The sequence below is a fragment of the Musca vetustissima genome, unplaced genomic scaffold, assembly GCF_032173495.1.
Source record: "Musca vetustissima isolate MV318-11 ecotype Yass unplaced genomic scaffold, APGP_CSIRO_Mvet_v1 utg1801, whole genome shotgun sequence".
NCBI lineage: Eukaryota > Metazoa > Arthropoda > Insecta > Diptera > Muscidae > Musca > Musca vetustissima.
In genome coordinates, this window is record NW_026889554.1 from 1 (window position 1) to 72,089 (window position 72,089).

Below are 72,089 nucleotides of genomic sequence, written 5' to 3' on the forward strand. Positions count from 1 at the left end.
TCCCACATCAGAGCACATACAACAATATAATTGTTCTTAATTTAAAGGTCAACCACTCCTCTTGGATATAATATCAACTTTTCGGGTCTATGTCCTTCAGGGGTAAATATATACGCTGTAGAATACAAATTTTGTCATTTTTCACACAAAAGTCAGGGTCCATTTGACCCGCTAAATATTGACCGATCTTTATCAAAACAGGCATGCTTATTCTTTGGCCCGACCCCCTTCTCCATGCAAAATTTCACGATGTTCGGGCCATTATTGCGGCCTGTGGAGCGACCAGAAAAACCGACAAAAATTTAGTATTTGGTCCATTTCATCCCCTAAATATTAACCGATCTTTCCCAAAAACAATAGGGGTCTTCATTGGCCAGAACCCATCCTACATGCAAAATTTCGTGAAGATTGGTCCATAACTGTGGCCTGTATCGTGTTTACAAATTATAATGGACAGACGGACGGACGGACACACATGTCTAGATCGACTCAGCTAGTCGAGATATGACGATACTTAAAGGTGGGTCTAGGACCAATATTTCGCGGCGTTACAAACTTTTGGGGCTGCACAAAGCTATAATACCTGACAACATAGTTGTGTAGGGTATAAAAAACATTAATGAAAATGTATCAAATTTATATTTCTATCGCTTCCACATCTTTCCTATAATTGAGCCATTGCCATATATATGTGTAACACATATGAATAGCGAGTTATTCCTTGAAGAAAGATTTGCTTCCTCAAACTTTCCCAGCAGGCAGATTGAGTAAATTGAAAACAGGAGCACATTTAATACAGAACAATTTCAAATTGTATGCGTTCCCAATTTTCCTGTTGGGTGATTTTTAAAAACATAATTTGTCAAATTCATATTGACACTAGTATTACGTTGGAATCAAATCAGCTGGGATTTGCTGTTACCTTTTATAATTGTACCATGGTTAATATTTAAAAATTTCACCCATACAAATGTCAAATTTATTTTTTGGTATCATGAAGTTTGTAATCCCAGTTTTTCAACCTGAGAGTCTGTAATTTGGAACATTATTTTTTTCAGAAAGTATGAACAATCAATTACTACATAATGCAATAATAAAGGCTATCCCGATCGATTTAATGGTGCAGGGTATGGTATCGACTAGCTGAGACGATCTAGACATGTGTGTCCGTCCGTCCGTCTGCCCATTATAATTTGTAAACACGATACAGGCCACAGTTATGGACCAATCGTCACGAAATTTTGCATGTAGGTGGGTTCTGGCCAATGAAGATCCCTATTGCTTTTGGTAAAGATCGGTTAATATTTAGGGGATGAAATACTAAAATACAAATACTAAATTTTTGTCGTTTTTTCTGGTCGCTCCAGAGGCCGCAATTATTGCCTGAACATCGTGAAATTTTACATGGAGAAGAGATTTGGGCTAGAGAATATGCATGCCTGCTTTGATAAAGATTGTTCAGCGGGTCAAATGGACCCTGACTTTTGTGTGAAAAATTACAAAGTTTGCATTCTATGACTTATATATTAACTCGTGAAGCATATAGACCCGCGAAGTTGATAGTGTATCCAAGAGGAATGGTTGACCTTCAAAATTACTTCAATTACATTGTCGTATGTACTCGGATGTGGGAGTTACACTTACGTATTCATATATTATTTAGTAACCCATTACCACACTAGAAGGCGAAAATATAGCGCTGATCGCATTGAAATTTTCCATGAGGATCCAGGTATGGTCGAGGACAACGCCTATAATTTTAGATGATCAGATAATAATATTGGGATGAAGTGGACCGAAAACTTATTTTTTTGTGCTTTTTGGAGTCGATCTTAATTTCACAATTGAATGCCAAACATCACAACACAACCAACGGTGAAGGGAATCTGGACAAGTAATTAGATCGATTGTACAGAATATTAGTAATATTTGTTGACCTCTACAACCACACAAAGTTAGAATTTCGTGGAGGTTATGTAGGGTATCGTACGGTCGGCCCCGTCCGACTACTGTTTTTTATTTATTTTCAATTCAGATTTCAGTTAATTAACTTCTTGGATTACTCATCGAAAGGTCCAGTGTTTAAAAAAAATTTAAACTTTCTATGATCACGATTCACTTTGTTATCTTTTATATTTTGAAGACGTTTTCACTAAAATCTATTTTTTTAATTATTGATAAATATAATTTTTCTTAAAGAAAAATGTCTTTATATTTTTTTTATTAAAAACATCAAATTTTATCTTTATGTTTGTCACGAGCCAACCGCACACGAACTTCCCAACACGCATGCACACAATGGGTTAAATACACAAAACCCTTACCGCACATAAAAAACAAAACCAAACCGAACCGGTTTATTAACAAAACACAATTTGTCTCGTTGCTGTTGTTGGATTTTTGATGAATGCATTTTTGTTATTGTTTCGGAAAATATTAAAAGGGACTTTTTTTCTTTGGTTTTTATTTTTTTGTCGCCCTCGCCCTGAGGGCTCTCCTGCACTCCTCAACAACTAATTAAGGTAATTTGTATGCCTAATGTGTCACCATCATTGGGTTGGAGTAATATATTCCAGAATGCCATCAGGCTAACAAATAGGCCCGTATGTTCACTTCACCTCTCTCTTTGGGTAGGGAACCTGATTCAAAAGACTTCAAAATAAATTTGAAGCTAAGCTAAAATAAAGGCTTTCAAACCAAACATCAATGCGACATTATTTTACTGGAGTTAGAACATACCTACATACATATGGATGTATCGTATGTATGTCCATGCCATACAAGCCAATGTCCGTAAACAAGTAAAGTCAACTGTGTTATTGATAAAACATCCGGTAGATTTGGTGGCTTCATTTCGGACGCACATAGCTCGAAACTGCTACACGCCTCCACCCACGCCAACATCCATCAATGTTCGTAAAAAGCTAGTTTTATTTTTTGTTTTATTTTACATTTGTGTTTTTGTTTTTATTTTAAATGTGGTTTGTTGTTGTTGTTATTATTGTTGCCTCTGTTGTTATTTTCATTCTAGATAAAAAAAGAACTTAATTAGAATTAAATTTGCTGTCTATTTTGTTTCTATCTAGAATCTGAATTTACTTAATTGTAGTATTTAATTTTGTTATTGTTTCTGATTTCTGCTCCACTTCGTATAAAAAAGGCACTGCAAAAACAAACGACGACAAAAAATCCGAAACAGGTTCTAATATCAATAATGCGAAAAAGTGGAATTTGTGTGGAACATCATGAAATCAAATACAGGTGATTTTGGTTTTGTATCGGGTAATTTATTTACGAGAGTCATAGTTTGAATATCGAGAAAAATTCCGAAGGGAAAAACATTTATCGCACGTAAATCTACTTTTTGGTACAGCCTTCATGTAGATTTATCGACTTATTTAGAGTGTATAGAACCTTCAGGCCACTATACAGGGTGAGATAAAAACTGCAACAAATTCAGACGCCATAATTTTTATTATTATTATTTATTTTTTTTTTTTTTTTTTGAATGAAAGCAAAAAATGTCGGAAATATCATAAAATTTTAGAATACGTTTAGATTTGTTCGAATTGGCCACCTTTGGCACAAATTATGGCCTTCAAACGTCGCACGCTGCCCGAATGTTGCTCTGAGGTATTTTGGTCCATTCCTGGCAAAGCGCTTGCTTGAGGTGATCAACACTTTGGTACACTTAGTGCCAATCTTGCTTTCCAAAATACTCCAGACACAATAGCCCGACGGATTGGTATCCAGAGATTTTGGTGGCCATTGTGCGCTGGAAATGAAGCGAAGAACCTCATTTTTTAGACCTTCTTGGGTGGCGCGTGCTGAGTGCGATGGTGCCGGAATCCTGTTGGAATGTCCAAGGTCTGCGGTCAAAATATTTGCGTACCCAAGGCTTTAATACACCCATCAGAAGATTTTCGCTATAACATTCGTCATTTATTCTGATGCCACGGTCGATTAATACGAGCGGAGAGCGACCATCGGCTGTTATGGCGGCCCACACCATCACCATGGCCGGCGCTTGAGTTCTGGTGGTCAACCGAAGGTGCACATTTTCAGCAATGTAATGTAGCAGCTGTCGGACGAGTGGCTTAGAAATGACAGCAGTCTGAAGTTGATTGCAGTTTTTTTATCTCACCTGTGCAGGAACACTTCTGGATCAAAGCCCGAACAATTTTCTGTATTTAAACAAGGCAGCATGGTCTGGCGTTGTGTACCATTTAATACTCTACAGAACTACCTCCGGACCTGCATTGGTAAATCCAATTTTTGGTCAAGTTTTTCAATCAAATTTGATATTTTGGTTTTTCATTCGGTAGCAAATCACTCTGCGCCTGATCCTGTAAAAGACCCACGAAAAACACATCGACACATTCCACCTATTCATCGACTATAAAGTCGCATTCGACAGCCCTATCCGTTCAGAGGTGTTTAAAGCCATGTCTGCGTTCGGCATTCCTGCAAAATTAATACGGCTATGAAGGATAACTTTAAGTGGCACAAGGTCAGTTTGTCGTGTGATCTTTTTAACATCCTGCTGGAAAAAGTCATACGAGATGAAAATGTGAACATCGCATACGCCGATGATATCGACATAATGGGTCGAACATTGAGAGCGTTAACAGGCACCTTTGATGAAATCGAGAAGGAGTCTGCCAAAATGGGTTTGGTAGTAAAGGGCAAGAAGACCAAGCTGATGGTATCAACGCCCAACTATAGAACTTGAGAACTATTGCTTCGAAGTAGTCAAAGATTTTATATACCTTGGTGCCGCCAAATTCGGAGGAGAATCGTGTTGGCCAAAAGATGTTACTTGTTACTTCAGAAACAAGGTCACCTCTCGCCAGACCCAAATCACACTTTACAAGACGCTGATACTACCCGTGCTGTTGTATGGATCTCAGGCATGGGCGCAATCAGATTAGGCAGCTCATGGAGTGTTTGAGAGAAAAAATTATACGAAAGATCTATGGGCCTATCTGCGTTGACGGTGTATATCGCCGTCGAAAGAACCCAGTTCTCGGACATCGACATAGTCAGACGTATTGAGCGGTAGCGACTACGTTGCCCCCGCTCAAAAGGCATATAAAAGCGAGCCAACTGACGGATAACGTAGAAGTGGAAGACCACGAATTCGATGGAAAGATCAAGTGGAAGACAACATCTCAAAGCATGGTCTTTTAAATTGGAAGAGCTGCGCACAAGACCGACGCCTCTGGAAATCTTTTTTAAGATGTTTGGTTACAAAATATTTCTACCAAAAATGATCAATATTGTTCCACTTTTTAGATTAGAACTATATAACGACACCTTCCAAATTTCGTCATGGTGGGAAGGATTATAATATTGCTCTATCTTCCAATTTTCGGTACTTTGTGATGGAGTTTTTCAACCTAAATGGCTGTAATTTGATATTTAGGGTTTTCATTCGGTAGAAAATCTTACTACTAAAAATAATAGAAATTGGTCCACTTTTTAGTGTGACCCCCCACTAGGGCTACATTTAAAATTTCGGAATTTTGGGTCACGTTTTTAACCAAATTTGCTGTATATTTATATTTTGGGCTCTCTTTGGGTATAACATATTCTTATAAAAAGTTATCAATATTAGTCCACTCTTTGGTATTCCAAATATCGGTATTATCTGGAAGAGTTTGGTCGTGTTTTCCAATCAAATTGGCTACAATTTCATATTTTCTCATTTGATAGCTAATCGTCTTTCCAACAATTTTCAATATTGCCCCCATATAATGATAACCCTTTTATCCGGTATTTTGGGCACGTTTTCCAAACAAATTGGCTGTAATTAAATTTTTCGAGATCTTATTGGGTGTTAAATTTTCCTACCAAAAATCATCAATATCGGTTTTATATTTTGGTATAGCCCCAATATAGTGGTAGCGCCTCATTTCCAGTATTTTGATGGCCTCATTTTCCCACAGAAGTGCCAAACATATATACAGAAAATAATCAATATAAGCCCATGTTTTGAAGGATTCAACATGTCGAAGGTTTTATTTGACCTATTTTACCATTGTAGTGGTAGTAATTGGGCATTCCGGGATATTGGACGGTAAACACCAAATTTTTTCGGAAGATTATGTATAATATATATTTCCATGCTTTGTCGACCCTCATTTTTCGATATTATTATGTTTTTAAACGAATTTTCTCATCAAATTGGCTTTAATTTGGAATATCGGATTCTGGATGAATAAAAAAATCTTTCCAGAAATTATTCAATATGGGTTAATGTTTTGGTATAGCTCCCACACAAATACCCGATTTAATTTTCGATATATTAAGGTTCCTACCTCAGTTTTCAAATCTGAGTGCCGGTAATTTGGAACAAGACCCAAAAACACATGCAATAACGTTGTTCCTATATAAAAGTCCCAACCGATTAACGGAATTTTGAATGCAGTGGTGGCTATACAAAATATGACCCGGCCGAAATTATATAAAACATTTTGCACTACAAATGGAAATATAAAAAATACGAATTTAAAAAAAACATTTTAAATTTAATTTTTGAATGTTTCAAATATATTTACAGTTTTTCTCTGCTCTCTTTTAAAAACTATTTTTTAATAAATGGACCACTATGGCAAATTTTTAATATTTTGTGTATTAATAATTTTTTTTTCAAAATTCAAGTTATTTATTTTTATTCAAAAAATTGATAAGTAACGGCGAAGCTAAACAAATTTTATTGATATTAATAAAAATTAACACCATTGTAATAAACTTTAATTTTTTTTTAAAAATATTACGCTAATATTTATTTAATATGTTTGCATTGACAATTTTTCAACCTTTAAATACCAGCTTCGTTAAAATAAGTGAATTATTTACTTATTTGATTTGCTTCATAACATTTACAAACAATATAACAACAATGTGTTGTTGTTTTTATTTTGCAGCTGTTGATTTAACATGTGATTGTTGTTTTTGTTGTTGTTATAATTATAATAAAAAACTTTGGTTGGTAGTTAAAGGTCGTTGAAATATTAAAATTCATAACAAATTGCAGTTGAAATAAAAAAATACACACACGTACTTATTGACAGGCAGACAGGTAGTTAGGTTGGTGAGTATGTTGATGGAATAAATTACACAATTAAAAAAAAAACAAAAAAATAACCAAAGAACAACTTCAAGACCGGAAAACAAAAAAAAATCAAAAATTTTCACGAACTTATCATTTAGAATAGTAATAATCTTATATTAAGATCTCTTAGCACTTTAGTATATATTATAAAAAATAATATCTTTGCTTTGTTTTTTTTTTATTTTATCATTCACTTGTGTAATTTTTTTGTTATAATATTGCATCAAATTCTTACATTTATTTTTTCCCGCAATTTCGTTATTTTTCTCTCTTTGTGCAAATCTTCATCGTTTGTTTTTGTTTGTGATTATTATTGTTTCATTTGTATATTTCTTTGTCAAACACACACAAAAAATCTCAATGAATTTTATTTGTTTTTTCGTTCGTTTGTTACGCGTTGCTTTATGACATTTGACAAAGTACCCGTTTAGTAAGTTTCCCGCTCCTTTTGCGACTTTACGGTTTCAAGTTTTATTCACAACTGTTTGAAGTAAATACAAGTGGAGCTACTTTTAAGCAAGCCAACTGATGAGTCTCACTATTCTACTGTTGTTTTTGTTATTGGGGCAAATAAACACTCTCACTCTCTAATGGCATTATTCTCTGATATTCTCCATTGTGTGCTCTGTTCGTTGTGCTGGCTTCCATTGATCATCATCAACGTATGTTGAAATAACCGTTAACAAGTTACTTGTATTCTTACGCTCTTTATACAGGACACTGTTCACACTCTCAATGCTCTTTATCTCTCTCAGTGTACTCACCTTAACTCACCTGTTGCTGTTCGAATGGCCTTAGTATTGCTGTGTTGACACTTTGTTAACTGTCTATTGGGGGAATGTGGATGGAGATAACAGTGTGAGTCAAAATTATTGTTACGAGAGACAACATATAATATAAAATATTAAAACATAAATTTTAATATTTTTTGAATTTTAATTTTTAAGTAATATTACAGAAGTACGAAAATTCTACCAACGGGTAAAACACCAAACCGAAGGGTTTGGTGCAGGCACGTCCTCCTGCAGAGATGAAGAAAGAAACCTGGTGACAGATACAGGCTGCAAAGTATCTGGAAGGAGCATTTTGAAAAACTTTTGGTATCAAATAGTAGCGGTGAAGAGGATACCCCAGAACCAATAATAGATTGTATACCACCAAGCCAAGATGAGGTCAGAATAGCAATCAATCGGCTTGCTTAAAAGTAGAATATTTAAGCAGCAGGTGCTGATGGGTTACCAGTCGAACTATTGAAGACTAGTGGTCAGATGCTGGTAAGGAGCATGCACCAGCTGATTAGTACAATTTAACTTGAAGAATGCATGCCCAATGATTGGAACCTCAGCATCCTGTGACCCGTGCACAAAAAAGGAGACAAGACGATATGTGCCAACTATAGATATCGCATATAAAGTGCTGTCCAGCGTACTGTGTGAACGACTGAAGCCAATGGTCAATGACATTATTGGACCATACCAATGCGGCTTCAGACCTGGCAAATCCACCATTGAGCAGATTTTCACTCTGCGCCGATGACATCGACATCATGGGAAGGAGTCTGCCAAAGTGGATCTGGCAGTAAACGGCGAGAAGACCAAGCTGATGGTGTCAACGCGCAAGACGTCCAGTAGACTCGAACCAACCGACGCGCCTCGAAATCTTTTTTAAGCTCGGCTTATGGAACGAAAGTTCTGTCACATGCCAGCTAAGTAAGTAATATTACAACCACAAACGTGGATTTTTTAAATAGATTTTTATGAGCAATATTAATTAAAATAAAATAAATTTAAAAAATGCATAAATTTGTTCAGAATCGCATAAACTTGTTGCCTCTATTGTTGATTTTTTTCTATTTTATTTAGAACAATATTCGGAAAAAAATTTGTATTGCTCCATTTGGGTAGCGCCGCTCAGTTTTCACATCATGATGTTAATAGGTTTTTGTGTATGCGATGCGAACACAACCTACCTCACATATTGTCTGTGTGTGGTCCTTCGATGTACATTTGATTGAAATCTTGTTGATTTAAAGTGATTGCTGCTTTCGTGTGTTTATTTGTAGAACTCAAATATTTATATTAAAAATATGAAAGAAATGCAGTTGAAAAATAATCTTTTTAAAAACCAAGCCTAAGATGATAAAATTTTGTTAAAAAGTTGATAAAATTGGTTAAAATATTCTTAAAAAATTTAAACATAAGGCTTTAAAATTTTGTTTAAAAAATATTCTTAAAAAATTTTAAGATTTTGTTTATGGCTGTTAAATTTTGTTAAAAATATTCTTATAAAATTCATACCAAAGATTGTTAAATTTTGTTGAAAAATCCACGCACAATAATGTTTAATTTTGTTCAAAAATATTCTTAAAACAATCCAATGATAAAACTGTTAAATTTAAAAATATTTTTTAGAGATTCCCGGCCTATAGCAATATTTTTTTATATTATTTAAAAATTCCACGCATATTAATTTTTAAAAAATAATAATATAATAATATATTTAATATATATTTAGATATTAATATTCATTATAAGAATAAAGCTAAAAAATCCTCTTAAGCCAGTAATATTTCCTAAAAAATATTTTTTTATTTTATTTCAATTATAACATGTATATCGAAGCCTTTAGGCCAATATATTAAAAAATCTCGCCTAAGGTATTGATTTTATTATTAAAACATATTACAAATTCTTCATTACCTATAATTAAATTCGGTTTGTGTATCCCTTCTAGACCTAATTTGATCAGCTAATTGTTTACATTTGCTATGTCTTTTTCTAAACACATATAGTTTATCATAAAATATTTATCAACCTCATGCATATCGAAGCCCTTAGGTCAATAAATGCGAACAAAATCACGCCTTGCATATAAAAATTCATTATTAAAATATATTAAAAATCCCCTATAACCTATAATCAAATTCGATCTCTGTAACCCTTCTAGCCCCAAATTTGATCAGCTGATTGTTTACATTTGCCATGTCTTTTTCTAAACAAATATAGTCTATCATAAAGTATTTATCAATCCCATTCGTAAACATATAAGTAAATCAGCCATTTTGTCTTATGTGCCTGCTTTATCCTCTATTCTCTGCTGTCTCCCATAATCTCTCGCATGAAACTGGTTCCTTGCATTCATTTCACTGAACACGTTCATTTGAACTTGTTCGTTCCGAAACGACACAACTCTAGGCGAAGAAGAACAGGAAAAAAGAAAAAAAACAATTATTTAGGGGAATTCTCCAAATAAATTGTTGTTTTTGCCATTGCATTTGGCATCAGCTTTAACTAATTTAATTAAATTGTTATTAATAATTAAACTACAAAGCAATAAACCCAACTGTGTGAGTGAGTGCGTTTGTGCGTCCGTGCAAAATCAAACAAGCAAGCAGGGCAGCCGTAATGTTCTGAAAGTGTCTCGAAGTGCAGTGCATGAAGAAGAACGAATTAAATAGAATAGAAATAGAAAGTGAATACAGTAAAGAAAAGAAAATATAGTAGATTAAAACAATTGTAAATTGTTGTTAAATATTGTTTTGTAAAATAATAAGATAAACAAGTGCAAACTGGTCATGGGCGAACACACGAAAAGTGCCTCTACAGCAGCTCAAAATGCAGCGGCCCTAGCGGCAGAGGCAGAATTGCAACAGCAGCATCATCATCAGGCCACCACAAGTGGGAGTGCTGGCTTAACTCCCTCTGCAGCAGCAGCATCATCGGATGCACCCAGAATTAATGCATTAACGACCAAGGATGCGCGAGAATTACAAGAAATACGCAATTTATTATGGGGACCAAATATACGGCTGGATGTATTTCGTCGTTGGTCTCAAGGTGGGTGTGGGTATTCAAAAAAAAAAAAAAAGCAAATGAAAAACGACGAGCATCATCCTCCACCGTATCTGGTGGGTGGATGGCATATTTTGCTGATGAGTTGTGTGTTCCCTATATTACATTCCATTTGGTTGTGATTTTGCCCCTACCAATCCCCTGCCCTTTAAGGTGCTGTCAAAAATTATCATTGACACCTGCTGTTACTTTGTATTTATTGTATTTATTAATTTTCCTCCCGCCTGCCATTGCACCCCACTCCCTGTTGTGTTTATCATCATCATAAAACGTGTATGCTTTTCGTTTTTTATGGTCAAGGAGTAGAGGGGTTTAGGAGATGGATATTTTTTTAATTTTTGTTTTTCTTTTTGATTTAAAAATAATTGAAATTCCATGAAGGATGAGTCACGAGCCATAACGATGCCAATGCAATTTTTTCTTGGCCGTGTTCTAGCCCCCCCGTATTCAATCATGTATATTGCTGTGTTGTTTATGTGTTTGGGCGATATTGTGTGTGCGGATTAGAAATTGACCATATTGCCGCTTTTTTATGTGCATTCTACAATTGTTTGTTGTTTTATTTTTTTACCGGCACAACTTGTTTTTAATTTATTGTTATTGTAAAAATACCTTATTTTTTGTGTTATTAATATTGATATTTGCCTTGTTGTTGGTAATGTTTTTATCTTTACAATGCATGTTAAATTTGGCCCCACTTTGTCTCACTATTTTTAGTTCATCGTAAAATTGAATTATTTTTTAACCAATGGTTTGAAATTATCATCGATATCGGCATATCCCAATAAGATTTTGAAAAGTCTACCACAATTATTCCTTTGGTCCCTCGGAGGCATCTTCGACTGATAGTCTTTCAAAAAAAATTATTTTTTTTTAATCTACAACTAAAAATCCTTAAATATATTTATTTGTAAATATTTACGATTGATAGTCTTTGAAAAAAGGTTTGTTTTAAATCTACAACTAAAATTCCTAGAAAAAATATTTTTTTAAAAATCTATACCAGAAAGACTTTTAAAAACGCTTCAAAAAATATTTTTTAAAAATCTATGCTCGACATTTTTTTTAATCCAAGCCTGAAAAAATATTTTTTAAAAATCTACTGTGAAAAAAATATTTTTTAAAAATCTACGTCTGATTTTTTTTTAATCTACGCCTGAAAAAAATATTTTTTAAAAATCTAAGCCGATATTTTATTAATCTACGCCTTAATAACTTACTTACTTAGCTGGCTTGTGACAGCACTTTCGTTCCATAAGCCGAGCTTAGAAAAGATTTCCAGGTGCGTCGGTCTTTTGCGCAGTTTTTCCAATTAGAAAGATAATTTTCGGCAATGTTGTCTTCGACTTGATCTTTCCATCGTATTCGTGGCCTTTCCTTCTGCGTGAACCATCACCTGCTTCGCTTTTATATGCCTTCTGGACTGGGGCATCTCCATCCATTCTCACAACATGACATAGCCAACGTCTAACAATGTCGATGTCCGAGAATAGCTGGTACAACTCATGGTTCATTCGACGGCGATATTCACCGTCAAGGCAGATCGGCCCATAGATCTTTCGGAGAAGTTTTTCTCTCAAACACTCCAAGAGCTGCCTCATCTGATTGTGTAAGTACCCATGCTTCAGATCCATATTACAGCACGGCGTCTTGTAGTGTATGAGCTTGGTCTGGCGGGAGGTGGCCTTGCTTTTGAGTTGTTTGCTCAGACCCTAGTAGCATCTGTCGGCCATCACTATCCTTCTCTAAATTTCAAAACTGATGTCATTCTTTTTGTTTATGGCGGTACCAAGGTATATGAAATCGTTGACTACCGCGAAGCTGTAGTTCTCAAGTTCCACAGTTGGTCCGAGTCTACTGGACATCTTGTGCGTTGATACCATCAGCTTGGTCTTCTCGCCGTTTACTGCCAGACCCACTTTGACAGACTCCTCAATTTGTTCAAAGGTGTCTCTTACCGCTCTCAATGTTGACCCATTATGTCGATGTTATTCGCGTAGGCGATGCCTCTCGTATGACCTTTTCCAGCAGGATGTTAAAAAGATCACACGACAAACTATCACCTTGTCTGAATCCTCGTTCGGCATTAAAGGGCTTCGAGAGGTCCTTTCTGATTCTAACTGCTGATCTTGTGCCTGTTAAAGTTATCCTGCATAGCCGAATTAATTTTTGCAGGAATGCCAAACGCAGACATGGCTTTATACAACTCTGAACGGATAGGGCTGTCAAATGCGGCTTTATAGTCGACGAATAGGTGGAATGTGTCGATGTAGTTTTCGTGGTTCTTTTCCAGGATTTGGCGCCTTACGCCTTAGCCTGATAGTCCTTGAAAAATATTTTTTAAAAATCTACACCTGAAAGTACTTCAAAAAATATATATTTTTTTAAATCTAAGTCTGATAGTCCTTGAAATTTTTAAAAAAAGCTACGCCTAGTCCTTGAAAATTTTGTTTAGCTTCGAAAATTTACTCCTCATAGTCCTTGAACATGTTTTAAAAATCTATGCCTTGAAAACATTTCTAAAGAAATACAAGTTGTTAGTCCTTGCAAAAATCCACGCTTGCAGCCTTTTAATAGTCCTTGAACTCCTTGAAAATATTGTTTAAAAATCCGCTGATAAACCTTCAAAAAAAAAAATGTTTAAAAATCAGATGATAGTCCTTCAAAAAATATTTAAAAAAATCCACGTTTATAGCTTTATTGGCCTTGGAAATTTTTTAAAATCCTCGCGGAAAAATATTTAAAAAAAACCGGGTCCACAATGGCATCTAAACCTGGGTATCCCCAATTTGTCAATTAAACTGCAAACCTAAAATTGTACTAAGTACCTGATAGATAATATGCTATTCGCATACTTTACAGATCTATGAGTTGTAGAAATTATGTGTTCAATATTTTAAAATTTATTTATGTATATAGTTCTATTGAATTTAATCTATTCTTTTTATTTAGGTTTTGAATTTAGTGATGTTGAGCCATCAGCTTTGGTACAAAAGCAAGGTGGTCCCTGTGCTGTGATTGCTCCCGTGCAAGCCTACATTCTAAAGATCCTTATTATGGATACACCTGGTCATTTTCTAAAAGATGTAAGTATTCGCATTTCATTTTCAATATTACAACAAAATATTTAAAAAAAAAATTCTTAATTTAGTTAACACCTGACAAGTGTAAAAGTCTACTAATACAAGCCCTATGTACCATATTGAGTAAATGTAAAGCACAACGCTTGCGTTTAGTAACCCTACCTGTTGATCAGTGTTCCGAAGCCAAAGAAACTACCACAACATCAGCAGCAGCGACAACAGATATAGAAAGTGATGATATATGTGGTGGTGGTGGCGGTGATGACGATGCGACTAATTTAAATACAATTGATACGGCGTCAGGTGATGGTGGTGGTCCTTCTGCTGATGTCCTTTCATCATCGTGTCTAACAACAGCTGCCGATGAAGAAGTCTCACCCGACGAATACCATAATCGCCTACAAGTGATACACTTTAATAGCATTGAAGAGCTAGAAAGATATTATACGCATAATTTTGATATATTATCGGCCAAATATGGTGTATTGCTGTTTATGTACACCGTGCTGTTGACAAAGGGCATTGAGAATGTCAATTCCGAGTTATTGGATACATCAGAGCCACTGATACACAATACATATGGTTATGGTTCGCAGGCATTGATAAATTTAATGTTAACCGGACGTGCTGTGGCCCATGTCTGGGATAATGATCAGGATGTTGGTGGTTTAAAATTGCGCGGTATCGATGAACAAAGTGATATTGGTTTCATTACACTAATGGAACAAATGCGATACTGTACTGTGGGCTCGTTTTATAAGAATCCACGTAATCCGGTGTGGGTTATGGGTTCAGAAACTCATTTAACTGGTGGGTATATAAGGAAAAAATTGTGTTATGATCGATTTTAATTTAATTCTCTTTATTTTTGCAGTGTTATTTAGCAATGAAAAACGTCTGGTTTCACCCGAAACACCATCGGAGATTGCCCGACGTGTCTTCAAATCATACGATCCGGATGGCAATAATTTTATACCAACACCAGTGTTACAAGATGTCTTGGCAGCTTTAGATTTAGTCAGCGAAGCTGAATAGTAAGTACAGCGATTTTTTATTTCTCCATATGTAATAAAAAGTCATAATGTTTTTTTCAGTGTGGAAATAATGCAAAGACGTTTGGATCCTGAAGGTTTGGGTATTATATTACTTAATGCATTTATGGATGAATTTTTCCCCCAAGAGAAACGTTCAACACCCGACACCTTTGATTTGATGCATTATAATGGTATACCAGGATCGAATGAGGGTAATAAGGTAAGTCTGACTGATAAAAATATAATTTTCAAGGACTATCAACATATTAAAAATTGTGATTTTTTAATATTAAAAATTTTTTTCTAGCACCATGCTAGGGCGTGCGTTTTTACAAAATTTACGTCTTCAATTTTTAAAATATATTTTTATGTACCATCCTAGGCGTGAAATTTTTGAAACAATTTTTTTAACATCATTCTGGGCGTGAATTTTTATACCCTCAGCCTTATGGCTAATGAGGGTATATACACTTTGATACGGAGAAAATGTGCCTCATCGAAATGTGCCTCAAAATCCGTTTCAGAAAATTTGGAGTCGATTTACGCATGTCCGTCCGTCTGTCTGGCTGGCTGATGCGCACGATAACTCTCGAAGGCAGCAACCCATTTCATTCAAACTTTACAAATATTAATATTTTTTTTTTTAACTTAGTTAAAGTTCGAAGATGTGGACTATCGGACCACTTATAATAACATGCAAACGGACTATCCGAATTTAATGAAACTTTGTACAACCTATTGCCTTTACCCAGTCTGGATCAAGTTTGAAGATAGGACCCATTGGTCCGCTCTTTCTGGTACCTCCCCCACAGAGGGCCAAATTTTCATTATTTATAATACCAATATCAAGCTAATGGAATGCCCGTTTTGAACCAAACTTTGCACAACCTATTACCTTTACCAATCCTAGATCAAGTTTGACGATGGGACCCATTGGTCCACAATTTCTGGTACCTCCCCCACAAAGTGGTCAAAATTGTGCGAAAAATCAATTTTATAATAACATGCAAACGGACTATCCTATTTTAATGAAACTTTGTACAATCTATTATCTTTACCAAGCCTAGATCAAGTAGGAAGATGGGATCCATTGGTCCACTCCTTTTAGTACCTCCCCCACAAATGGTCAAAATTTTCAATAATTGTTAATCCAATATCAAGCAATGGAATGTCCGATGTGAAGCAAACTTTGCACAACCCATTATATTTACGATGTCTAGATTAAGTCCGAAGATGGGACCCATTGGTTAACTGTTTCTGGTAAATCCCCCACAGAGGGTCAAAATTTTCAATATTTGTAAATCCAATATCAGTTATGGACCAATCTTCACGAAATTTTGCATGTAGGAAGGGTTTTGCCAGTGAAGACCCCTATTGTTTTTGGTAAAGATCGGTTAATATTTAGGGGATGATATGGACCAAATATTTAATTTTTGTCGGTTTTTCGGGTCGCTCTAGAGGACGCAAATAAGACCCGAACATCGTGAAAATTTACATGGAAGTGAAAAATGACAAACTTTGTATTCTCTGGAGTATGTATTTACTCGTGAAGCATATAGATCCTGGAAGTTGATAGTGTATCCAAGAGGAATAGTTGACCTTCAAAATGACTCCAATTGCATTGTCGTATGTACTCGGATGTGGAATTACACACAAATATTTACAGGTGCTTACGTATTCAGATATTATTTAGTAACCCATTACCTCATTAGAAGGCGGAAATATAGCGCTGATTCCTTTAAAATTTACAATGAAGTTCCAAATATGGTCAAAGACAACGCCTATAATTTTCGATGGTGATCTGATTAAAATTTTGGGATGACGTGGACCGAAAACTTAATTTTTTGTGTGTTTTCTAGTCGAATATATGCGAACATCACAACACAACCAACCGTGAAGGGAATCGGAATAAACATCCGAGTTCCATGGTAGTTGTGTAGGGTATCGTATGGTCGGCCCCGTCCGACTATACTGCTCCACTCACTGGTTTTAAAAGTACAGGTCGCATTTATAATCCGATTTGGATGAAATTTGGCACAAGTCACTTATTTGGCCCAAGGACGAACCCTTTTGAAATTGAAGAAAATCGGTTCAGATTTAGATACTGCTCCCATATATACAGTGGTGGTAACAGAATTAAAACATTTACTGTGGTATACATTTTTTGATCAGCCCTCGATTCGTTTGAAGTATTTTTGAAAATTTTTTAATTCAGAACACTTCGATATACTGCACTTAAGAGATTTAGTGTGAAAATAGAAACTTTTTGCATGCAATTTTTCCATAAATAACGGTTTTTATGAAAATACATTCACTTTGAAGTGGCCATATAATTAAAACATTGTGTGGGATTTTTTACTTTACTGCATTTTTTGAAAATCCCTTTAATTTAGTTAAATTATGTAAACTAAGCACTGATAAAATCATTTACAGATAAACATTTTTGAAAAAAATCTGTAAAATCTATCCAAATTGCCAACAATTTGCACAGTACACCTTACATTCAGAAAATCACCCTTATTATAGAAAATAAAGGTCCGAATGCACCAGAAATTGGTAAAATTAGCAGAAAACTATAAATAATTCTCAAAATAAATAAATATTTGAAATAAAAACTAAAAAATTGAAATTAACTAAAGGAACGATTCAACTTCGATAGCCTTTATTGAAGAAGGCCAGAATATTTTTGCAGTATGTGAGAAAATATCGATCGATATTGGCATTTATTATATCAAATCGATTGTTCGAGTAGTAGAGAATATATTTTATCAAAAAATATATCAGTCACAACAGAACGAACAGAGATCAACGCCTAGGTTGACGAGTAAAAGTTTCAGGCACACAGCAGTATGTTTGATGGTCAACTCTTGACCCTTAAAATCTATTGAACATGACAATATTTTTCCAAAATAATATTTTTTGAATCGAATAACTTCCACTTAATCTATTTTAGTATCATGGAAGTAAAAATTTTACAGTTTGACAAATATTTGAAGTCTTGTGTTGAACATCAAAAATGCCGCTGTGTGCCTGAAACTTTTACTCGTCAACCTAAGCGTTGATCTCTGTTCGTTCTGTTGTGACTGATATATTTTTTGATAAAATATATTCTCTTCTACTCGAACAATCGATTTGATATAATAAATGCCAATATCGATCGATATTTTCTCTCATACTGCAAAAATATTCTGGCCTTCTTCAACAAAGGCTATCGAAGTTGAATCGTTCCTTTAGGTTAATTTCAATTTTTTGAGTTTTTATTTCAAATATTTATTTATTTTGAGAATTATTTATAGTTTTCTGCTAATTCTACTAATTTTTGGTGCATTCGGACCTTTATTTTCTATAATAAGGGTGATTTTCTGAATGTAAGATTTTTTTCAAAAATTGTTATCAGTAAATGATTTTATCGATGCTTCGTTTACATAATTAAACTAAATTAAAGAGATTTTCTAAAAATATTTTTAAAAAAATGCAGTAAAGTAAAAAATCCCACACAATGTTTTAATTATATAGCCACGTCAAAGTGGATGTATTTTCATAAAAACCGTTATTTATGGAAAAATTGCCTGCAAAAAGTTTCTATTTTCACACTAAATCTTTTAAGTGCAGTATATCGAAGTGTTCTGAATTAAAAATATTTAAAAAATACTTCAAACGAATCGAGGGCTGATCAAAAAATGTTTACCACAGTAAATGTTTTAATTCTGTGACCACCACTGTATTTTCGTGTAAATGGACCACCAAAGTCCCTGAAAATCATTCGATGTGTACGAATTTTGTCATAGCGTACCGAGTTCTTTTTATAACGATTTTATGTAGATGGTGCACCAAAGTCTCCATATATCTTTCGATTTTGGTATAGCGCACTGAATTAAGTTTAGAATGGTGTGTGTAAAGTTTCGTGAAAATCGGTTCAGATTTACATACACCACCTATATATATATATATATTTGTGCAATTTTAAGTAAATAGCTAGCCCGATTGACACAACGTACTGAAGTTAATATAAATTAATCTCTGGCATGTTTCCTTGAAATCGGTTCACATATAGCTTCCATATATAATTTCGACCTATTCATGTTAACAAAATTTAGCATAGGCTGCAGAATGGCATGTGTAGGGATTGATTTTAGTCGCTTTACACATAGATAAAGATAACATATGTAAGTTCGTTCAGTTTCATGTCAATTGTACTTCGAAGAGGCGACGTCTGTTAGGATAAATCGTCGGCCCAGTCCGACTTTACTACTTTCCTTACTGTTTTTTTTAATAATTGTGTTAAGGCCTATGTGAGGCTTGGATTTGTCTTATATATATTTTTTTTATAGTACATTTATTTTCATTTCTCTTTCTTGCAGGTTCGCTATTGTAAAGGTTCTGCCATACTTTTGGAAACCGATTTGAAATCGGTATTTGTATCCAACCCTTTAATGACATGCCTACAAACAAAATGGCCAAATATTGAAATGAATTGGCATGATATGAGAATACCATCAATGAATTGACATCATTATTGAGAAAACCGAGGAAAATGCATGCATAGCCTATCAAAGATTCTAAAAAAAAGAAATGACAACAGAAGAGTAATAAAACAAAAAAGGTTTAAATAAGAAAAAAAAAAAAATAATACATTGATATACTACTACCACTACTCGAGGCCTATATATACACAAACACAGACGGAGATGGGGCTAACAACTTCAAAATGAAGTCATGTGGAACTCTGGAAACCAGAAAAAGAAGGGAAAAAAGGACCCCAAACAAATACCAATTAGCAATTACTACCATAAGAGAAAACATACAAAAAATGCAAAACTTCAAATTGTTTTTTGTAGAGTACTTTGTTTTATGTTTCAATAGCTTTACATAGATTTGTTTCCACCACCACACGGAACTCTTCCAAACATTGGCCAAAAACAACAATACAACAACAAAAATGTAAAATGTTCAAAAAATGGAAAACCTTTTGGATTTGTTTTCAGCAACTGTTCGTCACACAAAATTGTATTTTAAAAATAAGGATCAATAACTAATACCTTCACCTTCCCAAAAAAAGGAGCACAGCAGTATACGTGTAAATGATATAAGAATGCGAATTAGTTTTCAAGGTGTGTGATGGAAACCAATTAGGTTCGACAGTCCAAAACGCTTATTACGATTGTCAATACATCGATGCAAAGCAACATCAAATAAACGGCAGAACTTTTTCGCTTTTTTTGGATGCCAATCAATCTTATATCCTTTACACTCTCTGTCTTAGCAATAAGAAAAAAACCTGTAGTCGCATCCAAGCCGATAATATCCCATTTTTCCATCTCATACATTAAAACAAAGACATTTTTGAGAAAAAAAAAAACCAATACACACAAAAATTAAAGCCACAAAATAACAAAAAACAAACACTTCCAAATTTAATTATACGTTCTAAACAAAAAACTAAAGAGTATTGTAACTCGTAACAAAACAAAAGAAAAAAATGAATTTGAACACCCGCCATTATATATCATTAAACCATTTACATATATACTTTGATTGTATAGGAGGTATATATAAAAAAAATATAGATTTATAAATTAAACAAAACAAAATATGTATCTATTATTATTAATTATAATTTGTTGTTAATTAATTGACAAAAAAACTGAAAACTAAACAAACAAGAAAAAAGTAATAAAAAAAACATACCCTCAATTATATAATTGTAAGTTGTTTGCTAAAGTTTAATTTTGTTTTTGTATTATTTATTGATCAACTTTCAAATTAAAATCAGATAAGAAAAAAATAAAACATAGAGTCCTCACACCAAACTAGTAATAACAAAAAAACCTACAAAAATTGTATTGAAAATCATAATTAAAACAAAGTTCAGATTAACTTTTAGCACTTTAACAAAGCAAAAAGAGAAAAAAGAAAAACATTAAACTAATAAAAGTAAAAAAGGTAACATCTAAATATAAGGAAACTTAACAAAGAAACAAATTTTGATATTGGGTTTTTGTTTTATTACAAACTACAAATTGTTTACCAGAGTTGGAAGTTAGGTTAGGGATGTACGGTTGTTAGTAACAACCGTCCTCGGAGACTAAAGTCAATTGTGAACATTCTTTTTTGTCTGCAAAGATGAGAGAGACAGTGGAAGAGCACGGAAAAGATTGTGAGAGAAGCAGAGCAGAGAGATGGTTATTTTAGCCATGCCAGATTTTTGGAAAGCCTAGGATCTGGTTGGGGTATATCTAAGAGAAGAAGGTTAGATTATCAATTTCATATCTTCCAAACTTTTTATGTCTGGACATTTACAGAGGATATGTTCGATTGTTTCTAGCTCTTCTTCGTGCTCACATAGACGACAGTAATCCTCTCCGCCGGAGTTCCATTTCAAAGTGAGACATATAATCTTGCAGTGACCTGTTATGATCCCCACAATGATTTTGATCTCTCGTATTATGTGCTAGCAGCGAAGACGTTCTTTTGCGACAGAATTCAGGCCAGATAGATTTTGAGATACTGCAACCAGGTTCTCTTGACCATCTGTTACCGACTACCTCGCAGTAGAACAAGCGGATTTTGCCAATGAAATAGCCAATGGGTGGTTTCACAGATCTCTCAATCGGGAGATTGTGAGCACCCTCGAGCAAGCTCGTCGGCTATCTCAATCCCTTCGATGTCACTATGTCCTCGAACCCAACATAAGCTAACTCTTGGTCTGTTCCCGTACTGCAAGAATATACTAGATTTTACTATTTTCGTCGATATCATAAAGGAAAATTCGTTATCGTAGTAAAAAGTAGTAGATTCTTGAAGTACTGGAACAGACTATATCTGTCATATTTCATTCAGAGCGGACTTGCAATCATGAACTGCTTTTGACTTTATAGTACACGACTTCATCGTCTTAAGGGCCGCCTGACTATCGACGTATATAGCCTACGATCCCGTAATGTCGGCAGTAAGTGATTTTACTATTTCGGCCGCTTTCGTGATTGCAGGAATTTCTGCATGAAAAACGCTACAAACAATGTTAAGTTTATATGATTTGTATGTTTCCATCTGTAAAGAATGACAGAGCTGGTAGAGGTAAGGAGCCGTTAATCCAGGATTCCCTACTAGGAAACTCTACTTTGATGTAATTAAAGTCTCTGTGAGAGGGAGCATAGTCACTAATGTGACTATTTCCTCTCAAGAGGTCACAAACTGGCGTTATGTTTAGGATACTAGCGTGACCATAGTTCAGCGATTTCAAGGCATCCGTTTCCCGGAGCCTCAGAGCAGATCTGGCCGCCTGGAATTTAATCAGAATGTCCAGTGGTTGGAGATTCAAGATCGCATTCAAGGCTGCCGGTGGTATACTTCTTAGCGCTCCGGTGATCAGGATTCAAGGCGATCGCTGTACTAAACATTATTTTCTCAGGCAACCATATGTAAGAATAGGAAGGACGATCGTCTCATACATCCAGTGTATGATCTCCGGTCGTAGTCCCCAGCTCTTACCTATGCATGAGTAGAGTACTAACAGTCCTTTCTTAGAGCGTTCATCAACATTCCTATTCTACGTTAATTTGCGGTCAAGGATAGTACCAAGGTATTTTGTTTCTTCAGAAAGGGTTAGGGTCACTCCTCCCAGTGATGGCAGGCGGAAACTAGGAATCTTATGTTTCCTAGTGAAGACAGAGTTGAAAGGGCACCTTCCAAAATATCTGAAATTGTCATTAAAAATATATTATTATTTGTCATTAGAAATCAAGCAGGACTACATCATCGGCATAGACTGCAACCTTTATCCTTTGATAGTCGAACTTCAGCAGTATCTCATTTAACACCAGAAGCCACAGAAGGGGAGATAGTACTCCTCCCTGTGGTGTGCCTCTATGGACAGATTTCCTCACGGAACTCTCTCTTAAGGTTGAGTTGACAATTCTGCTTTCCAGCATTCTATCAATCCAATCCGTTAGAAGTGAGGGGATACCTGAGCTTACGAGAGCAGAATGGATGGCTTCTAGCTTCACATTGTTAAAAGCTCCCTCAATGTCGAGGAATACCTCATGTAAGGCTATATTCACTGATTTGCCTTCGATGTATGCATGCTGGGAGTTGCTAAGTTTGTTTTGGTTAATAGTATTTCTAATTTCTGAGTCTAGTAACCTTTCTAAAGTCTTAAGAGTTAGAAGTTACTAATGAATATATTAAATTCCTAACATCAGTATGGGGATCCATTATATATCCCATGTACACTGTCAGTGTATATCACTGGATTCCATGTCTCTATTCGGAAGGACTTAACGTGACGAAAAGAAAATCTTGCTGGCCTCTTATAGAGGAAAAAAGGTGAGGATGAGGCTTCAATTTGGTTCGAAAACAGAAGTATGAAGAAGGGGTTCAAAGAAACCGAATGAAATACCCAGATCAACAGCAAGGTAAGACGAATATCTTACTTTCAATCAACATAAATTATCCACTAACTCTGTTTAAAGTTTATCGTATCGACAAACCAATACTTGGTCTTAGCCAAATAAATATTGAGTATTTTAGTCGGCATTCTGTCAAAACCTCCGATAAACACTCCAAGAGCTATCCCATCTGTTTGCGCAAGTACCCATGCTTCAGATCCATACAGCAGTACGGGTAATATGTGCGTCTTGTATAGTGTGAGTTTGTTCTGGCGAGAGTTGGCCTTGCATTTGAGTTACTTACTTAGACCATACGAGCATCTGTTGGCCAACACTATTCTCCTTTATGGCAGTACCGAGGTATGTAAAATCGTGTATTACCTCGAAGCTGTAGTCTTCAAGTTCGACAGTTGGTCCGAGTCTACTGGATGTCTTGCGCATTGATAACATCAGCTTCATATTTTCATCATTTACTGCCAGTCTCAATTTGGCAGAATCCTTCTCAAATCCTTCAAATGTGGGTTTTACCGCTCGCAATGTTCGGCCCGTAGGCATATAGTACAACATATAGTGCTTGGTCTACAAAGTGTGATTTGTGTTCACATTTGCATCTCGTATGAGCTTTTCCAGCAGGATGTTAAACAGGTCACACGACAAACTGCCACATTGTCTGAATCCTCGTTCGGTATTGAAGGGCTCCGAGAGATCTTTTCTGACTTTAACTGTTGTCCTTGTCCCAGTTAAAGTTATCCTGCACAGACGTATTAATTTTGCAGGAATGGTGAACGCAGACATGGGTTTAAACACCTCTGGACAGATAGGGCTCTGGAATGCGGCTTTATAGACGACGAATAGGTGGTATGTGATATTTTTAATCCTCCATAAAATAGCTACCTTCAACTTGATATATTTTGAAGATCCTAGCCTCATTTTCAATCGAAGCTCATGCCTTAGCTCCCAGATGGATTGTTTTCATTTTTAATACTGCGTTTTTTATTCTTTTTTCGGGTACTTTCCAAAGATATACACATCCATTTTTTCTTTTTATTTCATTTTACTAATTAAACGGTATGAATATTGACAAATATGTTCTATATACTCACCATATGAAACGTAATTTGGCTTCACTTTTTCATTGCCTCAATAAATATTCGAAGTAGTTCTTTTTCGGAATTGATTAAAATCACTGTAAGAAACAAAAAAAAAAATCAAAAATTTCCGTTATTTATAAAAGATCAAAAAAGTTTACAAGAATACTTACCCGATTTTATGTATTTCTAAAGATTAGATGTCTGGTACGTTGTGACTTTGCATTAAATTGAAAATACGATGATATTTTTTTACCTATCCATCGGTAAGACATTTCAATTTATTTCATCAATTCATTCATACACTACTAGTACAAGAAAACTTAGGGATAAAAGTCGATATTTTGAAAAATTGTCAATTGACTGAAAAACAAAAAAAAATATAAAGACACGAATATCCGTTTCCGATATACTGATATGGAAAAAGATAAGTCATCATCGAAAAAATAAATAAATTATTCCAAAATTAAAATTGTCATTATATTCTAAAGAATCCAAGGAGTTATTGATATTCAATGAGATTTTGTCAAACGATTGAAAACTGTACACATCAATACGTTCATTTTATCGCCCATTGAAAAAATTTACAAAAAATCGACCTTCCCCGGTAGTTTGTACCATAGTACATTATTTCAAAGATTTCATGGTTTAGTTATTAATATGTATATCTATAAGTATATGATCTTACAATCTACTGCCTAAAACATTGACAATTTTAAATTATTATATATACGTGTCTAGTAGGTATATGCAATTAAGCATATTTTCCAAACAAATAAACTTGAGTTTGAATTCTGTTTGCCAGCCAGCCTTAAAGTAAATAAATTGGGAAATAACTCAATTGTATTTATTTAACTTCTAATGTTCGCTGGAAAGCCGCTAAAGCCATAGCTTTAAGTTTGTCACTAGTAACGGGAATATTACGTGAAATGGGACACTCTCTTGCTGGAAGGCCACATAACTGCCGGCGTAATTTAAGATCTTGACGGGCACTCAATGCTCTACTATTTAGGCCACAAGCGTTGGCAATTAAATTATTACGTTCCATTTGGAGCTTACGTTGAGCCACCTGCATACAAGCCAAAGGTGGTAGACTATCAATGTTTATGGTCTCTGTGGGTGGTGGCTTGACATCTGGTTTCTCTTCTTTGGGTTTAATGTCCGAGGTATTTTCATCATTTTCCACTGCAGTCTGAGAATCTTCATCTAATGTCGACAAGGATGAAACTTCATCTTTTATTTCAGATTTGATGGTTGTCTCATCTTTGACTTCCGATTTAATATTGCTGCTGCTTTCCTCTTTCATTTCTTCTTCCAATTGCTGTTTGGCATTGTTCAGCAATTCCTTGGCATATTCTTCGCCGGCCATACGCATAGAGATGCCAATGTCCAAAATAATACGATGTGGTTGCCATTTTTGTTTGGCGGTTGTGGTGGCACATGTGGGTTCACGTTTGGTTTCTGCAACCAGCGATGACCAGTCCACACCCAAGGCATCACCAACACCTAAAGAAAAATAAAAGCATTATTTGTATATTCTCTAGTAGGCCTAGCTTATATCTTACCCTTGGCAGCCCTTTCTTCTTCCAACTCTCCATCAGAAATTTCTTCAAAATCCATAATCTCCTCTTCTTCTCCTTTCTCCTCGGTTGCTTCCTTATCTTCCGTCTTTGTTTGGGAATTTGAATCTTCATTATCTAGTTTTGCCTTCTTCTCGGTCTTATTCAAAATGTCATCGTCACTGTCACTGATTTCGCTTAACTCCCCGGATTTCTTTTCCTTTTCGGGTGGTGTCTCTCCGCTTGGTTGCTCACTTTGTTCGGGTGCACCTTCAGCAGCATTACTGACTGCCGTTTGTTTTTCCTCGGCTTCTCCCACAATTTCCCCAGCTTCCGGTTTATCATCTGCGCTTTGACCTGGTCTGGCAGCTCCCGCAGCTTGTCCTAAAATGCTGGGATTTGTGGTACCGCTAGCAGCACTTTGGGCAGCAGCTTTTGCAGCTGCCACTGCCGTGTTGGCAGCAGCTAGGGCAGCCTGTTGTTTTTTCAAAATGTTGGGATTTGTGTATGTCATATTACGTTTGTTGGGGAATCGAGGTGAACCCTCATGGAAGCTGCCACCACCACCACCACCGGATGGTGGCAAATTCAAAAGAGCTGGTGGATGATGGGCTCTAAAGCCGTGAATTCCAGGCGCACGTTCCCCATGTATAATGTGTCCACCACGGCGATAGCCACCTCTTCCACCACGTTCACTACGTGGATGATGTATCATGGGACCAGGTGGACCTCGTGAGTAGCTAGGTGGTCCAGATGGCTCATCTCGCTCACGCCAATCCCATGGTCTACCACCTGGTGCTAATTTTTCACGTGCTTCCGGTAAATCACGTTTGTCATGTTCCAACCAGGCATCGCGGCCGGACTCTGGCTTTTTGGAAACTTCAATTTGGCCCTCTTCAGCATCCCAGTCGGTTTCCGACTGTGGTCTTGGTTCGCGTGCAGATGGTGGTGGTATCTTGCCGGGCGGTAAAACAGAGCCGGTACCTCTTTTTGGTCCACCAAAACCACGACCGGAAGCATGAGATGGTCCTGGTTCATCATTGGGCCATTCACGTGGACTGCCAACCCATTCTTTGCGTTTCCAATCGGATCCTGGGCGTCCGACATATCCCCGTTCTCGTTCCCTTGGTGGAGGTAGACGATCACGTTCCTCGGGATATAAATGGTCAGGTTCCATTTCACGATAGTCACGTGGATCATGCATTTCACGTGCACGTATTTCTCTTTCGGAAAGCCATGGTTCACGACCGCCACCACCACCACGACCTTCCTCAATGAAGGGTCTCTTGTAGGCACGTTCTCGATCATCTTCGGGATAAATGTCTCGGGGGTCGGCACGCATGCGACTACCACTGGAGCCGGGATATTCTGAGGGACTCATTTCACGGCGTCGTGCAAGATATTCGCGCTCGCGTAAGAGTTCCTCACGTTCCAGAATGGCACGGCGTTCACTTTCTGCGGGAGATAGAAGGGATTGTGAAAATGATTGACTTTGATAATTTTGTGTTTTTCAAAAACTTACCTTCATCATAATCATCTGGACGATGTTTGCGTCCATAGCCATGATCATAGGGATCAATGTCACGTTTGGTTCTTTCCAGGGAACGATCACGTGGCTCAAAGCCACGACCACCCATTTCCCGTTCAGGACCTCGGGCCAACAAACGTTCACTCATGGGCTTACCATATTTTTCTTCTTCCTCACGACGCAATTTTTCCCGAGCCAAACGTTCTCGCTCCCTTTGTCTCTCCTGGCATCTGGCCAAAGCCTCCGCCCTTTCCTTATCACGTGCTGCTTCACGTTCTCGCCTCTCCCGTTCCCGGGCCATATCTTCATGACGCATTTTCTCATGCCGCAATCGCTCCCGCTCAGCCGACGGGGTGCGATCCCGGGTACGGGTCTGAATGATTATCTTCTCCCTTGACATCAGTTGATGATGTACCCTAGGTGGTGTCTTCTGCCTATTCACATCCTGATGTATGCGTATCTTTGTAATCTTCGTTGGCGAACGACTGCTACGATGATGATGCTCCCTCTCGCGTTCCCTCAAAGCGCGATGTTTCTCCTTTTCTCTTTCACGTCGTTCCTTACTGGCAGCCCGCAAATGCTTACGTTCTGCCAATTTCTTCAATTTGGCCTGCGTGGCTGGCGACAATGCCCTATGGGAATGACCGCTGAGGGCTGCAGCTGCCGCGGCGGCTTTTTTCTTCAACTTGGCCTCTTTGAGTTTACGTTTCAGATGATTACGTTTGGCTTCCAATTTCTTTTGGCAACGTCGCTCCTTCTCCCGCTTGTGGCGTTCATCACCACTGGAGCTGCTGGAACGTCGCATGCCAGGTTGACGCGATTTCTTATGGCGATGTCGACGTTCATCTTCCGAACTGTAGGAGCTGGATGAGCCCGATTCACTGTCACTGCTACTACTGCTGCTTTCACTGCTCGATTCGGCAGCCTTGCGTGCCTTCTTATATCGCCGCAATGCTTCTTTCGATTTCTTGTCCATTTTTTTATTAATTATTAATTTTTTTCTTAAAAAATCTTCTGCGTTTGTAGGGCTCACTTGTCTCACTTGTAAATAATTTCTAGAGTTGGGTAGTTCCGGAACGAACTAGTTCATTGGAACTATTCCGAGAAAGGAACGAACGGAACTAGTTCCAGTTCTTTAATTAATATAATTCCTTTCTCTGATCCAGTTCATTTTTTGAACTATTTGAAGCAAAGGAACTGTATGGAGCAAAGGAACTATATATGGAAAAACGAAAAAAAAGTAATAAAAGAGAGAGAGAGAACAGTGGGAAGCCTCCAAGACTCCAGCCTTCATAAAATTCGCTTGTTAATCGTCGTTCTGCCAAGACTCAAGCGACGTCGTACGCAAACCTTCGCCAACAAATGGTCTGTTCCAGTACTTTTTATACCCTCCACCATAGTATGGAGGGTATATTAATTTTGTCATTCCGTTTGTAACTCATCGAAATATTCATTTCCGACCCTATAAAGTATATATATTCTTGATCAGGGTAAAATTCTAAGACGATCTAGCCATGTCCGTCCGTCTGTTGTAATCACGCTATCTTCTGAAGGAATTGAGATAGGGTGCTGAAATTTTGCATAGGGTTGTCTTTTGTCTGCAGGCAGGTCAAGTTCGAAGATGGGATATATCGGTCCACGTTTAGGCATAGCTCCCATATAAGGGTACCCCCCAATTTTCGGTATTTTGGGGTTCTTGAGCGCGTTTTTCAAGCGAATTTGTAGTAAATGTATCCACAAAAAATTATAAATATAGGTCCACTTTTTCTTGTAGCCCCCATATAACGGTACCTCCTAATTTTCAGTATTTTTTGGGTTTTTATTGTATTTTTCACCGAATTGGCTGTAATTTAGTATTTTGAGTTCTTAGCAGGTACCAAATCTCTCCACAAAAAAATTTAAATATAGGTCAATTTTTTCGGATATCCCCCATATAAGGGTACCCCCAATTTCGGTATTTTGGGGTTCTTGAGCGCACTTTTCAACCGAATTCGCTGCAATTTTGTACATTGGGTTCATATTGCGTACCAAATATCTCTACTAAAAATTATAAATATCGGACCACTTTTTCTGGTAGCCCCCATATAAGGGCACCCCAATTTTTCGGTATTTTGAGGTTCTTAAGCGCGATTTTCAACCGAATTCGCTGAAATTTGGTACAGTGGGTTCATATTGGGTACCAAATATCTCTATTTAAAATTATAAATATCGGTCCACTTTTTCATTTCAAATACCTGTCAGTATACCTGTGGTGGAGGGTATCCAAAGTTCGGCCCGGCCGAACTTAACGCTTTTTCACTTGTTTAATAGTAAAGCTAGTAAAAGGGAAACATTTCAAGTCTCAGAGTACAAAATACGCAAATCTGGTAAATATGCCTAAATTCGATGGCAATACTTCAAAATCAACATAACAAAAAGTTTACAAAGAGAAAGCCATTTTGTTTTGTGCTGTCTTAAATTTGATTCAATGCTTTACCAGTTTTATGGGTTCAGGAGCGGTTTTCGAGTAAAAAGTTGCAAAACTTGTAAAATTAGTAGATTCTTTTAGGTTTTGGAACGGAGCTAAAATAAAAACGACGACTGAAAAAATTGAAAAACGTTCCACCTGCTAACGAATGGGAGGAGAAGACAAAATGGCCGATAAAGATGAACTCAAAATGGTATAACCGAAAGTTTACGAATGAGGTGGGATAGAGACTAAATGGAAACCGTGTTGTTTACGAATGAGGTTTAGGCAAATTATGATTAGGGATAAGTAGATCGACTTTCGACTTATCGATTAATTGTCTTTTTCAATCGATGACGATTTTTAATCAAAATTGCAAAGTCGACGTTTCTATTGATTCTCTATAAAAAACATCGGCGTAACGGTAAAAAAATAAAAGAATGTGTCAATAAGATAATAACTACAGTATGCCATGAATGAGTTTACACATTGAATAAATAATTTGTTTTCGATTTTGGTAGGGTAGATCCCCCTCCCTTTGACTAATGAAGAGTATAAAGCCAGTGGTTAACGGCGTCGATTTTGTATTGTTTGTTATCGTTTCAGTGTTGCTAACGTTCCTACTTCTATATTTTTAGGAGGTAAATAGTATTATTACTTAACTGAGCTACTGCAGTCTAGATGGCACTATTTAAGAAATATTTTTGAGTATGTGTGAGTTTTTATTTTAAAAAAATGATAGGACATTAAAAAAATATTTTTATCCAGTAAGGAAAGCAAGCAGTAAATTCGGACGGGGCCGACTATATGATACCCTTCTTTGATACCCACTTTGGGTATATCCAACAGATGTAAAACATACATCGCATTTTCGAAGGACCATTAACATGAAATTAAACATGCCATTCTGCAATCTATACTAAATTTTGGTCAGATATAGAGTTGCTTATAACAATGGGACAAAATTATGTAAATAAATTTAAGGCAAAATATTGAAATCTAAACCGATTTCACGAAACTTGTCACATGTTAGGTCATACTTATTTCAGTATCTTTTGTGCATTCGGCCACATTTTGAGTTCTTCATTTACTTATAAATCCAAATTTCGTGCAAATCGAAGGATATATAGGGACTTTACGGCATCATTTTCATAAAATCGGACGAAAATATATATGGGAGCTACATATATCTAAATCTGAACCGATTTTCACGAAATTTAACACACATCTTTCTAGACTTAATTCAGTACGCTGTGCTAAATTTCATGCGAATTGAAGGATATATAGGGACTTTAGTGCATTATTTTCATAAAATCGGACGAAAATATATATGGGAGCTATATCTAAATCTGCACCGATTTTAACGAAATTTAACACACATATTTCTAGACTTAATTCAGTACGCTATGCTAAATTTCATGCAAATTGAAGGATATATAGGGTCTTTTCGGACGAAAATATATATGGGAGCTATATCTAAATCTGAACCGATTTTCACGAACTTTGACACACATCTTTCTAGACTTAATTCAGTACTCTATGCCAAATTTCGTGCAAAACGAAGGATATATAGGGACTTTGGTGCACCATTTACAAAAAATCGAACGAAAATATATGAGCTATATCTAAATCTGAACCGATTTTTTCTCAATTTCAATAGGGTTCGTCCTTGGGCCAAATAAGTGACCAATGCCAAATTTCATCCAATTCGGATATTAAATGCGAGCTGTACTTTGTTCGTTGGAGCAAGAAAATCGATGTCTCCTAAGAAAATATTTAAAAAATTATTAATTTTCTAAAATTCCAAATCACGTAACGAACGAATGATGATTACATACAATAATTACGCAAAAATTTTTTCCGATAAAAACAACTTGTCATTAATAATAAAAAATGTTGTTGCTGTGAAATTGTAATTATTAATCGGTTTTTTTTGATTCTATATACCAAAATGCTAATTTCCAATACAATTAAAACTACATACAACGCAATTGGATCATCGTAATTTTTGTTGCTGCTCGTGTTCGCCATTGCATTCAATGGAGCATGAAGGTCCATTGATTTCATGGACCTTCTTTGAATTAAAAATGCATTTCCATCTATCGTGGCCATTCAATAATTTGTCAAAGATTTTTTCGTTTTCGTAAATTGATAAATGGCATTGCATGCAAATGTACCATGATGATGCGAATTTCAAATACCAAGTGCAAAAGTTCCGATGATGACCTTGAATGTAGCAATAACGAAATTACCGATGTTGGGCAAAGTGTTAAATATTGGATAAAAATATGTTTGTATGAATGTGCATGGTTTTCCTCCGAATCGAACACATGTTCTCGAAAATGTTTTATTTTCCGACATTATGTCAATGTAAGTTGTGATAGAAACGGAGGGAAGAGGGATGTATGCAAACCTCTCAAATGTGTTAAATTATTAAGCATTTCTAATTGGGAAGGTTGTAATTTTTGCCATTTCATCAAAATGTCATTTCACATTGGATTCTGACATTGATGAAGTGTTAATGAATTATTTTCATGAATAGAAATTGAAAAAAAAATCAAAATAGAATAGAAAATCGATTTAATTCGCAGTGGATATATTTTTCGACAATTTCCATCGACAAAATATGAGTACTTTAACAATTTTTAATAATAAGGTCTATCAAAGTTGGGAATTTTTTAAAGAACATTTTTTCAAGGCCCAAAACAAGGCGTGGATTAATTAAAGAAGATTTTTTTCAAGACCCAAAACAAGGCGTGGATTTATTAAAGAAGATTTTTTCAAGGCCCAAAACAAGGCGTGGATTTATTAAAGAAGATTTTTTCAAGGCCCAAAACAAGGCGTGGATTTATTAAAGAAGATTTTTTCAAGGCCCAAAACAAGGCGTGGATTTATTAAAGAAGATTTTTTCTAGCACCAAAATAGGCGTGGATTTCTTAAAGAATATTTTTTCTAGCACCAAAGTAGGCGTGGATTTCTTAAATAATATTTTTTCTAGCACCAAAATAGGCGTGGATTTCTTAAATAATATTTTTTCTAGCAAAGTTTCAAAACGATCCCTGAGGGGGCCCTAAACTAGACTTGTTCCGATTTTTTAAAGGATATTTTTCATAAATATTCGCATATAAAGTGCTATCCAGCGTACCGTTCACACAGTACGCTAGACTGAAAGCCAATGGTCAAAAACATTATTGGACTATACCAATGCGGCTTCAGACCTGGCAAATCCACCATTGACCAGATTTTCACTCTGCGCCAAATCCTGGAAAAAAAACACACGAAAAACACATCGACACAGTCCACATATTCGTCGACTATAAAACCGCATTCGACAGCCCTATCCGTTCAGAGGTGTATAAAGCCATGTCTGCGTTTGGCATTCCAGCAAAATTAATACGGCTATGCAGGATAACTTTAACTGGCACAAGATCAGTAGTTAAAGTCGGAAAGGACCTCTCGGAGCGCTTTAATACCGAACGGCGATTCAGACCGTGGAAAAGGTCATTCAAGGTCAAGGCAAAAGTGAACAGAAATGGCACTCTGTACACCAAACAACACATGTTACTCGCCTACGCCGATGACATCGACATAATGGGTCTAACATTGAGAGCGGTAACAGCCACCTTTGAACAAATTGAGAAGGAGTCTGCCAATGTGGGTCTGGCAGTAAACGGCGAGAAGACCAAGCTGATGGTATCTACGCGCAAGGCCTCCAGTAGACTCGGACCAACTGTGGAACTTGAGAACTACAGCTTCGAGGTTGTCAAAGATTTTATATACCTTGGTACCGCCATAAACACAACAAATGACATCAGTTTTGAAATTCGGAGAAGGATAGTGATGGCCAACAGATGCTACTATGGTCTGAGCAAACAACTCAAAAGCAAGGCCACATCCCGCCAGACCAAACTCACACTCTACAAGACCCTGATACTAACCGTGCTGTTATATGGATCTGAAGCATGGATACTTGCGCTAGCAGATGAGGCAGCTCTTGGGGCGTTTGAGGGAAAAATTCTCCGAAAAATCTATGGGCCGATCTGCGTTGACGATGAATATCGTCGTCGAATGAATCATGGGTTGTACAAGCTATTCTCGGAGTATTGTTAGAGGTATTGAGCTGCAGCGACTACGTTGGCTAGGTCATGTTGTGAGAATGGATGAAGATGTCCCAGCCCAGAAGGCATATAAAAGCTGAAGATGGTGGAAGGCCACGAATAAGATGGAAATACCTAGTGGAAGATAACATTGCCGAATATGGTCTTTCAAATTGGAAAAATTGCGCAAAAGACCGACGCGCCTGGTAATCTTTTTTAAGCTTGGCTTATGGAACGAAAGTTCTGTCATAAGCCAGCTAAGTAAGTAAAACAAGAAAATTTTTAATGACTAATTTTTTGAAAGTCAAATTAGCCACTTATTTATTAAAGAATATTTGAGTTTTAAAATTCCGCAGGTTAATCATTGATGTTTATACAAAATTATTTTTGATACATTCGCTTTTTATGAATTTAATTTTGTTAAAAATTGAAACTCTTTGTGCTGTTAATCCTCTCACAAATTTATTAAAATATTTTTCCCTGAAAAAAAATGTTAAATATTTAAATATTTTTTTAGGTTTTTATTAATTTCTTTGTTGCTTTTGTGTCTTTGTTAATAACAAATGAATTGAGAGCCATCAAATCAATAAACATAAATTATAATTTGTATCGAAGCTGTCAAAATACAAAGGAATGCCACATTGGAAAAGAAAACAAAAATATACACCCTACAGATTGAAGATTGATCGACCAATAATTGATTATCGAAGGAAAGTGAAGCAGCGTGCCCCACCGTCGACTTTCCCCAATGTCATTGAAAATAAAACAAACAAATAATAATCCAAAAAATTGATAATGACCACTTGATTTTTACTCTGGAATGTCAAGTGTTTTTATGACCCCTAACTCGCCAGCAGATGGCGAAACGCAAAAATAAATTCCATATTTGTGATTTTCACACATTAACCTCAATCATCGGTTGGAGAACCTGGCCGTAAATTACATTTTCCATTGGAGTATAAATTGTCTATGATGTTGTTGATTTTTTCGCTGCCTTTACACATTTTGCACATTCTATGCCTTTACTTTGATCTACATCGGTATCAAAGTCGAGGATAATTTATAAACAATTTTCAGTATGGCAAACAAAAATGCATTCTACTTACGGAATAAGTGAATAAGAAGAAGCATTGTCGGGGCAAATGAAAAGATGCACTGCCATAAATCACCAAAAAAAACTTATCAAAGGAGTGTGGCTGTCTAATTTTTTTTTAGTTCTTTTTTTTCTTGATATCTTTGGCCAGGTAAACAACTAAAAATGTTTCTTTAATAAAATTCTTTAATTATTTTGAAAGTGGCTATTTTACAGTTTATTAACATTTTTTTGTTTTGCATTTAATTGTTTGAGCGCCATTCTTTGTTAACAAGATCCATATTTATGGCCAATCAATTTTTTTGATAATTACTTTGTGGGCTGTGTGAGTGAAATGAAGAACACACTAGAAACTCAAGATATTTTAATATTTCTATTTCTAAAAATTCCAAACATTGATCGGACAAAAATGCGTTTCCCTTATTGTGTGCCATAATTGATTTTCTTCCACTCAGCAAGTCATTGCGTTGTTGTCAACAAATGGCGTCAAGTTATGTCGGCATATAGTCAGAACTAATGTCACGCATTCTTGAGCACTTGCAACGCCTATTAAGAACAAAATTGTTATGCTAGAAATAAATGCAACGAAGACGCAACGGATGCCAAGAAAAATCTGTGGAACATGATGAGGCACTGGCCATAGTTGTCAACTGTGGCGTCATTCTCATTCATGTGTGTTATGGACGGGAAAAAATCTTCTTTAATAAATCCACGCCTCGTTTTAGGCCTTGAAAAAATCTTCTTTAATAAATCCACGCCTCGTTTTAGGCCTTGAAAAAATCTTCTTTAATAAATCCACGCCTCGTTTTAGGCCTTGAAAAAATCTTCTTTAATAAATCCACGCCTCGTGTGGCCCTTGAAAAAATCTTCTTTAATAAATCCACGCCTCAGTTGGCCCTTGAAAAATATTCTTTAATAAATCCACGCCTCAGTTGGCCCTTGAAAAATATTCTTTAATAAATCCACGCCTCAGTTGGCCCTTGAAAAATATTCTTTAATAAATCCACGCCTCAGTTGGCCCTTGAAAAATATTCTTTAATAAATCCACGCCCAGTTGGCCCTTGAAAAATATTCTTTAATAAATCCACGCCTCAGTTGGCCCTTGAAAAATATTCTTTAATAAATCCACGCCTCAGTTGGCCCTTGAAAAATATTCTTTAATAAATCCACGCCTCAGTTGGCCCTTGAAAAATATTCTTTAATAAATCCACGCCTCAGTTGGCCCTTGAAAAATATTCTTTAATAAATCCACGCCTCAGTTGGCCCTTGAAAAATATTCTTTAATAAATCCACGCCTGAAAAATATTCTTTAATTGGCCCTTGAAAAATATTCTTTAATAAATCCACGCCTCAGTTGGCCCTTGAAAAATATTCTTTAATAAATCCACGCCTCAGTTGGCCCTTGAAAAATATTCTTTAATAAATCCACGCCTCAGTTGGCCCTTGAAAAATATTCTTTAATAAATCCACGCCTCAGTTGGCCCTTGAAAAATATTCTTTAATAAATCCACGCCTCAGTTGGCCCTTGAAAAATATTCTTTAATAAATCCACGCCTCAGTTGGCCCTTGAAAAATATTCTTTAATAAATCCACGCCTCAGTTGGCCCTTGAAAAATATTCTTTAATAAATCCACGCCTCAGTTGGCCCTTGAAAAATATTCTTTAATAAATCCACGCCTCAGTTTTCCCTTGAAAAATATTCTTTAATAAATCCACGCCTCAGTTTTCCCTTGAAAAAATCTTCTTTAATAAATTCACGCCTTGTGTGAGTCCTTGAAAAATCTTCTTTAATAAATCCACGCCTTGTGTGAGTCCTTGAAAAAATCTTCTTTAATAAATCCACGCCTTGTTTTGGGCCTTGAAAAAATCTTCTTTAATAAATCCACGCCTTGTTTTGGGCCTTGAAAAAATCTTCTTTAATAAATCCACGCCTTAAACTGTCAACTAGACATGCAAATACCATGGCATAATCAAATCGAACATAAACAAACAGCTGCTGCTTGTAATATTTAGTTTCGCGTCTTTGCAACATTTTCGGTTTTTTTTTGAGCCTTGGGGTGGGTGCAGCACAGCTTCACTGAGATGTCGTTGTTCCGCAAAACAAAAAATTCAGAATTCAGTAATTAAAATAAATACATTTAATATATATTTTTATTCTGTTGAACATTAGGTCGTAACGTAAACAAATATAAAGAGTATCCTATAGCGTATACGTGTTGACGGTAATCATACGACCCACTGGCCAACATGAGTTTTGTAAAGAAGTATTTTTGTTTAATTGCTCACACGAAACGTTCTAAAAAAATTTATTTAATGTTTATTTGTAAATATATATTAAATACATTTCAAAATTGGCACCCAACAAAAATAAATATGGGGAATTAAGCAAAACGTCAATGACATCGTCAACAGCAAATACTGAACCTACCAATTTTTTTGGACTACATTTTTGCTGTTCGTCTTGTTGTTTTTTGGTTGCATTGTTTTTGTCATGTCTATTTATTCGATGACATTTAACCATTTGTACATCAATACATAATTACAAATGACCGCTTGATTGAGGCTAGGCACGAGAAATTTTGACGCAAATCACAGCGACCAAAAGGATGATTCATCGGTGCTGTCATTTGGGAAGATGCTAGGAATTTTGTCAGGTTATGAGAAGGAATTTTAAATGATAACATTTTGAAAGATATACTGGAACAGGTGGGAAGAGAAAATTAAAAGGAGATGAGGAGGAGATTTATTAAAGAATAGGTTTTCAAGGCCCAAAACAAGGCGTGGATTCATTAAAGAAGATTTGTTCAAGGCCCAAAATGCGTGGATTTATTAAAGATGATTTTTTCAAGACCCTAAACAAGGCGTGGATTTATTAAAGAATAGTTTTTCAAGGCCCAAAACAAGGCGTGGATTCATTAAAGAAGATTTTTTAAAGGCCCAAAACAAGGCGTGGATTCATTATAGAAGATTTTTTAAAGGCTCAAAACAAGGCGTGGATTCATTAAAAAAGATTTTTTCAAGGCCCAAAACAAGGCGTGGATTTATTAAAGAAGATGTTTTCAAGGATTCAAACAAGGCGTGGAATTATTAAAGAAAATTTTTTTCAAGGTCTGAAAAATGGGGGGTGGCGTATGGGATGATAGATACCAAGCAACAGCTCTGATTGGCTTTAACATGGCGAAGTTCAGGCTTATCTTGGTCCTCTTTCATCTCAATTGTGGACACTGACCTCCCCGTGGTGCCACCAGGGGTACCTATTTTCATCACCCGATGAAATAGTGAGCTAATATGTGCCGCGAGTTCACCCATAAGAACTATAAAAAATGGGATGAGGCGTCGGGTTAGTTGCCTACACTCGGAACCTACTATGAAAAAGCAAAGAAAATCAAAACCACCTAATGTCGACGACCCCCGCAAACGTATAAAGGACCACGATCTGGGAATCTGCACTTGGAATGTGCAGGCGCAGTGTTCGCACGTTGTACAGAACAGGCGCAGTGTTCGCTTTGGCGGATGTACTCAAGAAATACAAAGCCGATATTATTGCCTTACAGGAAATGCGATGGGAAGGGACAAGCGTAAGTAAATCAGACACTGTATTACAAGAATAGACATGAATTTGGCTTCGGATTTATGGTTAACAGGAGAATAAATGACATCGTCTCCAGATTCACTGCAGTAGATGATCGAACTGCTATAATCCGCATAAAATCGAAGTTCTTCTACATCAGTCTCATTTGCGCCCATGCTCCGGCCGAAGATAAAGATGAACAGACCAAAGACATATTTTACGAGCGCCTAGGAACAGCATATGATTGTTGCCCTGGCCATGACATTAAAATTCTGCTAGGAGATTTTAATGCAAAAATCGGAAGGGAAAATATCTTTGGCGCCACCACAGACAAGGGCATGAGGTTGATTGACTTCGCGGCAGCAAAAAACATGGTAGTTAGCAGCACCAGATTCAAGCATCTCGATATACACAAGGCCATTTGGATTTCTCCCGATCAAACAACGAGAAATCAAATCGATCACGTTGTGATAGACGGTGTTTTAGACGTCCGATTGATCCGAGAAGAGAATATCGATTTGGATCATTACCTTGTGGCAGCCAAGATACGCACCCGTCTTAATGTAACAGCAAAATTGCGGTCTAATGTAACACGGAAATTTGACGTCGTAAAGCTGCAAAGACAACATATAGAAGCCTACTCCGCTCAACTTACTCATCAGCTTGACGAAAGCACTTCTTGTCCCGACAATAATATAGAAGCACAATGGCAAAGAATTGCCCACTCCCTACAAACTGCAGCAAAAGCAACACTTGGGTACCAAAGACCACAATCAGGAAATCCGTGCTACGATCAGGAGTGTCGTAATGCTACTGATATGAAAAACGCAGTGTATAGGGCGACCCTGCAGACAGAAGCAACACGTAATGTGATGGAGAATTAACGGCAGAAAATGAGAGAGGAGAAACGTGTTTTCCGAAAAAAGATGAAAGAACAAGAAAAACGTGAGCAAATCAGAATGAGGTCCGAAAATTCTACAACCGGGTAAAACACCAAACCGAAAGCTGTGCTGCAGGTACACCCTCCTGTAGATATAAAGAAAGAAACCTGGTGACAGATACAGACAGCGCGCTGAGGATCTGGAAGGAGCGTTTTGAAATAATTCTGGTATCAAATAGTAGCGGTGAAGAGAATACCCCAGAACCAATAATAGATGACGGTATAGAGTGTATGCCAAGCCAAGGTGAAGTCAGAATAGCAATCAATCGGCTATAGAATAATAAATCAACATTTGCCAAGCCAAACTATTCAAGAGTGGTGGTCAGATGCTGGTAGGGAGCATGCACCAGCTGATTAGTACAATTTGGCTAGAAGAATACATGCCCAATGATTGGAACCTCAGCATCCTGTGTCCCGTGCACCAAAAAGGAGACAAGACGATATGTGCCAACTATAGAGGAATAAGTCTCCTTCCCATCGCATATAAAGTGCTATCCAGCGTACTGTGTGAACGACTGAAACCATTGTCCAGAAATGACACTCTGTACACCAAACAACACATGTTACTCGCCTACGCCGATGACATCGACATAATGGGTCGAACACTGAGAGCGGTAACAGCCACCTTTGAACAAATTGAGAAGGAGTCTGCGAAAGTGAGTCTGACAGTAAACGGCGAGAAGACTAAGCTGATGGTATCAACGCGCAGTAGACTCGGACCAACTGTGGAACTTACGAACTACAGCTTCGAGGTAGTCAAAGATTTTATATACCTTGGTACCGCCATAAATAAAACTAATGACATCAGTTTTGAAATTCGGAGAAGGATTGTGATGGCCAACAGATGCTGCTATAGTCTGAGTAAGCAACTCATAAGCAAGGCCACCTCATGCCAGACCAAACTCACACACTACAAGACGCTGATACTACCAGTGCTATTTAATGCATCTGAAGCATGGGTACTTACGCAAGCAGATGAGGCAGCTGTTGGGGAGTTTGAGAGAAAAATTCTCCGAAAAATCTATGGACCGATCTGCGTTGATGGTGAATATCGCCGTCGAATGAACCATGAGTTGTACCAGATATTCTCGGACATCTACATTGTTAGACTATTGAGTTGCAGCGAGTACGTTGGCTAGGTCATGTTGCGAGAAAGGATAAGATACTCCAGCCCAGAAGGCATATAAAAGCGAACCAGCTGATGGTTCAAGCAGAAGGGGAAGGCCACGAAAAAGATGGAAAGATCAAGTGAAAGATAACATTGGCGAATATGGTCTTTCAAACTAGAAAAACTGCGCAAAAGACCGACGCGCCTGGAAATCTTTCTTAAGCTCGGCTTATGGAACAAAAGTTCTGACACAACCCAGCTAAGTAAGTACGTATTTCTGACTGTGGATAAGCGTGGAATTTTCATGGACTATCAAAGCGTGGAAATATTTTTTCAAGGACCTTAAAAAGGATTGGATTTATTTTTTACTTTTTTTGAAATTATTTAAGATTTCATTCACCACAAATTGTGGTCAATCACCAAACAAAAATTAAAACAACAACTTTTTATTTCACATAAATATGACAAAAACCACAAGACTCTCGATTTTTTTGCGGGTTCTGTCATGGTTTTGCTTTCATTTGCCATTATTAATAAAAAAATTCATCTAATTCTTTTAATTTATTAGTTTTGTTTTTAGTCTTTTTCTTCATTCAATTTCAGTTGCTTTCGCTATCGGGGCTTGACAATTTCATGTATGGCATTATATGTAAATATAATTGTAGATATGTAGGAATGTTTTTATGTCAGCAATGGTAACAACAAACTATTTTGCCTTACTCCTACACACCCCAAAACAAATAGTGAATGAGCTGAGTGCATTATGAGAATGTGTTGGTGATGTGATGTTCGGTGAATGGCACAGTGTCTGGTAATAGCCAAGTTAATGATACGTTCATTTAGATTTTCATCTTTTCCTTTTTCTTAATTTCCTACCTACATCAAACATCTCCTGCCTCTATATACTTCTCTATGGCAATTTTCTACATTTTTCGGGACATTGACCATTAATCACAAAAGCAACAACAAAGTTGTAAAATTAAAAACTAACAATCACAAAATATTTTATTAGTGTCGCTCTGTTTGTCTGTCTGTCACATGGGGCACCTTCGTTATGATTTTATTTGTTGCAAATTTTATTGGGCGTAATTTCAATTTCATATTTTCTTCCTATTCCCAATCTCTTCTGCACCTTTTCATCATTTATTTTGCATATTTCTTTTTTTGTTTATTTGTGATGAATATTAATTGAATAGAAAATTTTAATAACAAACATTGTATGGCCTTTATAGATGGCAGTCTTTAAAATTCGGTTTGAAAAAACAAAATAAAATAAAACAAATATGAATTGTATCGTGCAAATTAATTTAAGGGCGTATACTAAACGTTAACGTAAATTGTAATAATGCATATTTGTTAAATAAATTAAAATTTAATTAGAAAAATTAAAAAGGCCAAATTTTACCAATCAACAAGAAATAAAACATAATACGCCATTAATAGTGGTATATTATAATAAGTCGGATATTCAGATAATTAGTATTTTTAATTGACAAATTTGATGGAAAATTAAATATTAATAAAATTTATAAATTTTTCTTTACTTAGCTGGTTTTTGAAAGAACTTTCGTTCCATAAGCCGAGCTTAAGAAAGATTTCCAGGTCGGTCTTTTGCGCAGTATTTCCAGTTTGAAAGACCATATTCGGCAATGTTGTCTTCCACTTGGCTGGTTCGCTTTTATATGCCTTCTGGGCTGGGGCATCTTCATCCATTCTCACAACATGACCTAGCCAACGTAGTCGCTGCAGCTCAATACGTCTAACAATGTGGATGTCCGAGAATAGCTGGTACAGCCCATGGTTCATTCGACGGCGATATTCACCGTCAACGCAGATCGGCCCATAGATCTTTCGGAGAATTTTTCTCTCAAACACTTCAAGAGCTGCCTCATCTGCTTGCGCAAGTACCCATGCTTTAGATCCATATAATAGCACGGGTAGTATCAGCGTTTTGTAGAGTGTGAGTTTGGTCTGGCGTGAGGTGGCCTTGCTTATGAGTTACTCACTCCGACCATAGTAGCATCTGATGGCCAACACTATCCTTCTCCGAATTTTAAAACTGATGTCATTAGTTTTATTTATGGCGGTACCAAGGTATATAAAATCTTTGACTACCTCGAAAATGTAGTTCTCAAGTTCCATAGTTGGTCCGAGTCTATTGGACGTCTTGCGTGTTGATACCATCAGCTTGGTCTTCTCGCTGTTTACTGCCAGACCCACTTTGGCAGACTTCTTTTCAATTTGTTCAAAGGTGGCTGTTAACGCTCGCAATGTTCGACCCATTATGTCGATGTCATTGGCGTAGGCGAGTAAAATGTGGTGTTTGGTGTACAGAGTGCCATTTCTGTTCACCTTTGCCTCTCGTACACCTTTTTCTAGCAGGATGTTATGTAGGTCTCACGCCAAACTGTCACCTTGTCTGAATCCTCGTTCGGTAGTAAGGGCTCCGAGAGGTTCTTTCCGACAAACGCAGACATGGCTTTATACACCTCTGACCGAATAGGACTGTCGAATGCGGCTTTATAGTCGACGAATAGGTGGAATGTGTCAATGGGGGTTTTCCAGGATTTGGCGCAGAGTGAAAATCTGGTCAATGGTGAATTTGCCAGGTCTGAAGCCGTATTGGTGTGGTCCAACAATGTCATTGACCATTGGCGTCAGTCGTTTACTCAGTACGCTCGATAGCACTTCAAATGCGGTGGGAAGGGGACTTATTCCTCTATAGTTGGCACATATCGTCTTGTCTCCCTTTTTGTGCACGGGACACAGGATGCTGAGGTTCCAATCATTGGGCATGATTTCCACTAGCCAAATTGTACTAATCAGCTGGTGCATGCTCCTTACCAGAATCTGACCACCAGTTTTGAATAGTTCGGCTTGTAACCCATAGACACCTTCTGCTTTATTATTCTTCAGCCGATTGATTGCTATTCTGACTTCATCTTGGATAGGTGGTATACACTCTATATCTTCATCTATTCTGGTTGTGGTGTATCCTCTTTACTGCTACTATTTGATATCAGAAGTTGTTCAAAATGCTCTTTCCAGATCCTCAGCACGCTGTCTGTATCTGTCACCAGGTTTCCATCTTTATCACCACAGGAGGATTTGCCAGCACCAAAGCCTTCGGTTTGGTGTTTTACTCGTTGGTAAAATGTTCGGACTTCATTCTGACTCCTGTACATCTCGATTTACTCACGCTCACGTTTTTCTTGTTCTCTATTCTTTTTTCTGAAAACACGTTTCTCCTCTCTTCTTCTTTCCCGACATTTCTCCATCACATTACGTGTTGCTACTGTCTGTAGGGTTGCCCTATACGCTGTGTTTTTCACATCAGTAGCATTACGACACTCCTGATCATACCATGGATTTCTTGATGGTGGTCTTTGGTACCCAAGAGTTGCTTTTGCTGCAGTTTATAGGGAGTGGGCAATTCTTTACCATTGTGCTTCTATATTATTATCGGGACAAGGGGCGCTTTCTTCAAGCAGTTGGGTAAGTTGAGCGGAGTAGGCTTTTACTATCTGTTGTGTTTGCAGCTTTTCGACGTCGAATTTCCGTGTTACATTAGATCGCACCTTTGCTGCTACATTAAGACGGGTGCGTACCTTGGCTGCCACAAGGTAATGATCCGAATCGATATTCGCTCCTCGTATCTATCGAACGTCTAAAACACTGGACGAATGCCTTCCGTCTATCACAACATGATCAATTTGAATTCTCGTTGCTTGATCAAGAGAATTCCAGATGGCCTTGTCTATATCGAGATGCTTGAATCTGGTGATGATAACTACCATGTTTTTTGCTGCCTCGAAGTCAATCTTCCTCATGCCATTGTCGGATATTTCTTCGTGAAGGTTGAATTTTCCGACGGTGGGGCCAAAGATATTTTCCTTTCCGATTTTTGCATTAAAATCTTGTAGCAGAATTTTAATGTCATAGCCAGGGCAACGGTTATATGTTGTTTCAAGGCGCTCGTAAAAAATGTCTTTGGTCTGTTCATCTTTCTCTTTGGTCGGAGCATGGGCGCAAATAAGACTGATGTAGAAGAACTTCGCTTTTATACGGATTATAGCAATTCGCTCTTCTACTGGAGTGACCCTTTCCATCGCAAATTTCGTTTCATGTCAGTAAGGCAATAATATTTCCTGTAAGGCAATAATATCGGCTTTGTACTTCTCGAGTACATCCGCCAAGGCGAAAATTGCGTCTATTCTGTACAACGTGCGCCCATTCCAATTGCAGATTTGCACATCGTGGTCCTTTATACGTTTGCGGGGATCGTCAACATTGGGGGGGTTGGTTTTCTTTTTCTTTGCTCTCTGATGGGCGTGAATTTTTTTTAAAGAATATTTTCTTCCAGCACTCAAAAAGGCGTGGATTTTTTAAAGAATATATTGGTATTAGAAGAAATATTTTTAAAGAAATCCACTTTGGTGATTGTCCTTATATAATCTCTTCTATCCATGAAATATCTCTTCTATTTATTACAGTAGACCTTAGTTTTCATTGCAAACGGAAAACAAAAATTACTTTGTAATAAAAGTGTAAAGCAAATATTATTTTATTTATGGCAAAAACAAATAAATACAAATTTTCAATATTTCCTAAAACACGAAAATCCGAACAGAAGATAAATTCGAAATCAATTGGCACAAATGATGCCACTTTGTTATGCCAGCAAAAAAGCAAAATGCCATAACTAATATTTTTAGAAAAACAAAATTCTGAATTATGTTTTTAGTGCCTGGTAGGTCCACTGATATTCTTCTATAAAAATTCCTGTAGTTAGTTCGTATTTCGATTAACCAAACACAACCATAATGATCGGTTTTGCTTTGCTAAAACCCAAAATATGTCGAACAACAGGAACTACGAAGTGTACAATTAATTTTGAATTTATGAATATTGAATGTGGCTGGCATTCCCTCGTTCGCACTGTTCTCGCTCTCGGCCTCTTGAATAGCATAACCGAACGGATGTTGTGGAACCAATCGCATTCGAATTATGAAGTGCTCACACATCAAATCTGTTCGGTTGTACCTGACTAGTTGGCAGCTATTTTACGATGTGCTTGATTGGAAATCAAAACAACATCATTTTTTGTGTAAAATGATGCATGGATTTGTGAATGACGTTTATTTATAATTTACGCGAGGATACACACACATATGTAAATGGCTATAATATTGGATATTGGATGGTCTTAACGTTTGTCATTAAAATTAAAATGACAAAATAAAATAATTGTTAATTGGTAAAATATTTTACTAAACACATACATATTTAAAAAGGTGGGACCAATATTTCGTTACAAACTCTTGGGGCTGGCTATAATACCAACATAAAAAATTGTATTTTTGACTGTGGTGGTGACGTAGGGGATGATAGATACCAAGCAACGGCTTTGATTGTCTTTAATATGGCGAGGCCCAGGCTAATCTTGGTCTCTCTTTCATCTCAATTGTGGACACTGACCTCCCCGTGGAGTCACCTGAGATAACTATTTTCATCATTCATTGAAATATTGAGCTCATATGTGCCGCGAGTTCACCCATAAGAACTATATAAAATGTGTTGAGGCGTCGGGTTAGTTGTCCACACTCGGCAAACACCTCTTACTATGAAAAAGCAACGAAAATGAAACCAAACACCCCCAATGTTGACGACCCCCGCAAACGTATAAAGGACCACGATCTGCGAATCTGCAATTGGAATGTGCACACTTTGTACAGAATAGGCGCAGATTTCGCCTTGGCGGATGTACTCGAGAAGTACAATGCCAATATTATTGCCTTACAGGAAATGCACTGGCGTAAGTAAATCAGTCGATTACGCACTGTATTATAGCTGCCATGAAACGAGACATGAATTTGGCTGCGGATTTATGGTTAACGGGAGAATAAAAGACCTCGTCTCCAGATTCACTCCAGTGGATGAGCGAATTGCTATAATCCGCATAAAAGCGAAGTTCTTCTACACCAGTCTCATTTGCACCCATGCTCCGACCGAAGATAAAGATGAACAGACCAAAGACATATTTTACGAGCGCCTAGGAACAGCATATGACCGTTGCCCTGGGCATGACAATAAAATTCTACAAGGAAATTTTAATGCAAAAATCGGAAGGGAAAGCATTTTTTCCCACTGTGGGAAAATTCAGCCTCCTCGAAGAAACATCCGACAACGGCATGAGGATGATTGACAAAAAACATGGTAGGTAGTAGCACCAGATGGCCACTTGGATTTCTCCTGATCGAACAACGAGAAATCAAATCGATCATGTTGTGATAGACGGAAGGCATTAATCCCGTGTTTTAGACGTTCGATCGATCCAAGTAGCGAATATCGATTCGGACCATTACCTTGTGGCAGCCAAGGTTCGCATCTGTCTTAATGTAGCAGCAAAGGTGCGATCTAATGTAACACGGAAACTAGTCAAAAAGCTACTCCGCTCAACTTGCCCACCTGCTTGACGAAAGCACCCCTTGTCCCGGTAATAATAAATAATAAAGAAGCACAGAAGCAGAGAATTGCCCAATCCCTAAAAAATGCAGCAAAAGCAACACTTGGGTACCAAAGACCACCATCAATAAATCCGTGGTACGATCAGGAGTGTCGTAATGCTACTGATATGAAAAACGCAGCGTGTTGGGCAACCCTGCGGACAGTAGCAACACGTAATGCGATGGAGAACTATCGGGAGAAATGGAGAGAGGAGAGACGTATTTTCAGAAAAAAGAAGAACGAGCAAGAAAAATGTGAGCGTGAGCAAATCAAGATGTACAGGAGTCAGAATGAAGTCCGAAAACTCTACCAACGGATACCGATGCAGGCACATCCTCCTGTAGAGTTGAAGAAGGAAAACTGGTGACAGCGTGCTGAGGATCTGGAAGGAGCATTTTGAAAAACTTCTGGTATCAAATAATAGCTGTGAAGATTGGAACCACAGCATCCTGTGTCCCGTGCACAAAAAAGGAGACAAGAGGATGTGTGCCAACTATAGAGGAATTGGCCTTCTTCCCACCGCATATGAAGTGCTATCCAGGGTGCTGTGTGAACGATTGAAGCCAATGGTCAATGACATTATTGGATCATACCAATGCGGTTTCAGTCCTGGCAAATCCACCGTTGACCAGATTTTCACTCTGCGTCAAATCCTGGAGAAAAAACCACGAAAAAAACACATCGGCACATTCCACCTTATCGTTGACTATAAAGCCGCATTCGACAGCCCTATCCGTTCAGAGGTGTATAAAGCCATGTCTGCGTTTGGCATTCTTGCCGAAAATTAATCGGCTAAGCAGGATAACTTTAAGTGGCATAAGATCAGAAGTTAAAGTTTGAAAGGACCTATCGGAGCCCTTAAATACCGAACGAGGATTCAGACAAGGTGACAGTTTGTCGTGTGACCTATTTAACATCCTGCTGGAAAAGGTCATACGAGAGGCAAAATACATGACACATTGTACACCAAATAACACATGTTACTCGCCGATGACATCGACATAATGGGTCGAACATTGCGAGCGGTAACATCCACCTTAGAGCAAATTGAAAAGGAGTCTGCCAAAGTCGGTCTGGCAGTAAACGGCGAGAAGGCCAAGCTGATGGTATCAATGCACAAGACGTCCAGTAGACTCGGACCAACTATGGAACTTGAGAACTACAGCTTCGAGGTAGTTAAAGATTTTATATACTGGTACCGCCATAAATAAAACGAATGACATCAGTTTTGAAATTCGGAGAAGGATAGTGATGGCCAACAGATGCTATGGGTCTGAGCAAACAACTCTAAAGCAAGGCCACCTCCCGCCAGACCAAATTCACACTCTACAAGACGCTGCTACTACTCGTGCTATTATATGGATCTGAAGCATGGGTACTTACGCCAGCAGATGAGGCAGCTCTTGGAGTGTTTGAGAGAAAAATTCTCGGAAAGATCTATGTGGCGATCTGCGTTGACGGTGAATATCGCCATCGAATGAACCATGAGCTGTACCAGCTATTCTCGGACATCGACATTGTTAGTCGTATTGAGCTGCAGCGACTACGTTGCATCTTCATCCATTCTCACAACATGACCTAGCATGTTGTGAGAATGGATGAAGATGCCCCAGCCCAGATGACATATAAAAGCGAACCAGCTGATGGTTCACGCAGAAGGGGAAGGCCACGAATAAGATGGAAAGAGTAAGTGGAAGACAACATTGCCGAATATGGTCCTTCAAATTGGAAAAACTGCACAAAAGACCGACGCGCCTGGAAATCTTTTTAAGCTCGGCTTATGGAACGAAATTTCTGTCACAAGCCAGTTAAGTAAGTAAGCCCATAGAGAGCTTGAACATATATATTTTTTTAAATATCCACGCCTATCAGAGAGCTTGAACCAATTTTGTTTTTAAATCCACGTCCATCAGAGAGCTTGAACAAATATTTTTTTAAAAAATCCACTATTATTAGGTTGCTTGAAAAAAGTCTTAAAAAAATCGTCGCCTACAAATATTTAATTTTTTTTAATAAAATCCACACTAATTTTCGGATTTCGAACCTTACACCAAATATTTGTATTGGTTCAAAATTCCCATTTAAATATTAGGATCGTGAGTCTATGACCTCTTCCTTTCACCAAAGAAACATGAATATATTCGCCATAATTTCCCTCACACAAACACAAAAATTATGAATTGATGAAAAATTTAAAACAAAAAAATTTTTCGCACACAAAAGCCGAAAGCCAAATGTTTGCATACGAACGATCCGCTTCGCTTTGGTTCGTTGTACTGTTGCCACAAATTTTGGCAACATTTTAAATATAAGTCTTGTAAACTGGAATGAGGCGACAGTTAGCCAAAGATCGCGTAGCTTGAAAGAAGGAACAAAATTTGAAAAAAACATTTTGACATAAAAATTGAGTCAATAAAAAAGAGAAAGTACAATAAAAATATTTTTTAAAAAAAATTAAGGATAATTAAAAAATAAAAAAACAAATATTTTAAAGGATTAAAATTTAAAATACAAATATTTCGATATAAACCAAAGTGGATGTTAGCAATTAAATATTTTGTGGAATATTAAAAAATAAAAAAAAATAATTTTGAAAATTTTTGTAAAATAAAAATAAGAAATTTTCGAATAAACCAAACTTAGTGCAAATTTCCCATAACCATGATTTGTCCGAAACGTACCACGGAATTGTTGGAACAATTCTTGGAACCGTTCAAAGATAAGGATCCTGCATGGGAAATCGGTATTTCGAAAATTGCGGGTCGCGGTGTATTTACCACACGTAACATTAAACGCGGTGAAGTCATATTTCGTGATATGCCATTGCTGATTGGTCCAGCGGCTCGTAAGGAGGACACCCTAAATTCTTGCTCGGTTTGCTTTAAACTCCTACCCGATACCAAGTTTATGTGCCGCCAAGGATGTGGTCTGCCGATTTGTAATTTATGCCAGAAAAAGAAACAACACAAGGCCGATTGTGCCCTATTCAAGTCATGGGAACCCTGTGAACCGGATGTGGCCAATTCCGTAATTATACGCCTGCTGTGTCCAGCTCGTGCCATTAATTGCACCAAGGAACAGCGTGATCTGATGTATTGCCTACAGGCCACATTGGACAATAATCATCGTACTGAGGTACGAAATGCTGCAAAGTGTTTCCGTAAATTCCCAACGGATAAGAAACTTATCGATATTATGAATCGAGCAGTGGCTGTGTTGCGTACCAATGGATTCGATGAGACCTCGGATCGTACCAATGATAATCAGGAATTTTTCTATCGTGCTTTGTTTCCACTCTTTGCCTTGATCAATCATGATTGTGTACCGAATTCATATTATACCTTTGAGGAGAAGACAAATAATATGATTGTAAAGGCATCGGTGGATATACCAGCGGGTACAGAGATCACCACGACCTATACGAAGTTGTTCACATCGAATATTGCTCGCCACTTGTACTTGAAGATGAAGAAAACGTTTACCTGTAAATGTCAGAGGTGCTCAGATCCAACTGTAAGTATGAGAGAGTGGACTAAACATTTTTTAAAGGGCCAACATATAAGTGATTTTTTAAAGAATATTTTTTTCATTAACCAACATAGGTGAGGATTTTTTTAGAATATTTTTTTTCAAGGACTAGCCTTAGGCTTGGATTTTTAAAGAAATTTTTTCAAAGACCAGCCGTAGGCGTGGATTGTTTAAAGAATATTTTTTCTAGAACCAGAAAAGGCGTGGATTTGTTAAGGAATATTTTTTCTAGAACCAGAAAAGGCTTGCATTTTTTTAAGGAATATTTTTTCTAGAACCAGAAAAGGCGTGGATTTTTTAAGGAATATTTTTTCTAGAACCAGAAAAGGCGTGGATTTTTTAAAGAATATTTTTCCTAGAACCAGAAAAGGCGTGGATTTGTTAAGGAATATTTTTTCTAGAACCAGAAAAGGCGTGGAGTTTTTAAGGAATATTTTTTCTACAACCAGAAAAGGTGTTTTTTAAGAAGAAAAGGCGTGGATTTTTTAAAGAATATTTTTTCAAAGACCGGAATAGGCGTGGATTTTTTAAAGAATATTTTTTTAAAGAAAAGGCGTGGATTTTTTAAAGAATATTTTTTCTAGAACCAGAAAAGGCGTGGATTTTTTAAGGAATATTTTTTCTAGAACCAGAAAAGGCGTGGATTTTTTAAGGAATATTTTTTCTAGAACCAGAAAAGGCGTGGATTTTTTAAGGATTTTTTCAAAGACTATCATAGGCGTGGTTTTCTTCCAAGACTATCATAGGCGTGGATTTTTTCAGAGATTATCATAGGCGTGAATTTCTTCCAAGACTATCATAGGCGTGGATTTTTTCAGAGATCATCATAGGCGTGGATTTCTTCCAAGACTATCATAGGCGTGGATTTTTTCAAATGTGGATTTTTTCAAAGGTTATCATAGGCGTGCATTTTTACAAAGACTATCATAGGCGTGCATTTTTTCAAAGACTATCATAGGCGTGGATTTTTTCAAAGACTATCATAGGCGTGGATTTTTCTCAAAGACTATCATAGGTGTGGATTTTTTCAAAGATCATCATAGGCGTTGATTTTTTCAAAGACTATCATAGGCGTGTATTTTTTCAAAGACTATCATAGGCGTGGATTTTTTCAAAGACTATCATAAGCGTGGATTTTTTCAAAGACTATCATAAGCGTGGATTTTTCAAAGACTATCATAGGCGTGGATTTTTTCAAAGACTATCATAGGCGTGGATTTTTTTCAAAGACTATCATAAGCGTGGATTTTTTTCAAAGACTATCATAGGCGTGGATTTTTTCAAAGACTATCATAGGAGTGGATTTTTTCAAAGACTATCATAGGCGTGGGTTTTTTCAAAGACGTGGATTTTTGCAAAGATTATCATAGGCGTGGATTTTTGCAAAGACTATCATAGGCGTGTAGTTTTTCAAAGACTATCATAGGCGTGGATTTTTTCAAAGACAATCATAGGCGTGGATTTTTTTTCAATGACTATCATAGGTGTGGATTTTTTCAAAGACTATCATAGGCGTGGATTTTTTCAAAGACTATCATAGGTGTGGATTTTTTCAAAGACTATCATAGGCGTGGATTTTTTCAAAGACTATCATAGGTGTGGATTTTTTCAAAGACTATCATAGGCGTGGATTTTTTCAAAGACTATCATAGGCGTGGATTTTTTCAAAGACTATCATAGGCGTGGATTTTTTCAAAGACTATCATAGGCGTGGATTTTTCAATTTATTTATTTGTTTTCTGACACAGCCCCACTGTTTCCTTCTCACTACTCAATCACATCTTTCAAAGATTTCCACCTTCATCATAAATATCCTGGCACTGTGCACACACGCTACACAAAAATTTCAATACGTTGACATAATTTCGAGTGATTTCCAATGTGATGGTGGGTGAATTCGTCCGATAGCGAAAGTGGGGACCGGGATTTGTTGTGTGTTTGTTTTGAATTTTTCACATATTTTATTCGATTTTATTTTTAATACGTTTCAATAATATTTATAGCAAATCTGTGATGGGTTGTATTTTAATTAATTTCCCCCCGCAAGAAAAAAAATACTCATGTTGAGGCCAAAACAATAACAATAATCATCATCACCGGCAGCAACATCAACATCTTCACACCACATCTGAACTAATGGTGTTTTTGGGGGATAGACGGATGGATGAATGTCGTTGCTGATAAACATATGTGATGCAGGCAGGAAGGGTGGCAATGGTGGGAGGTATTAGAATTTTGCACATTTCTTAATTTTTTTTTTTGTTTCTTAAAAAAATCGAAATGATATGCAAAAAATCTAAAAATTCTTTTAATATTTTTAATGATCTTTTAGACAATTTTTTTATATGTCTATATATATTGTGATTTCAATTATGTCCAAATCAGTGGCATATATAAAATAAAAATATTCTCTGGGGGTAGATATATTTCGCCGAAAACATTAAGCAGCAGGCCATAACTTAGCTGAAATGTATTTAGTTGACATTAATGTTGAATGTTTTTTGGTCTGCTTATAGTTTTGATTTTTAATATTTCATTAAATGTTCGAATTCCATAGTGAAAATTAAAAATAAAACTAAAAAGATATTTTTTTGATTTTATATAGAGATTGGAAATATTTTAAATTTTTTCTTAATGTGTCATAAAGTTAAATTTATATATAAAGGGCAACATATATTTTAAATTTCTAATTGAATATTTTTAGATAGGCGTGGAATATTTTTTTAAGGTCTAGAATAGGCGTGGATTTTTTTACAGAATATTTTTTTATGGACCATAGAATAGGCGGGGATTTTTTTTAAAGAATTTTTTTAGGGACCATAGAATAGGCGTGGGGTTTTTTTTTAAAGAATAGTTTTTCAAGGGACCATAGAATAGGCGTGGATTTTTTTAAAGAATATTTTTTTTAAGGACTAAAAGGCCACTAGGCGTGGATTTTTTTAAAGAATATTTTTTTTAGGGACCATAGAATAGGGGTGGATTTTTTAACGAATATTTTTTTAGGGACCATAGAATAGGCGTGGATTTTTTAAAGAATATTTTTTTAGGGACCATAGAATAGGCGTGGATTTTTTTAAAGAATATTTTTTTAGGGACCATAGAATAGGCGTGGATTTTTTTAAAGAATATTTTTTTAGGGACCATAGAATAGGCGTGGATTTTTTTAAAGAATAGTTTTTTAAGGGACCATTGAATAGGCGTGGATTTTTTAAAGAATATTTTTTTAGGGACCATAGAATAGGCGTGGATTTTTTTAAAGAATATTTTTTTAGGGACCATAGAATAGGCGTGGATTTTTTAAAAGAATATTTTTTTAGGGACCATAGAATAGGCGTGGATTTTTTAAAAGAATATTTTTTTAGGGACCATAGAATAGGCGTGGATTTTTTAAAAGAATATTTTTTTAGGGACCATAGAATAGGCGTGGATTTTTTAAAAGAATATTTTTTTAGGGACCATAGAATAGGCGTGGATTTTTTAAAAGAATATTTTTTTAGGGACCATAGAATAGGCGTGGATTTTTTAAAAGAATATTTTTTTAGGGACCATAGAATAGGCGTGGATTTTTTAAAAGAATATTTTTTTAGGGACCATAGAATAGGCGTGGATTTTTTAAAAGAATATTTTTTTAGGGACCATAGAATAGGCGTGGATTTTTTAAAAGAATATTTTTTTAGGGACCATAGAATAGGCGTGGATTTTTTAAAAGAATATTTTTTTAGGGACCATAGAATAGGCGTGGATTTTTTTAAAGAATATTTTTTTAGGGACCATAGAATAGGCGTGGATTTTTTAAAGAATATTTTTTTAGGGACCATAGAATAGGCGTGGATTTTTTAAAAGAATATTTTTTTAGGGACCATAGAATAGGCGTGGATTTTTTAAAAGAATATTTTTTTAGGGACCATAGAATAGGCGTGGATTTTTTAAAAGAATATTTTTTTAGGGACCATAGAATAGGCGTGGATTTTTTTAAAGAATATTTTTTAGGGACCATAGAATAGGCGTGGATTTTTTTAAAGAATAGTTTTTTAATGGACCATAGAATAGGCGTGGATTTTTTTAAAGAATATTTTTTTAGGGACCATAGAATAGGCGTGGATTTTTTAAAAGAATATTTTTTTAGGGACCATAGAATAGGCGTGGATTTTTTAAAAGAATATTTTTTTAGGGACCATAGAATAGGCGTGGATTTTTTAAAAGAATATTTTTTAGGGACCATAGAATAGGCGTGGATTTTTTAAAAGAATATTTTTTTAGGGACCATAGAATAGGCGGGGATTTTTTTTAAAGAATTTTTTTTAGGGACCATAGAATTGGCGTGGTTTTTTTTAAAGAATATTTTTTTAGTGACCATAGAATGGGCGTGGATTTTTTTAAAGAATATTTTTTGTTAGGGACCATAGAATAGGCGTGGATTTTTTTAAAGAATATTTTTTGTTAGGGACCATAGAATAGGCGTGGATTTTTTGAAAAATATTTTTTTTTAAAGAATATAGAATAGGCGTTTTTTTAGGGACCATAGAATAGGCGTGGATTTTTTAAAAGAATATTTTTTTAGGGACCATAGAATAGGCGTGGATTTTTTAAAAGAATATTTTTTTAGGGACCATAGAATAGGCGTGGATTTTTTAAAAGAATATTTTTTTAGGGACCATAGAATAGGCGTGGATTTTTTAAAAGAATATTTTTTTAGGGACCATAGAATAGGCGTGGATTTTTTAAAAGAATATTTTTTTAGGGACCATAGAATAGGCGTGGATTTTTTAAAAGAATATTTTTTTAGGGACCATAGAATAGGCGTGGATTTTGTAAAAGAATATTTTTTTAGGGACCATAGAATAGGCGTGGATTTTTTAAAAGAATATTTTTTTAGGGACCATAGAATGGGCGGGTCCCTAAGATGTTGTTTTCTAGTTGGTCTTTCCATCTAACTCGTGACCTTCCCCTTCTATGGGAACCATCAGTAGGCTCGCTTTTATATGCCTTTTGAGCTGGGACATTCTCATTCATTCGCACAACATGGCCTAGCCACCGTAGTCGCTGCAGCTTAACACGACTGACTATGTCGATGTCCGATTGTAAAGCTCGTGGTTCATTCGACGACGATATTCACCGTCGACGCAGATCGGCCCGTAGATCTTTCGAAGAATTTTTTTTCAAACACCCCGAGAGCTGCCTCATCTGCTTGCGCAAGCTTTGCTTCAGATCCATATAATAGCACGGGTAGTACCAGCGTCTTGTAAAGTATAAATTTCATCTGGCGGGAGGTGGCCTTGTTTCTAAACTGCTTATTTAGACCATAGTAGCATCTGTTGTCCATCACAATCCTTCTCGGAATTTCAAAACTGATGTCATTCGTTTTGTTTATGGCGGTACCAAGGTATATAAAATATTTGACTACTTCGAAGCTGTAGTTCTCATGATACCATCAGTTAGGTCTTCTCGTCGTTTACTGCCAGACCCACTTTGGCAGACTCCTTTTCAATTTGTTCAAAGGTGGCTGTAACCGCTCGCAATGTTCGACCCATTATATCGATGTCATCGGCGTAGGCGAGCAACATGTGTTGTTTGGTGTACAGAGTGCCATTTCTGTTCACCTTTGCGTCTCGTATGACCTTTTCCAGCAGGATGTTAAAAAGATCACACTACAAACTGTCACCTTGTCCGAATCCTCGTTCGTATTAATTTTGCAGGAATACCGAACGCCTTTGAACGGATAGGGCTGTCGAATGCGGCTTTAAAGGTCGTTTACTTTGAACCGGATTTGGTTAACCCAGTGGGTTTAAATTTTCAATTCCTTTGAATATATGCCAAATAAATCCTCATAAAGTAGGTTAACCTGGTAAAAAGTTCTAATGTAAATACCGTATTATAGTCGACAAATAGGTTGTATGTGTCGATGTGTATTTCGCAGAGTGAAAATCTGGTCTATGGTGGATTTGCCAGGTCTGAAGCCGCATTGGTATGGTCCAATGATGTCATTGACCATTGTCTTCAGTCGTTCACACAGTACGCTGGATAGCACTTTATATGCGATGGGAAGGAGACTTATTCCTCTATAGTTGGCACATATCGTCTTGTCTTCTTTTTTGAGCACGTCACACAGGGTGATGAGGTTCCAATCATTTGATCTCGCATTCTTCTAGCCAAATTGTACTATTCATCTGGTGCATGCTCCTTACCAGCATCTGACCATCAGTCTTGAATAGTTCGGCTTGTAACCCATCGGCACCTGCTACTTTATTATTATTGATTGCTATTCTGACTTCATCTTGGCTAGGTGGTATACACTCTATATCGTCATATATTATTGGTTCTGGGGTATCCTCTTCACCGCTTCTATTTGATATCAGAAGTTTTACAAAATGCTCTGGAAGATCCTCAGCCCGCTGTCTGTACCTGTCACTAGGTTTCCTTCTTCATCTCTACAGGAGGATGTGCCAGCACCAAAGTCTTTGGTTTGGTGTTTTACCCGTTGGTAGAATTGTCGGACTTCATTCTCGATTTCTCCTGCACATCTCGATTTGCTCCCACGTTTTTCTTGTTCTTTCTTCATTTTTCTGAAAATACGTTTCTCCTCTCCCCTTTTCTCCCGATAGTTCTCCATCACATTACGTGTTGCTACTGTCCGCAGGTTTGCCCTATACGCTGCGTTTTTCATATCAGTAGCATTACGACACTCCTGATCGTACCATGGGTTTCTAGAATAGGCGTGGATTTTTTAAAGATTATTTTTTCAAAGAGTAGAATCGGCGTGGATTTGTTAAAGAAGATTTTTTCGAGGACTATGGATTTTTTTTAAGATTCCATTTTCATTTTTATTTGTTTATTATATTTTTCTTCTTATTCAAAAATTATATTATCCCAGCAAATATAATAAATCATTATTTATTTTTTTAATTTTTCGCATTCGATTCAAAAGAAAAATTGTTCACTTTACAATGAAAATTGTTTTCAAAATCAAAAAATCAATAAACAGACAATTAAAGGCAATTCAAATTAATAAAATTCCTCCAAAAAATAATAATTTTTTTCAGACTTTTGTTAAATATTAAATAAATATTTTCAATCAATATTGAAAATAAACACAACAGCATCGTCGAAATCATATCCAAACATTATAAATGAAAAAGAAATCGAATTGAAAAATAAAGAATAATATTTTCATAAGTTTTTTTTGTTTTTGTGTCGATGGTGATGTGATATGTAACACATTGTGTCCAATTAAATGACTCAAATTTATCAAAATATTTATGTTTATTTTCATCAAGATATTCATTCAATATTTTTCAAGAAATAAGAATGTTTCGACTCTCAAAATCCTCTTATGTTCAATTGATTGTTAAAAAAAGTATAATAATAATGTTAATATAATTCTTATACATATATAGAAATTCTTATTGGAATTATTGGGGTCAAATGTTTATAAGATATTAAATCAAAATTATGACTCATATATTACACGTTATTTATGCACTTTAACAACCTTAATGGAACTTATGAAAATATCCCAAAATGATGTGAACAATCGAAATTTTTGAATAATTATTGTGTGCATTATCCACGAAACTTGAAATCTTCGCTGCCTTAATTCACAAAATTAATATTTAAGAAAAATATTTTAGCTAAAATTTTGAAAAAAATATTCAATTTTTTTTTGGAACCTGTGAAAATTATTATTAGGCACACATCTTGTTCGATGTGGTTGTAGGGATTAAAACGCATTTAAATCAAATATTTAAATGTACCGTGCCTTTCATTTTGTCAACATTATTTATTGACATAGCTGTCATGTCTATTTTTGTGCAGAAGATATTATTTCATGGAATTTATGAACCATGACAAAAGAATAAGTGGACATTCTTTAGGCACAGTTAACCCGGCTAATTAGCAGCTATAAATTGTTATAATAAAATGTTTTGATAAATTGTCTTCGAAGATCATAAATATAATAAAACAAAATATGATATGAGAAAATGTTGACCCCATATGGAAAGTCATAGAATAACAATGGGGAAATTTTGAATTTCCGACAATTGAAATTTTCATAAATATGGGGTTTCTTGAGAAAACAACCGAATATAGGAATATTTAAATGTCAAAGAATGAGGACGAAAAGGATACGTGAGGTATTGTATTCGAAGATCTGTAAATAGGAATAAAAAAACATGATACAATAACTCGAATCATCTACTCTCCGATGTCTTTTATAACGAAATAAAATTGAGTAAAAAAATCCGCCAGGGACGTCTGACTATAAATTAGGAAATTAATGGGGCAGAACCACATATCCCCCGAAACTGACACCCTGATATAATTTCACGAAATGTAAGAGGATTATAAAAAAATGATATTAGGATTATTACACTAAATATTTTGAAGAGCTTTCTAAGTTATAAGTGTAATTTAATATTTGTCCTTACACTTTTACCTTGGACTGGCCCTCAAAAATGAATGGAACCTTTAAAAAATTAAATTTAAAAATGTACACTTAAAGCTTAGATCGTCTTTCAAAACATTTTTTAAAGAATATCATAGATAGGTACCCGAAACTGTATTTTATAAAAATCCACGGTTATGGCTACACTGATTAAAGAATGTCTCTACAAAATTTCAAGTGAAAATCTCAAGAACTTTTGAAGATATATCCGATTTATTGCGTCAGCATCAAGTGACGGCTGAAGGGCTTCTCAAACTTTAAACGCGTTTTTCTCTAAACATTTTTTTGCGAATGGCGGGCACGATAACTCAAAAACTAATAACTCAATCGATTCAAAATTTTTACACGTTTCTCTGTGAGTGTATAGCTATCGTATGAACTAGGATAAAGCCAATCGGTGAAGATCTTCCTTATTTTTTGACTTGGGCTTTGGTAAAAAATCGGCGATTTTCCAAAAATATTTTTTCAAAGGTCCACCATTTTTTTAATTTCTGAGCGAAGTCAATAATATTAGTTCATACGAGAGCCCGACAAGTACTCTTTCTAACACCGTTGGAATTTTCGGATTCCGATGTTCCAGTGAGGAGTTATCATGCCCGCCATCAAAAATAAGGACTTCTCTTTAATTACAAAAAACAACAAAAAAACACTAATTTTTTTTTGTAAATTTTTTTCTTCTCTTTTAAATCTTCAATTATATATGTGCAAAGTTACAAACCTTAACAAGCATTGGTATTGATTGAAAAATTAAAATCGAGATTGGGGTCTGAAGCTTTGGCAGACCCTCAAAAAAGTTATTAGTCTTAATAAGTTTACGTTTTGAGAAATAAAAACGAGAGCAGATTTTTGAAATACAACTACAGACGGACTATCAAATAATTATATCTGAATTTCATAAAATACGTACATCTTCTGTTTTAGTGGTTTCTTCAAATAAATCAAATTTGATGGCCTAAGCATTTTCTTGATTTGAATAAAATTCTATTTAGACTAATTCATGTCCGTCTGTCTACCCAATCTGAGTGTCTGTAATTTTAAATATTATTTTTTCTGAGCATTAAAAACCTTCTACCACATAATGCAATATCATAGTCCCCATATAAAAGTCCCGACCGATTTAAGGAACTTTGAATACGCACTACGAGGTGGAGGGCATGAAGAGTTCGAACGAGCCGAACATAACAACATTGAACCCAATGCAATTTTGCTGTTAACTTTTATAGCTGTGCCCCCTACCTACTTAGCTGGCTTGTGACAGAACATTTGTTTCATAAGCCGAGCTTAAACAAAATATTTCCAGGCGGGTCGGTTTTGTGCGCATCTCATCCAATTTGAAAGACCATGTTCAGAGATGTTGTCTTCCATTTGACTTTTTCCTTACCCTTCTACAGGAACCAGTTAGCTCGCTTTTATATGTCATTTGAGCTGGGCATCCCCATCCATTCTCACAACATGATCTGACTATGTCGATGTCCGAGGAAAGATGATACAACTTACGGTTCATTCGACAGGCGATATTCACCGTCGACGCAGATCGGCCCATAGATCTTTCGGAGAAATTTTCTCTCTATCACTGCAAGAGCTTCGTCATCTGCACAATCAGATGACGAAGTACCCATGCTTCAAATCCATACAACAGCACGGGTAGTAACAGCGTCCTTGTTTTTGAATTGCTTACTATGTTCTGAGTAAGCAATTCAAAAACAAGGCCGCATCTGTTGGCCAACATGTTATTAGTTTTTTTATGGCGGTACCGATGTATATAAAAACGTTCACCAACTCGAAGCTGTAGTTTTCAAGTTAAATATTTGGTCCGAGTCTACTGGACATCTTGGGCGTTATACCATCAGCATGGTCTTCTCGACATTTACTGTCAGTCCCACTTTGGCTGACTCCTTTTCAATTCGTTCAAAGGTGGCTGTTACCGCTCGCAATGTTCGACCCATTATGTCAATGTTGTGGGCGTAGACGACTAACATATGCTGTTTGGTGTACAGAGCGCCATTTTAACATTTGCATCTCGTATGACCTTTTCCAGCAGGATGTTAAAAAGGGTACACGACAAACTGTCACATTCTCAGAATCCTTGTTTGGTATTGAAGGGCTTTAAGAGGTCCTTTGATATTGTGCCAGTTAAAGTTATCTTGCCTAGCCGTATTAATTTTGCAGGAATGCCGAAAGCTGGCAAGAATTTAAAACCTCTGAGCGGATTGGGCTTTCGAATGCGGCTTTATAGTCGACGCAGAGAGCAAATCTGGTCAATGGTAGAATTGCAAGGTCTAAAACCGTATTGGTGTGGTCAAATAATGTCATCAACTATTGGCTTCAGTCGTTCACACAACACCCTGGATTGCACTTTATATGCGATGAGAAGAAGACTAATTGGCACATATCGTCTTGTCTCCTTTTTTTGTGCGCGGGATACAGGATGCTGAAGTTCCAATCATTGGGCATTCATTCCTCCATCTCCGTCATCTCTTATTGGTTCTGGGGATTCTCAACACGCTGTCTGCATCTTCAACACGCTGTCTGCATCGGTTACCAGGTTTCATTCTTCATCTCTGCAGGAGGATGTGCCTGCACCAAAGCCTTCGATTTGGTGTTTTACTCGTTAGTAAAATTTCCGAACTTTATTGTGACTCCTGTAAATCCAGAAAACATCCGTTCTTCTTGCTCTTTCTTTATTTTTCTGAAAATACATTTCCCCTCTCACCTTTTTTCCCGATAATTCTCTCTCCCATTAGGTGATACAGGTGATACTGTTTGCAGGGTTGCCCTACACGCTGCGTTTTCACATCAGTAGCATTACAATACTCTTGATCGTACCATGGGTTTCTCGATGGTGGTTTTTGGTACCCAAGTGTTGCTTTTGCTTCAGTTTGTAGGAGTGGACAATTCTTTGCCATTGTGCAAAGTAGAATACTATTATCGGGACAAGAAGAGCTTTCGTCAAGCAGGTGGGTAAGTTGAGCGTAGTAGGCCTCTGCTACCTGTTGTGCTTGCAGCTTTTCGACGCTCCTCGGATCGATCGAACGTCTAATACACCGTTTATCACAACAAGCTCAATTTGATTTCTCGTTGCTTGATCAGGAGAAATCCAGGTGGCCTTGTGTATTTCGAGATTCTTGAATCTGATGCTGCTAATTACCATATTTTTGGCTGCCGCGAAGTCAATCAATCGACATGCTATTGTCGGATGTCTCTTCTTGGGCAAAATTTTCCGACAGTGGGGCCAATATTTTCCCTTCCGATTTTTGTATTAAAATCTCCTAGCCAGGGTAGCGGTCATATGCTGTTTCTAGACGCTCGTAAAGTATGCCTTTGTTCTGCTCATCTTTCTCTTCCATCAGAGCACGGACTCAAATAAGACTGATGTAGATGAACTTCGCTTTTATACGGATTATAGCAATTCGCTCATCAACTGCAATGAATCTGGAGACGAGGTCTTCTATTCTCCACGTTTCATGGCAGCTATAATACAGGGCGTAATCATCTGATTTACTTACACCAGTCCCTTTCCATCGCATTTCCTGCAAGGCAATAATATCAGCTTTGTCCTTTTTGAGTACATCCGCCAAAGCGAAAACTGTGCCTGTTCTGTACAACGTGCGCACATTCCTAGTGCAGATTTGCAGATCGTGGACCATTATATGTTTTTCGTTGCTTTTTCATAGTAGGAGGGGTTTTCCGAGTGTGGACAACTAACCCGACGCCTCAACCCATTTTTTATAGTTCTTATGGGTGAACTCGCGGCACATATTAGCTCACTATTTAAACGGGTGATGAAAATAATTACCCCAGGTGACACCGCGGGGAGGTTAGTGTCCACAATTGAGATGAAGAAGGGACCAAGATAAGATTTGGATGGATTTTTTATTGTATTGTATAGCATAACAAAGTATATCGTAATATTTTTTTTAGGAGTGGATGCAGTCAAACCCCTTCTAGCAAAATTATTTCTTTTATGACTACAATGAATAAATCTATTATATTACAACACATGTCTTATAAACACATATACTTAATAAGAAATAAATTTTATGAATGTGCAAAATTATAAATGCAAATTTTGTATTTTTTGGGTTACGACTTAAATGCATTTCAAATTAATTTCATTTGTTGTTGTTGCTGTGTCTTAAAATGTCATACTAATCCCGCTAAAAAAATTCAAGGTCGTTTATGGTGGGTGTCTGTTTTTGAAAATGTTTGCAGTCACTTTTCATGTGTGTGTGTGTTTTTTTTTGTTGATTGAGGAAGAAGAGTCGAATGCAATTTGCTATGTATGTCACGCTGTGACATGAGAAATTACCAACGCCTGTTGATATTGGCAACAAAAATACAAACGGCAGTAATCACAAAGTGTGACCAATTTTTATGAATAATTAATTGTTTGTAATTATTGTTTTTCTGAAAAATCGGAATATTTGCAAGAAGGATTGTTGTTAGGCAGTGTTGCCAAAACTTGATTGAGAAAAAATGCTAGATTTTATTGAAAAATATGCTAAAAAGTGCTAAAAATTTTAGAAAAGTGCCAGGAAAAAGTGCTAAAAATGAATTTAAAAAAATTGATAATTGTTTATAATGAGATCTATATTTCTTAAAATTTAAATTAATAGCTATGTTGTGAGGGTATTGCAAGTGTTTGTGCTTCAATAGTTTGTAACGAAATATTGGTCCTGGACTTACATTTTGGTATACGGATCGTTATATCCCGGATATTTGTAAAGGTCATAGCTTTGAAACAATTGTCACGATATTCTTCATATCCGGTTCTGGCCAGTGAAGACACTTATTGTGTTTGGCTGTTGAAGTCAACCAACGCATTTCATATTTGTTTCTGGTCTCTCTAGAGGTCACAAAATTGTACATGGCAAGTCAAATTGACCCAGACTTTTGTTTGAAAAAATACAAAATTTACATTATATGCTCTTCACATTTATTCTAGAAGAGCAGATTCTAGAAGATGTGGAGCTTTACGTAAATATTTACAGGGGTCTATATATTGTAATAGTATTTTGTATTACCATTACCGCAGTAGATTATAGCTACACAATTTTGCATAAAGTTCCGGTTTTGTTGAAGTGCGACATCTATCGGTTTGAACGGATGATATTTACAGTATGAAATAATACAAAAAAAGATTTTTTTTTCTAAATGCACTTTTATATCCCAACATCAATAAATACGGAAAATCTAATCAACGAAAAAACATGGCTGCTTTGATAATGATCTGTCAGACATTCCTAGTACCCATTGGATGTTTGTTATTGTTATCAGTCTAGCCCCCATATAACGGTACCCCCAATATTCGGTATTTTGGGGATTTTGGACACATTTTCCAATCGAGCTGGCTGTAATTTATTATATAGTTAAAAAGTTATAAAAAGTTCGGCCGATCACATTTTGAAAAAATCTTGGAACAAATTAAAAATGCTAAAAAAAGTGCTAGGTGCTAGATCAATTTTGTTGGTGCTAAACGAGTTTAAAAAGTGCTAAATCTAGCACTAAAAGTGCTAAATTGGCAACACTGTTGTTAGGAGAATTAAAAAGTGTCTTCCACATTTGTACATATATTTGTCATATATATATTGTTTTAAAAAAATTGAAATTTGTCTCCCATATCTGTACATGATAGTCGCATTTAAAAAAATAATATAAACATTTATTTGTATAACAACATCGTACTATATTTGTCATATAATATAATAGAGAACATAAGATGATTGATCAGTTCCCCCATTATAATAGAAGGGTCTGTTAATCTATTCTAATGACAGTGAGAAACAATTTTGAAAACATTTTCACACAACCTATTTTGGACAGCTGTGAAGACATTTTAGCAGATTTGTTTAAACAAATTATCTTTTTTCCTTGGTTAATGCAAACAACTTGTTCAATGTTCTTAAAATTAAGGAGATCAATAAATAAAATTTATGAAAAAAAAAATTTTGTCACCAAAATTTAAACATATATAATCCATTAATAAAATATATGTAGTTGTTGGAATAAGACAAATAATTTGTCCTATAATAACAACAACATGCCAATGAACTTGTACAATGTTCATTTATTTTATTAAAACCCATAAAAGACCACATGTTTTTTTTGAAATGGTCTTAATAATTTTTTTTAACGATCACATTTTATTGACACAAAAAAAATCATAACAATTATTTTCATTATTTTGTGTGTTAGGTAAAAATGAAATTATCCTGAAAATGAGAAAAATACTTAAATATTTTTTAATGGATATGTGAATGACTATAATACCATTACAATATTTAGTGTGTCTTCAATGTATGTAATAGGGAAGATCGAAAGAGCTATTATAATTTTACAAGTTTTCCAACTTTTTACTAGAAAACCGTTCCTGAAACCACAATATGTTCAGCCGAATTTAAGAAAACACAAAACAAAATGACTTTCTCTTTGTAAAGTTTTCACTCGAGAAATTTGGCCGTGTAAAAATGGCAAAACATCTAATTTTGGCATTTGCCATCTAATTTTGGCATTTTTACTAGTTTTCCCTTCCAGAATATTTTGTATGATTTTGAACTCTTACATTTTGACATTTTTCCCTTTTATTAGTTTTACTATGAAAAAATTTACTGAAACAGAAAAAAAACATTTGATAATCGGTATTTTGTATTAAAAAAAATAATAAACCAGTGAGCAAAGTAGTATAGTCGGACGATGTCGACCATATAATACCCTACACAACTACCACCAACTCTAATTTGCTGCAGGTTTATGTTTCGAGCCTAAGCGATAATTCCCGATATTTCCACCCTTTAATCTATTTCTTACCCTGACATATTTTCCGAATCATACTTTCCTGGAGTAAACATTTACGCCATACGATTAAAACTTGGTTATTTTACACACAAAAGTCTGGGTTCATTTGTCCCTAAATAAATAGCTGGTCAGATCATTAAGAGGCATTGGAAAAGCATACAAAAATTTTTCTTGGTCTATTCCGTCCTCAAAATATCATGCGATAATCTTTATCATTATAGGCGGTGACCTTGACCATAACCGGAATCTGATGCACAATTTCTTAGCGATCCGCACGATATGTTCGCCTTCTAGTGCTTATATTTATATATATAATTATCTTAGTATAACTCCCACATCCAACTTCTCGGGACTATGTCCTTCAAGAGTTAATATGTACTCCATACAATAAAAATTTTATCAGTTTTCACATAAAAGTCTCGGTCCATTTAACCCGCTAAATATTGACCGATCTTCGTCAAAACAGTCATGCTCATTTCATAGTCAGGTCCCTTTCTCTTTGCAAAATTTCGTGAGGCTAGGTTAATTATTGTGGCCTCTAGAGCGATCAGAAAAACATACAAAAATAACGTTTTTCTTTCATTTCATCCCCTAAATATTAACCGATCATTACCAAAAACAATAGGGCTCCTTTTTTACAAGAACCCATCCCATGTTTAGATCGACACAACTAGTCGATATATGAGGATCGGTATACTTAAAGGATGATCTAGGAGCAATATTTCGCGGCGTTACAATTTCTCGAGGCCACACAAAGCTATAATACCCCTACAATATAGATGTGTATATAAATTTCGGATTTTCGCATTCAACATACCTTAAGGTATTATTCTTAATTTATTTTTTTGGTTTGATTCGAAACTACACTAATTCAAGAATGTCCCTATAAAAATTCAAGTGAAAATCTCAACAACTCTTGAAGATATAGCCGATTTATTGTGTTAGCCTTAAGAATGGCGCTTCCAAATTTGGACATATTTTTTCTGTGAGTATATAGCTATTGTATGAACTACATCAATATCTTCCTTATTTTTCAACTTGAATTTGGGTCGAAAATATGCGATTTCCAGAAAAATTTTTTAAAAGTCCCCTTTTCTTAATATTATCATAGTTCCTACGAGAGCCAGACATATACTCTTTCTAAAACGTTGGAATTTTTGGCTTCCGATGTTCCAGTGAAGAGTTATCCTACCCTAAATACCCCAATCCTACACCTCCACAGTGATCCTAAATCACAATTTCATGATTTCAACTCTATCGCTTCATCCACAATTTAAATTGTAACAAATTTAGTACACATTAGTACAAATTTCTAAAACTTCCTTTATATTTCAATCTTATACCTTAACAGTGATCCTGACTCGAAATTTCATGATTCTAGCTCACCTAGAATAAAATTGTACCAAATTTAGTACCACTTAGTACCCATAAGTATTAATTTGTTAAACTGAATCTTGACCCTAATCCTACATCCCTACAATGATCCTAACTCCAAACTTCATTGTTCCAGCTCTATCGGTTCACCCAAATCCAAATTGTACCAATTATAGTACGATTTAGTACTTTTCGTACACATAAGTAAACAATTTCAAAAACTATGTACATATCCCAATCCTACACTCCGAGGGTAATGTTACTTTCAATTTTCAGGATTCCAGCTTGATTTGTACCAAATATAGTACCATATAGTACTTTTCGTAAACGCGCTTTCCAAACTCTCCTCATATCGACCCTACTTCTCAACCTTAATTTGCATTCCAAATTTCAAGTTTTTAGCTGCTCAATCCATTCACATGCTACGAAAATTTACCAAATTTAGTACATTTCAGTACTTTTCGGATGCTTATAGTTCGAATTTCCATCTATTCTACACTACATCAGTGATCCTCAATCCAAATTTCAGAGTTCTAGCTCTACTGGTTCGCCAAATACAAATGATACCCTATTTAGTACTTTTTAGTACTGTTCGTACCGTTCTAGTACGAATTTCCAAAATCCTAGCCTAATCTGTCACCTTTGGACCAAGAGTGACACTCACCTAAAATTTCAAGATTATAGCTTTCGTCTGGGCGTTGATGAATCGTTAAATCAGTCAGTCAGTCAATCAATTTACTTTTTTATTAGTATAGATTTTAGTACTCCACCGTCATTAGACTTCGTCCTACATTGATGACACTTTTTTGAATATCTTATTTGTTGTTTATAATTTTATATATCATAGCGTGACCAAGTCGCACATCACTATTCTCTTCCTCAAGCAAATCTTAAGTGTGACCACAGTATACATGATGCATGACCTTCTCATGGTATTCCACGCTATGCCAACAAAAGTAATTAATTTCAATGCATTTCAGGCTTAACGATCTGTATTTTGAAATGAAAAAAAAAATCTTCAAATTCGGAGATTATTTTGTATTTACCTATCACGTCATACAAATAAATACATACCTATATATACATATATATGACAAAAATAACTGAACTAATTTCATTGAGGCTTATAAGGAAAAAAATATTTAAAATAAAATATTTAATAATAATAAAATTAATAATAATTATTAATACAATATAAGTCCACTAACATTAGTTTACATTTACCATCATAGATCATACGACGTATGATTAATATTATCTACTGAAATAAAATAAATCATACGCTTATGTGGCCCTTACAAATCACATATAGCTAACCATTGTTAAATCCCTCTTTAACATCTCTCTCCTCCCTCTCTTTTGCAGGAAAAAGGTTCCTTTATATCGGCTGTCTATTGTCGTGACACCAATTGCCCCGGTTTGGCAGTGCCCGAAACTACCGGTTTACCACAACCCAATTGGAATTGTTTGGAATGTAAACAGAAATCACCGCACGCTCCAATGTCAAAGGCTCAAGATTTGGCAGTGGGTGCCATCAATGCCAAAACCAATTCGAATTCACTGAAAACTCTCATTCAATATATCAAAGAGAAAAGTCCCAGTTTTATACCAGAAAGTAATTATGTAATTATCGATGCGAAATTGCAAGTCATTGCCCGGTTAAGTAAGAGTCTAGAGGATTGTGGTGAAGAATCAGCTGGCACGAAGGCGGAATTTTGTCAAGATATTTTGAACATTATGGATAAATTGGGTTTGGGTGATTGTGTGATGCGCACATATTTAGAGACGGAAAAGGCCAAGTGAGGTGGCCTGGGGAGATGCAAAAGTGAATTGATTTCAATATGGAATTCTAATGATGGATGGTATTAATGGAGTCATCATTTGGACGAAAAAGAAATATTTATTGTTTTCTTATGATGATGATGTTTATGAAAATAAGAAATAAAAAAAAAATAAAACAGATGAAAAATATTATACAATGTGTTTTAATAAGATTCTAATTTTATATGTAAGCAACATAAATACACACACATACATGCACTATTTGTTGTTAATTTATACTAAAAAATTATAAAAATACTATGAATTACATTAAAAAATTACATTAAATAAAAATTATATTCTGGAAAATTAAATTTTAATTTTTTTATTTATTTTTTATAAACATTTTTATAGAGCGTATGCAGTCTGATTGTAAGAAGACATTATGACCTTACTTAATCACATGACTAATGAGATTATATATAATTTGATACGATAAAAATATGTATAGAGCTTTAGAGCCTTGCACCAAGCCCTTATTTGTCAAATTCTAGACAAATTCCCAAAACAGCTCTGTAAGCTTCAAGTTTTAAATTAGGGCCGCATTTTCGTACTTCCGTCACGATTTGATAAAAAAACAAATAATATAAAGTGACTCTGTTTTATAAAAACTGCACATTTTTAAGGTAGTCTTTCAGGTACTTCTCCAATTTTTTTTTTTAAAAATGTTCAACTTCTAAATTTCCCTGTAAAGATAGATTGGACACAAAAATCGGATTTATTATCTGGAAATATTATTCCAAAAAAACATAAGGATTTAGGATTGAAGGAGGATATGTCTTCCAAAAATATTCCTCATTCGATTTGACAGAAGTCAGGTCATCTCAAAAATAATGTTCTTCTGCTGTTATATATGCTGTATAGTTTTACAGTTTAAAATATAGATGTTATTATCGTAACCGTTGGACCCCTCACTGTTGAAGTTGTGAAGTCGTTTGAATATTCCTCAACTGTCTATCATTTACATTTGAAAAGAACAAGGTCTGGCAGAGAAGGACAGAAAGGTCTCTTCATAACTACGAAGGGGGTCAATTTTGCTGAATGCGTATTCTCAATCAACAAGTAATAAGGTGGTAAAGATCGACCTGGTCGACATTTTTATATCCTCCACCGTATAGTGTACAATCTGTATTTCTTTAAAAATTCGAGACAATGTCATCAAAATTGTCTGCTAGAAGGATATTCTAATAATAAAGAAGATTAAATACCCAAGTTGGAAAAGTAGGTTAGGAACTTTAACATAGAAAAAATTAAGCGGATCATATGTATGTATTTAAAAAATTTACCTATATTCATAAATTTCTTGGGAGAAGAATTTTCTTTATCAAGGACCTGGAATACCAAATTACAAAAAGTTTGTGTGAAAAATGCGACAGAACCCTCAAAATGTCACAAAGATTTGGCAGAACCCTTGTAAAGATATGGATCGATTTTCTGTGCAGCATCCAAACCCCCGAACTGCCAAATTGAAACCTTTTCGGTTGTAAAATGTGGCTACATGCCTTAAAATGCGAATACGAGACGGAATCTTTATATGAGCGCTATGACAAAATACGGTCTAATATAGACCAAATATATGACAGCCTCCCAAAACCAAATTTGCTATACCAAACACCCTAGGAGTAATAGCAGTGCAAAATATCAAAAATTTCTATCCTACATATTAAGGGTGTGAATGGAAAAAAAACTGAAGGACATCACAAAAAAATAATAATAATTCCTAGAATTCTTCCAATTAAATCCAAAGGTGACTTCTTCTAAATTTCATCCTTCTCTAGAGTGCCCAACACGCCAATTACAGGCTCAAGTATATGTCCTTTTCAACTTAACCTAGCCTATCTTAAATATTACCGTCATATTTCATATTATTTCAGTCGGTTCTAATTTTTTACATTTCAGGTCCGAAAATATTTTCGAATAAGGTATGGGCCATTCTTCACGACATTTTGCATGTAGGATGGGTTGGGCCAATGAAGCCCTCCATTTTTTTTGGTAAGGATTGGTTAATATTTAGGGAATGAAATGGAACAAATATTTAATTTTTGTCGGTTTTTCTGACCCGAACATTGCGAAATTGTACATGGAGGAGGGGATAGGGCCAAATAATTAGAATGCCTGTTTTAATAGAGATCAGTCATATTTATCGGGTCAAATGGGCCTTGATCTTTGTTTGAACCAGTAAGGAAAGTAGTAAAGTCGGACTGGGCCGACTATATGATATCCTTCACCACTTTGGGTATGTTGTACATATGCATCCTTACAATTGCATGTCAATTTTCCCTCGACGGAACATACTCATGTCTTTCTGCAACTTATGCTTAATTTAATTTCATTCGGGCAGATTTAGAGTCGTCTGCGTACCATGGGACAAATTTAGCAAAATTGATACACCCTATTCGGTACGCCGCACTGTCAAAAATTTAATATCAATCAGACACCCGTTCGAAATAGATATGGGAGCTATTGCTGCATTTGCACCAATTTCAACAAAAAGCAATAACGTCATTTAATTTTCAATTTGATACGTTATGCAAAATTTCGTGTTATCGGACAAACATTATCTAAAATTGCACCATTTATGTAAAATTGGGCGAATATATGTGGGAGGTATATCGAAATCTGAACCGATTTTTTTCCAAACTTACCACCCATTGTTCTAGACTTAATTCAGTATGTTATGCCAAATTTCGTGCAAATCGAAGGATATATAGGGACCTTG

General features: G+C 36.0%; 3 protein-coding genes across 3 annotated transcripts; 2 read left to right on the forward strand and 1 right to left on the reverse strand.

Moving 5' to 3' along the window:
• Positions 1-10,691: 10,691 nt before the first annotated feature.
• On the forward strand, positions 10,692-19,599 carry LOC133337246 (ubiquitin carboxyl-terminal hydrolase MINDY-3 homolog). Its single transcript, XM_061545495.1, has 6 exons — positions 10,692-10,953; positions 13,921-14,054; positions 14,120-14,861; positions 14,926-15,085; positions 15,146-15,305; positions 19,447-19,599. Exons 1-6 carry the CDS (start codon positions 10,692-10,694, stop codon positions 19,591-19,593), a joined length of 1,605 nt encoding a protein of 534 aa, XP_061401479.1. The 3' UTR covers positions 19,594-19,599.
• Positions 19,600-25,407: 5,808 nt separating this feature from the next.
• On the reverse strand, positions 25,408-28,623 carry LOC133337244 (fl(2)d-associated complex component-like). The gene is made up of 3 exons (XM_061545493.1): positions 27,642-28,623; positions 26,126-27,574; positions 25,408-26,066 (listed from the first exon to the last, which is right to left on the reverse strand). Exons 1-3 carry the CDS (start codon positions 28,621-28,623, stop codon positions 25,408-25,410), a joined length of 3,090 nt encoding a protein of 1,029 aa, XP_061401477.1.
• Positions 28,624-50,070: 21,447 nt separating this feature from the next.
• Positions 50,071-69,352, forward strand: LOC133337245 (SET domain-containing protein SmydA-8). The gene is made up of 2 exons (XM_061545494.1): positions 50,071-50,922; positions 68,915-69,352. The coding sequence occupies exons 1-2, from the start codon at positions 50,071-50,073 to the stop codon at positions 69,350-69,352; spliced, it is 1,290 nt and encodes a 429-aa protein (XP_061401478.1).
• The last annotated feature ends 2,737 nt before the right edge of the window (positions 69,353-72,089 follow it).

Bases quoted from the DNA above. Each gene is read 5' to 3' on its own strand.
- LOC133337244 (XM_061545493.1), bottom strand. From the start codon at position 28,623: ATGGACAAGAAATCGAAAGAAGCATTGCGGCGATATAAGAAGGCACGC. The intron at 27,575-27,641 runs GTAAGTTTTTGA...TATCTCCCGCAG, and splicing joins TCCAGATGATTATGATGAAG to AAAGTGAACGCCGTGCCATT. The intron at 26,067-26,125 runs GTAAGATATAAG...ATTTTTCTTTAG, and splicing joins AGAAGAAAGGGCTGCCAAGG to GTGTTGGTGATGCCTTGGGT.
- LOC133337246 (XM_061545495.1), top strand. From the start codon at position 10,692: ATGGGCGAACACACGAAAAGTGCCTCTACAGCAGCTCAAAATGCAGCG. The intron at 14,862-14,925 runs GTGGGTATATAA...TTATTTTTGCAG, and splicing joins TTCAGAAACTCATTTAACTG to TGTTATTTAGCAATGAAAAA. The intron at 15,306-19,446 runs GTAAGTCTGACT...TCTTTCTTGCAG, and splicing joins GATCGAATGAGGGTAATAAG to GTTCGCTATTGTAAAGGTTC.
- LOC133337245 (XM_061545494.1), top strand. From the start codon at position 50,071: ATGATTTGTCCGAAACGTACCACGGAATTGTTGGAACAATTCTTGGAA. The intron at 50,923-68,914 runs GTAAGTATGAGA...TCTCTTTTGCAG, and splicing joins AGAGGTGCTCAGATCCAACT to GAAAAAGGTTCCTTTATATC.